At 40.4% G+C, this 72,089-nt stretch overlaps 1 protein-coding gene across 2 annotated transcripts; it reads left to right on the top strand.

Moving 5' to 3' along the window:
* Positions 1-30,412: 30,412 nt before the first annotated feature.
* On the top strand, positions 30,413-67,042 carry mvb12bb (multivesicular body subunit 12Bb). Of its 2 annotated transcripts, XM_086111885.1 has the most exons (10): positions 30,413-30,478; positions 32,611-32,712; positions 38,497-38,592; positions 40,372-40,462; positions 41,445-41,574; positions 42,410-42,520; positions 48,735-48,796; positions 60,866-60,921; positions 61,855-61,914; positions 66,749-67,042. In XM_086111885.1, exons 2-10 carry the CDS (start codon positions 32,620-32,622, stop codon positions 66,788-66,790), a joined length of 741 nt encoding a protein of 246 aa, XP_085968011.1. In that variant the 5' UTR covers positions 30,413-30,478; positions 32,611-32,619; the 3' UTR covers positions 66,791-67,042. The 2 variants fall into 2 exon arrangements, with proteins under 2 accessions (XP_085968011.1, XP_085968010.1); XM_086111884.1 differs by having other exon boundaries at positions 61,855-67,042.
* Positions 67,043-72,089: the final 5,047 nt, after the last annotated feature.

Genomic DNA, 72,089 nt, shown 5'->3' with positions numbered 1-72,089 from the left:
ACATAGCTTTATATATTCATTCTAGAATCTTATTTGGTGACTGATGTCATCAAATCTTTGCTTTGAGCTGATTTTGACTGAATCCATTGAAACTACTGTGGTAAACTTGACAGGGACACAAAACTACAAAGGCAGTTTGAAGTTGCTAACCCCGAACGATAGCAACACATTCATTGGTCTTATGATGTCCTGCTGGCATATACAAAACCAGAAAAAAAAATCTACAAGCGGTTTACAGGATGTAGAGTCCGGTTGAAAGATTTTTGATCCACTGAGTCACTTCAAAAATTCCACATGTCAAGGGTGACTGAGTTTGACAACTGGGATACACCACCAGGCTGCTATCAACAAGACAAATTGACAGCGATCCAGAAGTTTGAGAAAAGTGTGAAGCATTTGCCATTCATTCATAACCCAAGTCCAGACTTGGGAAACATTGCCCATTCAAGCCGTATATGCCAAGCAAGCCATCTGTATATGGCATAAAGATATGTTTCACATCTGGGGACACGTTGTGACTGGGGGGGGGACAAAAAATAATAATAATTGCAGATGGTGTTCCTGAAAAGAACCAAGAGAAGAAAATAATACTGGAGATGACTGCAGATGACAAGGACACAACGTAACGTTTCAAATTCTTTCCCTCCTACACTCATGATGTGGAGCTGCACCTCCCAAAAATGGACAATGTTGAGGATGTACATAAGACACAAGGCTGAGAAAGAACACATCCGATGGACTGGTTAACATAAATGTAGAGATCTATCTTGGTATATTGCTTTTTTTTGGGGGGGGGGGGGGGGTGCCACTAATTAAAATAAATATATACATACATAGTTTTTAAAGCAAATGTTCTTGATAACTTTGGCCCAAAGTACCCTGTGATGATCGGTATACCAAGTGTCATCTGATTATGCATTTTATTGTTCTACATTTTTTAGAACTAGCTTTCAAGTAAGATCAGAACAATAAAATCAGAACAACGAGGCACGCAGGCCACTAAAAACTTCCAGATGTTCAAGTTAATTAAAATATCTAACATAACAAGTAGTAATAATCTGTATATAATATGCTCATTTTTTTTAATGGAATGGTCATTTCTGACCAGGCGCACAAAATTGTTTCAGTCAAATATTTCTAATATTATACAGAATATATACAGAGCAACAGAACACAGAATGTTCGAAACATTGTCCGTGTTTTGAGCCAGGCATTAATAAATCAGAAAATATGAGATTGCTGCATGTTCAAAATGTAATCTGGAGATTTGCCGTATTGCAGTACCCAGTTTATTTCACAGGTAGCCTCATGATAGCTGAAGCAGAAATGCAATATGTCATGCAAAATTAGTTCAGAGAGAATAAGTTTCAGGGGGAAGCCAAATGTTATGAGGGAGTCCATAATGGCAGAGGCAGCTTTATCTGTGCTGCTCTCTCACAGAGACTCTAATTACATTTCACAGATTGTGCTACAATAGCTGCTGGTAACCTTTAGTGGATGGGCTTTTCAATAATGCAAAGTACACATTTTCATATCTATCCCCCCCACCCCCTGTGATTCCCATTTATTAATTTGCTGAACACAATAAAACAAAGACTCATCGTAATGTGCTCCTTGGCTGAAAAAGCAGCCAACAAGATAAAAATACAAAGCCATCTCTCGTGTAATGAAGAATGGTCTTGCGTGCAAACAAGCGACATATAACATCTGACGTTTTCACTTTGAAAGGCAATTTGCTTTCAAATTGCGAACTGCAATGTTGCTCACTGTACGTATTCATTTATTTTTAATCATTTTGTTTATCACCTTGTTCAAGTCTTCATTTGCCCTGTAAATCCAAATACAATCCAAGTGTGACTCGAGGTACACAAAAATGCATCCGGGTTGAATATTAATGATGAGGATTCAACTGTTCAATTAATCTATTGTATACCTCAATCTGCAGTTTTTCCCAAAACATTTATTTTCACAAATTTTAATTTAGACACTGTCAGTCCTCGCCTGAATGGCACCTTGTGCAAGATCTATAAAACATACAGATGCTCTCACACTCACTTCAATCAATGAGCTCAACTACAGAAATGTCAGACTTCCTTTCATTCCACCTCTGTTGGCAACATGATACAAACCTTTTCGTACAGCTTGTAGCCTCTGCAGTGGCGCAAAGACAGCAAAAATTGCCACTTCAAATAAAGATATCGCGGAAGGTCCTGAATCAAACAAAGTCTGCATTGCAGTATTATTATAGATGCATTTGATTTCTTGACATGTTTAAATGAAGGTCACAATTGAAGTACACAAAAAAATTGCTCAATTTTATTTTGTCAAGTGACAGCTCACAATTGAATCATTTGGATTTAGATCCATTTGTTTAAGATGGATAGTGCGGATAACTTTATTCATGTCAACTAACCATTTTTTTCCCAGTATAAATCATGAACCTCACCGTGTGTCACTGGCGCTCAGAAAACAGTGCCCACGCTGACTTGAAAAAAATGGAAATGTTCAATAGTATACCGTGTCCCCTTTTAAATCAAATAAATAAATGCAAATGACACAATACCTTGATCCAAATCTTGTATGGCAGCAGCTACAAGGGAGTTTTTAATTGAATGATTATTGTATTAAACAGTTGCTTTAATGGAGCGTGCACCTCTGCAATTATTTCTGCTTTAGGAACCTGAACCCTGGGCAGGTCTTTAAAGCCACAGGCGTTGGAATATCTTCCAAATGAGTGGTCTTGGTCATGAGTTTGAAGGCTACCATTGGCAGTCCATGTCACCAAAGCCATGGATTAATAAATTAAATAGATATTCTTTTAATATCACCATCCATTAAATGTTTGCCAATGACTTGATTCGGAAAATATAAACTACAAAAGAAAAATGAGTAAAGTTTCTTTTCACTCGATTGTACTGTAAGAAGAGACCAAAATTGTTATTGAACAAATCAGATTTTCTTCCTTAATCCTTGGAGGTTCTACCCTTGATAGGATGCATATTTTCTGCAGCAATCTCCTTATCCAAACATATCAAATAATGAGTATATTTCAGAAGAAGAGTGATGATGATGGCCTCGGTCTTTTCTAAAGCCAAGCACGATCACAGAATACAGAATCATCATGAGAGACTCTGCTCGTGTCTGACATAATATTTTCTCTGGTATTTGACGGAGCCCACATGATTATAAAATGATCCTGGAAAAGCTTCCCATTTTTTTTTAAAAAGAGCGAGAAAGAAAAGATGGAAATGCTGGGCCTTACCTGATGGAAATCATTGATCTAAAATGGAAATTGTTTTTTTTTTCTGTTTAGATGTTAATGGTTTTGTTTAGTTTTTCAGTATGTGAAACCCATTTCCTTAAGGCGGTTTCTTACGGTCACGGACGTTGACTCCAGTTTTCTTGCCTTTGTTCCTCATTTGTTTTGTTGTGCATTTTCTGTTTTCAAGACATGTTGATTCAAGTTTCCTGTCTTGATGCTTTGATGTCTTCCTTGGTCAACCAGTCGGTAGAATCTTCCCATGTCGTTTGTACTTGGTCCAGATTTTAGACACAACTGTGAAAAAGCAACATCTTTTGCAACATTGCGTAAAGTAGTTTGGTCATCATCTCCTCTGTTTCAATTGATCACTCCTGTTTAACTTTCTGAGTAATGACCAGATTTAATCTGATGCAGGTGTTAGCTCTAGGAATAGACATTTCCACGGTGAGTTTGTACACATGCATGCATGTTTCAATTTCAGGTTTCATTTTATACATGTCAAGTGGATACCATAGCTTAATGTTGAACTGTAATCCAGTCCATGTAGGCTATGCAAAAACAATCCTCAACTAGGACTGCCACAAATTAGGCACGATAGTTGTCATGATTAGTCAACTAATCGGATCACATGTAAATCTCACCAGCAAGCAGCTGCTGTTATATATCCATCATTAATTTACAGCATGGATTCTTTGAGTGAGTGCAAATTAAAAATAAAGAAAATTTAGATTATACTGTAGCACATTCAACTTTTATTGAACTTTGAAGCTTGTACCGGCATTCCTGACATGTTTATGAATGAGGGTGTAGCTCAACTCAACTCATCTTCAGTTGTGTAGCCCTTTCAGAACAGCTGCAGCTGTAATGAAGGCAATACTCGGGATGTAAAGGTTTAGCACTACTATACTCTTCTCAGGCAACAGACATTTTTTAACGAAGAAGACAATGAAACAGTGTAAAATTGGGAAAGGGCACTCTAATAAAGAAAAAAAACAAAAAACATTTGTATTGGTTTTGATTGTATGTTTTATATATACAGTATATATATATATATATATATATATATATATATATATATATATATATATATATATATATATATATATATACACACATACACACACACAACAAAATAGTTGTTGGAGAGTTAACATTAAAATTCCTCCGCTTTATGAGACCCATTCCTCACTTCACTGCCTTGGATTCAAAAATTAGATCTTCACTTAGACCGGGGAAAAAAATTTGGAATCTGGTGATAGCTTTCTCCCTGATCTCTGTAGTTAGTCTGTCATGGCTTCTTTTTTTTTTTCTTCAAGATCCCTCCCGAACTGAAAACCACTCGCTCTCCCATCCACTCTGGAATCCATCAACCACACATCTATTTCAGTGGCAAAGAGTCTCAGATTCGGGTGCACTGAGTTGTCCATGCTCACCCAAGCACCGGTGGACGTCCAATGGGGAAATGCTTGGCTGCAGAGATACCTGTAAGAAATTAAATTCTCCACTTGGCTGGCGAGGGTGACTGGCCTTGGTCTGTCGGCCTCTTCCTTCATTATTCCTGGGCTGATAACTGACTGAACTGGATGTCTTGTCTGTTTAATGCCAGCTCAGCTGCTTCATGGGAGGAACGGGCTTGTCACTCTTTGCTGGAACACACTGTATTACCATCTCCACTTCATTTATTTGACTTGGATTCCATACACCCATCACGCTCCACCTGTCCCCAAAAGACACTTGCAATTCACCACAGCTCAACCTCCTGCATCTTTTACGAAACTATTCAAAATAACCTGTCAAGAATTTTCATTAAAATGTCACTTATATGTCACTCAGCTGATTTAGATTGGAAACAATAAAGGTGACCTTAATTGTAGTTTTTCGTGAGACATCCTCTGCAGAAAGCAGCAGCTGGTTAAATTGTCAATAAATGTACAGGTTTACCAGTTGTTCTTACCTAAGGGCAAAAAAAACCCAAAAACCTGAAGAAAATAGTTGTACCTGATGAAAGATAATAAGGAACAAATCATGGGTTTGTAGTGCCACACGACAATGTTGATGATGACTTTTCAAACTCCGGGGTATTGTGTCAAATTTAAGGCATGTTTTTTTTTTCTGAAAATTAAACCACTTCTGCAGTGCTTAACTGTTCTACTCTTTTTTTGACTGTATTTTAGAGTAGTGAAAAAAATGCTGTTGAATTTAATCAATTTTATTTTGCCAAGTGTTTGCACGATGTAAAATCATCTGGTTCCAGATACATTTTTAAAAAAAAGGAGTTTCTACTCAAAAAATGTAACTGGCAAACACAGCGGTCAGCTGATGAAGCTAAAACAGGAACTGAAACAGGCTTCGACCTCTGCTCGTTTCCAAACGCATGGATTTACTCCGTCGTGGGGCGTCCAGGACCGCGTTGACCCCTGCCCGGTACCAGTTGTCAGCTTTCCCGGAGCGCCATGGCATTATTGACCTCTGCGCCTCCTTGAACAAGAGGTCCATCTCCAGCTTTTGAGGGAATTTCCCTGAACTTGCCGATCGGAAGACACATGTATTCCTGTTGTTGATGAAGAAAACTAGTGAGCTAGTCTTTCCTTTGATATGATCTGGATTGCCTCTGTCTGAGGGAGACTTAGACGGGTACGGGTGATCTTGAAACACAGTGGGACTCACCTCTTGGTCCCACTCATCCTGCTGCGCTATACTGGATTCAGTGGCTAGATTAAAAACTGTGTAGTTCAAATCTAGACCCGAGCCTTGGTTTAATGAAAGATCTCGCACTAAACAGAAGTGCTGCAATGATAAACGTAAAAAAAAAAAAAAAAACAAGCTGCAGGTGTTTTATCAAATCTGGAAGGACTGCTGGCATAACTACCAGAAACAGGACAAAATAGAGCATTTATCAAACCTTATTGAGGTGCACCATGACAACCCACATATAATATTTAAAATTATTGAGTCTGTCTTTAAACCCCCTCGGCCTATCTGCTCAGACTCTTCCCCTGAATTGTGCAATAGATTCCTGCAGTTTTTCATTGATAAGGTTTCGACATCTTCGACTCTTGCTTCAAGCACCAAAATTGAGCCCTCTGCCCATGTTCCATGTTGAGCGGTGTTAAAATTATTTTGAAGCTGTTTCCCTGACGTTTTTAGAGGATGTGGTTTGCTAGACTAAGCTATCTGGCTTCCCTTATGTCCCTGTTCCTCTGCATTTTTTCAAGGCGGTTCTACCAAACATTGATAGATCGGTCTTGGCCATTATCCACAGCAGTCAGTCTTTTGTTGTATTTCCCCAAAAATGTAAATAAACATGCTGTGGTGCAACCCTTGCTCATTTTTTTTTTGTCAACGGCAAAGTATGTGCTGTGACTACATACCATTTTCAAAACAGCCCCAAAAAATATTATTGCCGGTATTACCCGTGAAAGGTTACTCCCAGTTCCATTGTCGCAGTGGTATGTAATCGACCTATTCATATCTGTGAACAGTGCCACATTGCCATTTTGCAGCGCTCTCTTCTCAGAAGTACTCGGTAAACATGACCGCAAATCCGCGACTGTGATATTTTTCTCATTTTTGGTTTGATGAGATCCTATGACACATAGAGGTCTCGCAACAAAAAGCGGTTACTGCTCCAAAACTGTTAATAAGATAAGAGAGCATCTCTTTTCACAGAAAATGAATGATGGGACAGTGGTTAAAGTGATTTGACTAACTTAAAGATTGAAAAGCGTGATACAAAAACCCGATTGTGCTACATTTTTGTATGCAGATATTGAGAGTACTGACCTATTGGGAGTTCATGATTGTCTCAATTGCGATTGCACAAACAAGTTGCCACGTAGCTGTAGATGAGTGTAATTGTAATCATCCCTTCTTACGACAGTCTTAATATAGCTACTCAGTAGACTCTTGCTTACATGGAGCGTAAACTGTAGGGAGGGGGGGGACTGGAAGTGCTAGAAAAACACTGACTGCAATTTTGGAACTAGCATGCCAGTTTTAGTTTTAATCCAGTTTTATTTTGAATCAGCATAAAAATCTAACATAACAGAATTGTTTTTACAAATAGTTCCCCACTATAATCATTTGCCATTGAATCATAATATCCATTGAAGGTTGACTTTCATTCAAAGCCATCTCTGCGGAAATGGTAACAAGGAACTTGGTGGTGGTGGTGGTAGGGGGGGATGTGTGGGGGGCGGGGGGGTTGGCTGATAGAAATCGGCCTTTGCAGGTTATTTAACACCCACCGCCCACGCCTTTGGTGTAACCACAAAAGCAATAGTATTTCCAATGTTACAATTGATTGCTTTTTGAGGTTACTGTTGGTTAACTTCATAATTGGTCTAATTTGTCACATGTACATAAGTGTCATACAGTGATGGACTTTAGCATTCTTGTAATGCAGTGGCCTGTAGTTCAACCTTGAAATCAATAATGTATTAAACTCAAGAGCTGATTGAAATCATAGAAGGCCTTGCATGGTGGAAGAGAGTCAAAGAAAGAAAAAATGTACAGACAAAAGTGTGAGAGTCTGTGCCAGACATCTAGTGAGAAATGCACTGTTTTCATGCCAGGCACTCCCAAAAAGGGACAATGAACATCTGAGTGATGTGAAAACGCCGGTACATTGAGAGCAACAAAAAGCAGCACCTGAGTCCAAATGAACTGCAAAACCAAAATCTGTGAACACAAACTGTTCATTTTCTCTCATTTGGATAGCAGTCAGCATGGGGATGAAAGTAGCCAACAATCTGAGACCTGCTTTGTCTGCACTGGTAGTGAATATAACATGTGGCAATCTGTGGTTCCCTGCTGCTATCTTTTGCTCTCGGATCTTCATGTTTTGACAGTGTTTGAGAGAAGAACAGTCTGTGAGGTGTCAGGTGAAGGCTATATGTGACAGTTTTGGAGGGGAAATCAAGAGAAGACAAACAAGCAGCTAAATGCTCGGGAAATGCCTCATTTCTCAGACAGAAGGCGATAAGTGCTCTTGACGTGGACATGACAAGCTAGCAACATTAAACCTCAGGACATGCAGTCCCACCGGAGGCACGGGAGTGGACACAATTATTAATGACTAAAAAATGCCCAAACAGCTATTATGAACGGAATTAAAAAGACGCAGGAAGTCTTGCAATCTGCAGCAAGCTCCACGTAGCATCAAGCATCTGTAGCTCTACGACTGTTTTCTCTTGATATTTTGACAACCGAAAAAGGCAATAGATACCCTATTAAACTTGCAGGTTGGCTGAGCTTTGCCTTTTGTGATAATAATATAAACAAACAAAGGCGTATTAAGTTGAATATTTTGTGTCTTGATGTTTTCCCACCGGCATTTGTATTATGAATGTGTACGATTATACTTTAATTATTATTCATTTGATATGTGCAGGTATACCTAATGAAGCATCTTGTGAGTGTATATTATGATTACTGTATTTTTCGGATTATACATCGCTCCGGATTATAAATCACACCAGCCAAAAAAATGCATAATTAAGAAGGAAAAAACATATATAAGTCGCACTGGAGTATAAGTCGCATTTTTGGGGGAAATTTATTTGATAAAATCCAAGACCAAAAACATACATGTCATCTTGAAAGGCAATTTAAAATTAAAATAAAATAGAGAACAACAGGCTGAATAAGTGTACGGTATACTAACGTTACATGACTGACCTGCCTGGTAATGTCAGTAACGACATAACATATTAAGAGTTATTCAGATAACTCCAGCATAAAGAACATGCTAACAAGATACCAAAATATCAGTTTCACTTCAAATCACTAAATCCAATGAAATCTTCATCCTCTGTGTCACTTTTAAACAACTTAAATAACATGAAATGACATAATCATGGTTAATAATTTCACACCTAAATCGCTCCAGAGTATAAATCGCACCCCCGGCCAAACTATGAAAACAAACTGAGACTTATAGTCCGGAAAAATGCGGTATTTTAAATTTTCTGTGGTTTCTGACTTCATGGAGAGCAAGTTTTTCTGATTGGAGATTCCTTGGGCTGTAATGTCTAGAAAGGCATAACTCAAACATTCTGAAATGTTTATTCAAAACTGCATGTGAAATCAAGATAGGGATAAAATATTTGAATTACAGACCACAACTGTGGTGTCTGCCCTCCTGGACTGCTACATCATGAATATATATTGCATTATGAAGATGTGATGACATTTAGAGCAATCACATTTAGCCCTCCTTTTTGTGCCCGTGTTTCTGCTCTTTCCACTAATGCATTTTGCAGCAAGGAATGCATCTTAAAAGATTCCGTGAGAAATGTCATCCTTGGCGGACATTACTTGGCGAGCCGCAATCCTTTCAGCCTGCTTTTGTGTACTCTCCACTCCTAACATCTTCTGTAGGCTACGTACTTGCCGACTTCATCCTAATTAGTGCTTAGAAGGCAAGTCACCCCAGGTAGAATTGAAGCTGCCTCCCCGCTCCCGCCGGCGTTTACTTCCGTTTTTGTCTATGAGCACACTTCTCCGCAGACTTATGTGGCTGTTTAGACATCTCTGGGACTGTGTTGGGGCCAGCTAAAAAAAAAAAAAAAAAAGCATAGGCATGGGAGAGTGAGAGATGGAGGCAGCAGCTTGACCAGTTGGGCGCTGTCTCCCACCTCATTACCAGATGCAAATGAAACGGGTACACATGTTTAATATTTAGTGGCAGCAGAAATGTCAGGCTGGCACAAGATGGAATTAAACAGCACTGTCAGCGCAAGTGAACTCGAGGCTTTCTCAGCTATTTCACTTCATATTGAGTTACTGTCACAATTTATTTTACAGCGGTGGGACGACTAGTGTGAAAATGTTCTGTGATGCCGTTCAGAAAGGAGAGCGAATCAAGGAAGAAGTGTAAACGGTATTGCTCTGCTGGGGCTTTTTTTTTTCTCAGCTTTGTGACAAAGCTTGATTGTTTTATCACAAAGCCGCACAATTAATCACAGTTTCTTCCCTAACACTTGTGCTGGCATTTCGGTCTGATTGGTTTGTCCAAAGTAGACTGATTAAATAGAAAAGAGGGAACTAACAAGATATGAAAGAGCGAGACGTAAACTCCAAAATACAGTAGATATATTATGCACAGTGGATGCTGAGCTTTCCAGACCTCCCATGAGAAGGGTTTGGTTTAACTAATCCTGATGATCCAGACTCATATCAAATGTGTCAGACAGACCACACCATGGGCACAAAGGATTTAAACCAATATGGATTTGCTTTCTGCTTTGGAAATAGTATTTCTGATAACTAAAAATCCCCCCCCCTCTTTTTTTTTTTTTTTTTAAGTGGAAAACCGTATGCTGTCTTTAACACACACACCAATGAATATTATCACAGACAGGACTCAGGCAAGTTAATGTTTATTTTAATCAGCATGGCAGATAACACTGGGACCCACAGGGACCTAATTAAAGATACAGTACAGTACATAGGAGGTTTATCTCCACAGCAATGGCAAATGTCTGCTCAATGGTTTGTCCTGGAAAAGGAGACTGGAAGAGTTTTCAGTGCAGATTTATTTCCTGTACGAGTATTGTACTCTGGATTCATACAACGAGGTTAAAAGATGCAAAAAAGTCATTTTTAATTTATTCAATGCAATTTAGCTCCACAGTTTCCTTGACAGAACTAGACGAAAAAGAAACTTTTGCTGTGGGCAGGCAGTCAATAAGCTCCCACTGACTTCTGAAAAAATAAAAATGGGTCATTATTCCAAGGTGGGGGCTTTAAAACAGCATTTTAAATGTTACCCTACTGTTCAAGATCATGAAAACCTTTAATTTCATGCAAATGAACAGCTAGGAGCGTGGAGCTTAATGTAAACGAATGCTTCTTTTGTTGAAGCGAGCCACAGAGAAGGAGAGAGAAAGAGAGAGAGAGAGAGAGGTTGGGAAGAAATTTCCCAAGGATTCTTTAATTGCTATCTGAAATTATGTAAATCCCTCTGCTAGGCTGGGTGCAATTATCCTGTGACTCCGGCTGCCAGCTTTACTAATGTCTAACAAAATATCGGTGGCTGACATTTAGACGTGGTAATGCAAATGAGAATGAATTTTTCTTCCAAGACAAAGGGCAGTTGAAAGATCACACCATTTTATACAATAAAGGCTGAAAAATTAAGGTTTGCAGAATGACAAAAAAAGATGTTGATTTGGAAATGAGCCCACACTGAAGTCCATTTTATCAGCCACGTGGAGTGAATTCCATTATTTTCTCGATTTTGCACTATTAATGTATTCCTGTGGCCGCAGAGAGCTACTTTGCATGCAGAAGACATTAATTTAGAGTTGGAATTAATTGCAGTGGGCCTCGTTTTTAGTAATGATATGGGGAGCCCTTCTCACCCCACCGTTGTTGGAACACATTCCTGCCCTAGTCAGGATGTTAGACCGTTTGGGTCACATTTTTCTATTTATCTCCCCTTGGTACGGAGATGGATGTAGGGCAGCCACTGCAGCCCGGTGAGACTCCCCTGTGTTCAGCTCACAACACCTGTCCCACCGTGCGACACCCCCCACCCCGCCCAATCTTTACCATGCCAAGGAGGAGCACCATCTCTCTCTATAACACTGCCCCCCCCCCGCCCCCCTCCGACTGATTGTCTCCTGGGACTAAGGAGCAAGATGACGAGCAATGTTCAGGGTAGTGTTCACAGGGAATTCTGCCATCTAAAGCTGCATTTCTTCACTGGAAACCAAATTACAATCTGCTGACATGGAGAAAATACCGGCTATTAATATTTTAGTATGGGGAGTCTATGTAAGATCTCTCAGCTATGTCAGTTCTCTGGTGGGGATGAGACTCACGGCACACCAACAAGTGCCTGTGCGTGTTGTTGTTTTGTCCTTTTCATTTAATTTCATTTTTAGTATTTTTAATAAAGAATCTGAAATGTTATTGTTAAAATCTGCAGTTAAGCACTTTCTTATAAAAATATATATATATATAATAATAAAATAAACCCATATGTATTTGTCCAAACGTGATTTTCAGAATAGGGAACGTGAATGCTTTTGTTTAACATTCACCAATAAAAGCACAGACTCTAAAAATAAATACATTCTTGCATTTTGAGCCAAGTCGAGCATGTGTATGTATTTACTACTGCATTTAACACCCACTGCACCCCATATCATCTTCCTCCTCCTCCTCATCTCCAGTCTTCCAACCTCCATCCGCCACCCATACATCCATCAGAGTTCTGTCATGGTGGAAGGGCTGCGATGCTGCTTCGTGATGCGGCCATCAAGGCCCTCTATCTAACACAAGCCGACACATCATAATAACAGTAAGAGGCCTTTCCTGTCCACTGTCATGCTTGGAGAGATTAGTTCCCCTCCACAAAACCCAGGTAATTTGCTTTTGCTGAAGCACATTTGTCGGCGCTATTCTTTCAGGTTAACTAGTTCACAAGAGGAGATGAGACACTTGCTGCGGTGTTTGCACCTTTTATGGTGTTATTCCTCTCAGCTACTTGAAATACGCAACAAAAAGCCATTGTCGGGCAAGCATAGATGTTGCAGTCGCCATTTAATGTTGTTGTCGCACATGCATACATTTACTGCCTGAATGTAAAACAAAAAGAAGCATAATGTGAATTGTTTTTTTTGTTTTTTTTTTGATGTGGTCATACTCGATCACTCAAACAATGACTGACTGCTCGCGGACTAGAAGCGATATCAACTCAAATGTCATCATTGGAAAATATTTTTCACAGGAAAAACAAATGTTGCCATCAATTTCCGAGAGCTGACAGGAACACAAAAAGCCGTCTTCAAATAAGAGTTACTCCCTGTCGGTCTGATATTCATTTATTTTATTTTTTACTTTTTTTTTTTAATTATTAATCACCCAGGGTAGCTCTAAATCCGCCTGTGCATGAATGGGTTGTGCTCTATGTCTTCTCACATTTGCAGCATGATCATATTTCATAAATGCTGCATTTGAATTTTTATGTACGGAGTATGCAATATTCATGATAAACTGAATATGTAAATAGGTAACCTTTATTTATGGGTCCCTGCCAGAGCTGTACCCTTAAGTATTTCTTTCGATGATAAGATAGATGGATTGACAAAAAACTTTAGTTAGGGGAATACTTGGGTGGCGCTGGAATGATTGATAATTAACAGCTCAATAAATGCTGGCTGAAGGTCATAATTATCTTTTTTTTTTCTTTCCTGACAGCTATTTTTCAGGTACATTCCTCATGTAAATTCTATTTGTAAATCTAAATGATGATACAAAAAAAATGTTCACAATGATGTGCTTTTATGGCTTGCTTGACTTGCATTAGGATGTGTTCCCGCACTAAGCTGGAAATGGCTAAAACTGCACTGACATAAACTAGTCAAGTTTGAATGTTATAGTCACACATTTAATCCTCCCGCCGCATTCCATTTTTTCAAGCCAAGTGTCTCAAATTACCTGTCCCATCTTGAAAAAGCTCTTTCCCTTGATGTTTAGAGAGCGGTTAACATGCCAGGGATGCTCCAAATACGATTTTACATCCACTTATGGAAATCCATTGTTTCTTGAGCATTTCCACACACAAACCAATATTGTGCTATTTCTAAGAGGTCCAGGACCTCAATTACATCAAAGGCAGTTTGTCCTGTTGCTGAGCTGCCAGCAAAAAGGCCTCCTACAACTGTGTCAATGCTACCCCCTTGTGACCGCAGTGCAGCAGAAGATTTTCAATCCAAAAAGGCTTTCAACTGCGTACTAAGAACATCACGGATGAGGCCGGAATCATCCATCAAATGCCCCCAAAAATATACAAATCACAATTTGGCTTGCATTTAATTAATAAAATGACATACTGTATATAAATAATTGACCATTCATACCGGTACGTATGCGTCGTTCCGTCTATTTGGTATTAAAGGGCACATCAACTCATGCTGTCACCACAATTTTAATTGATCGGAAGAGAATAATTAAAATACAATTTTTAATTGAAAATAAAAGCTGGCGAGAGATGATTTGTACAGTGTGGAATTGAAACGTGTCATCTCAATATCGATTGCTTGTGTCGTTCCCGGATAGCTTTCATTAAAACAAAATGTGTCTACGAAGTTGCAGTGTTGACATGCAGACGGAGATGCATGTCACAGGCTTGAGAGGGAATATTTCGGAGGGCACTCCCCTTGCTGTACCCGCTCTGGCAAGAGGAACGCGTGATGTCTTTTCCATTGTATGGACTTGAAAAGAAATAATTAGATACACAGATGTATTATTCCGCAGAGATGCTTGGCTCACTTGTCACATGTGGCAAAAGGGGGGGAAAAAAGGGCTATGATTCTTTGAAGTGCAGTTTGCCAAGAGCTGTCACTTTTTATTTCCCTAGTTTGTTCTGCCTCCAAATGCACAGTGCACCGTTGGCAATTTGGGGACCAAGGTTTTTTATTTTTATTTATTAAGTTTTTGTTTCCACAACTAGTTATGATTTGTTTGACAATTGTATTTAATTTGGCTTAAGAAGGAAACTCTAGGTCGCCTGCGGATAGGTGATCCTGATGTTCATATTGACGCTGCAACACGTTTGGTAAATGGTAATTTTAGAGTTCAAAATGGGAACCCAGACAATAGAGCAAACAATTATACAAACATATTTAAATATAATAATATGACATGATAACAAAATAAATCAAAACTTTAAAGAAGAGTGACACGACATTTAAGAAGTCATCATCTAACAGGGGGCAGTGATGAATGTTTCAACAGCAGATCAGTATGTAAACTACAAAAAAATCTCTGACTGTCTTCTAAACTAATATTGTATTATAACACTGTGACAGAGAAGTGCGGTGGGAGATGGGGGTCACATAATTCAGTTGTTAACCATAATTCACAGTGCTTACATGCCTAGTACAGGCTGCACAGTGTTGATATCGCACACAAACCCCCCAGGTTGTGGCATGTCAATCACAGACCTTATGCCCTCGTGACGACACCTCACATTGACTTCCTTTCACGCACATCAGTGAGCCTAAACCATTTCATCCAACCCCCCCCCACCCCTCCAAACCCCACCACCACCAGCACCATTACGAACTCCGGACAAAGCCCTGAGCATAACCATGACTCTACTCCAAGCCTAAGAACGATCTAAGGACAAACACAAAATAAAGTACTTTTTTTTTCTTCTCTAACTTTAAGTGAATAAAATACTGTTTGTTAACGTGTGACCTCATAACATGTCACACAATGTTACATATGACCTGACAAACACTTTGGTTCCCTCGGGTTGCAGTTGGCACACAAACATGACAAAAATACATATTAAGATTTATTTGTCTGCAACCACACAATAAAACTATCTTTGCATTTCCATCTTCTGAGCTCTCGTCCCAGTGGGAGTAGCCAGCTGAGAAATAGTATGCTTTCAAGCTTCAGGGAACGGCGATGTGAGCAATGTTCAGGGTGAGGAAAAATGGTACACCAATTTTGGACGATGAAAACAGAACAAGTAGGTTTTCACATTCCAGAGGCTTCCAAGTGTTTTAAGGATTTGCCTTGAATGTGGTTACCATTATCAGTCATCTCAAAAGAGACTCTTGACCAGTCAGTCACTCTCATCTTTTTATTTCCCCATCTGGAGCGTCATTGTCATGCCTCCTTTTCCTTTCCTGCCCATCCTCAAACACTTCCTCTCACGATAAGAAACCATCTGAATGCCACATTTAGTTTTTTTTAATTTTAAAAAGCAGAATCATTTCGAAATCCCCCAATGATCCACAGTGATGTCATTCATTATCTGAAGATATAAATGCGCAACACTGCAGTGAAAGAAGTTGATTGCATAAATCGGGTGGATTATTTTACGATGTGCTTCTGAAGGAAAAGAGGAAGTCTTGGGAAAAAGCCGTGCTTTGCAATGGATGCGGATTTCATCCTCATGCCATACGCACATGGTGAAGTGTTTGTGGCAGCAGATGTGGCCCCTCTGTGACCGGAGTCATAAATGAATTACTATAAAAAGGGTTACTGGATGGCTTTTATGAAATTGCACAGTGGTGAAAAGGGATAGACGTCCTACCGCAAAAGTTCAATAAACTATATATTTTCTCAATGACAAAATCCAAAGAAATGAAGTGACAATTCTTGCAAAAGTAATCATCATCATTTGATCAAGTCCACTTGCGCTCTGTTTCTCAAACACGGTTGCCCGGTTATTTTGAAACTAAGAGCTTTTACTTGGGTACTGATTAATGTAAAGGGAGAACAGTTTGATACACATTCCTGAAAAAACAAATATGCCCAAATGACCTTGAATTTGGGCTATTGTTAATATTAATGATCAACTATGTAATGATCATGTTGATGATTTATCACTGCGATGATCAACAATGATTTTCACAAGGAAGGATACAGGTTAATATGGATCTAAAACAGTGTATTTCTATCAATCTCGGCAAGTGACAATATTGCTCAGGAATCATAATGTCCCACCATTACTAGAGAGCTCTTTTTAGAACAGGCCGTGGGCTACTCATGTGGACCTTAGGGGCCATATATGATATTTTGAGGTGTTTTGGTTATTATCTTTAGCGCCTTGAGTTGGGCAAGAAAGACCTCTCTCAGCACTGAGTTGCGGTCCCACACCATTGCAAACAACATATAGGAAAAATAAAGATTGAGTATATTGTTTTTAATTGTGCTTGTGTGAGCGAATGGTTGCTTGTCTATGTGTGCCCTGCGACTGGCTGGCAACCAGTTCAGGGAGTACCCTGCCTACCACCCGAAGACTGCTTGGGTAGGCCCCTGACCCTTGTGATGATAAGTGGATTAGAAAATGGATAGATAGATAGATAGATAGATAGATAGATAGATAGATAGATAGATAGATAGATAGATAGATAGATAGACTGATGTTTTACAATAATGTCCCATTTCTTGACAGCCAGAGTATAAAGAACAGGCAAGGAATACTTTAAATTTAGTTCTAATAAGTTTAGGTGTGTGTGAATAAGTTTAAATGTGTTTAAAGTGTGTGGGACGATATAAAACTGTTGTTGTTTTTTTTTTACATTGAATTGTTGCTTTGGCTGTTGAACATATCTCCCATGAAAAATGTGGGTTCACAGTTATATTTGTACAGAATCTCATTTGATTAAGCAGATGAAGCTAATGTTGCAGTCACTTGTAATTGGACATTCCCACTGTTAAATGTTCATATTTTCCGAATTAAAGAAAAGAAAAAATCTTGATGATACAAGTGCATTCATTTAAAACCGCCACGTTAGATAGGAGCACAGGTGATCTCATTATGATAATATCACTTTCAGTGAATGTATGTAGCCTCACAGCTCATCATTAATAAAAGATGCTATCCTACCTCAGTGAACATGCAGGCAGCAGCTGTCTCTGTGTATCTGCGATATTGGTTTCTCCCACTTTCTGTAATTAGCAATGATCAAGAGGAATTATAAGCGGTGGTTAGCGGCACTGGACTCCTCAATGACCCTGATAGATGGTCAATTATAATGATCAGGTCATGGCGTTTATTGGATTTAAAGTGGCAGTGATGGGCCCTTTTGGCCTTATGTGGGTAATTATCACATTTCTGCATGATTTAAGATGACAGTCAACACTGAGAAAGTCTTAACTAAAATGTAATCATTTTCTTATTGATGTATTCATGTGAGCATCAACAATGGGTGTCAATAAATGGATAAAGGAGAGTATGTCTACATTACACAAACACTGAAAGATGTGGTATTTGAATTCTCAGAAAGCACACATTTATGTTACATAATTCTGGGTCCATTGAAAAAGTAGGACACTGGCTATTTTGGATGGTCTTTTGATTGTCAATACTACAGCAATGCTATACTACTGCTACTACTACCACTACTGCTCCTACATTTACAACTACAGGTAGTAGTAGGAGTCTACTACAGCTAATTATTATTATGATTAATTGTTGTTGTTCTCACCCATCAGTCTGAGATAAAACGTATTTTATCTCAGAAATATACACTGTACGTGTGTGATAGTTCTCATGAGGGTGTTGTTGGAATATATTTTGGTTTCAAAACACATTTTGAATGATCTTAACAAATGCAGATAAATGCAACATCATAATCACATCGACTATAATGTTTCCTTTGCCTAAATCCACAAAGGCTCTCTCCATGTCTCCTGCTTCGGCATCCGGATCTCATTCCGGACACCTGAATTTGTTCGAATCCAAACCTGCTGCTTAACTGAACTTGTAAACAAGGGAATACATCAGCACCTTATTTATGTTCTTATTGCACACGGCAGAAAAGGTCAGATTCTGAGGATATACCACAGGCCCAAGAAATTTAATAAAAGCCAAACAATGAAAACAATATCATCCATATTTTAAACAGCTGGCACCAAACAGGGGGAGGCTTACACTAGGGTGCCAATTATTGTACTTCTCAGTATTTGCCGCAAAGCACCTCTGGTGTACTTTCCAAACAGAACAATTGCATATTTCATACAACTTGCATCAATATGAGATCATCAAATAGGATATTGCTGTGCCTTGCCCATACATAAACCACCAACTTAAGACTTAAAGCTCTCGGGCAGGAGGGGATAGATTTAGTAGGGTTTAAATGCAGATGTTTTTAAGGATATGTGTGCAGTTGTTTTCTGTCTGGGTTTGTTTTCCCTCCATGGACTCATTAAAGTCTGTGCAGCACAGTCTGTGCTCTATAATCCTGATGTATTATTAATCATGTCCTCCCCATGCAACTCCCAAAAATGTCCATTTTAGATTTGTGAGAATGCACACAATTTGAAAGTGAGCCTAGTCCGGCATGACAGGATGCTTTATTTTTCTTCCTGTTACACACTCCCAAGTGGGTAAACAACAATGGCTGTAGTGTTGGTTGTTGGACATTCACTTGTTATGGCTCTGTGTCTGCCTTGTCAATGTACTGTGGAGCATGTGCATGGAGCTTTGCATCCACTCTTGTAAGTTCACAAGCGCTGCATGTCATCTCTCTAGACAGAGATGCCAACAGATCTGAAATTATTGTGCATAAACAAGAAATGTCAGTTCTGTGGTTCTACCGTGTAGTTTTGTATTATGCCAGCAATGTTTGTATCCACGACTTAGAACTTCTCGTTTCCACTGAGCACAACTAGTAACTTGGTATTGTTTTAATTACAGATTCAAATGTTAAATGTATCTTATTGAGATTTATATTCTCAACCAGTGTTTTTCAATCGTTATCGAGCCAAGGCACATTTCTTTCATTGAAAAAAATCCCACGGCACACCACGACCTGAAAATTAGAAAAAAAGCTTATTTTAACAATTAAGTGTTATATTGTTCCTATAAGCGTTTTTTTTAAACATCAAAAATTAATGCAATATTATAACACATTGAATAGGAATCAAGTCAACATCAATCCAATATTTTGTGCATTCGTTTTAATGGCAAGTAAAATATAGTCAATTCGAACTTTAACTTGCTCCGGGTCGGATTTTTTTTTTTTTGTGTGCCAGTCGGTTCTTTTTCTCCCACTCGTTTGCGCACTCCCGCAATATTGCACCAATCCACTTTCCCATCTTGAGTCTTTGTATAATTCCAACATCATTCAAATGACTTTTCTGCTGAATGTGTCGCTTGAGGTAGTCCAGCTTCTATTTAGTCCATATTTTTCCATCGGAAAATTTGCTTACGGCTTAAGCTTTGCTGCATATTTTGCAGAGCAGACCTTTCTCGCTCAAAAAAGAAAATATCTCACCCAGTTTCACTGCTTGTTCTTCTATTTGTACATACTCCAACAGACATTCAAACTTAAAAGAACCGCAATTCATTCTTATTTTGGTTTGGGAACTCGACGTATCACGTTCACTGTCCGGTCGTTTAGCCATGATTAATGGATTAGCATTAGCGTCACTTATCTCCGCCGCACTATTATTGTTATGGAGCAGAGAACACGTGCTAGTACTGCCAATGCCGTGATTGGCTGCATAGCGTCATTGAATCGTATCATGTGATTGGCTGCACACCTGTCACTCACTGAATTACACAGCAAATTGATAAAGAAAAAAAAAGTTAGATCGAATTCATTTGCAGTTCGTTCACTGCACCGCATAGGTTTTCTTGTGCACTGAGAGTGTATGACCAGTGCACAGTTGCGCAGCTGAGAGGGAACATTGGTGCCGTTGCATCTCCAGTAAAGGTAAATCTGAATGAAAGATACCTTCCGTGGGCGGCCCAGTAGTCCAGTGGTTAGCACGTCGGCTTCACGGTGCAGAGGTACCGGGTTTGATTCCAGCTCTGGCCTCCCTGTGTGGAGTTTGCATGTTCTCCCCGGGCCTACGTGGGTTTTCTCCGGGTGATCCGGTTTCCTCCCACATTCCAAAAACATGCGTGGCAGGCTGATTGACCACTCTACGTGGATGGCTGTTCGTCTCTGTGTGCCCTACGATTGGCTGGCAACCGATTCAGGGTGTCCCCCGCCTACTGCCCGGAGACAGCTGGGATAGGCTCCAGCACCCCCCGCGACCCTAGTGAGGATCAAGCGGTTCGGAAGATGAATGAATGAATGAAGATACCTTCCGTTGTATTGCCTCTCGTCGGAAACTTCGCTTGTCTCGAAGGATAAGGCACTTTCCTAGCTGCTGCTGCTTCCTACCGGTATGGAAGAGTACTACATGATTACTCTTCCAGGCGATCGACCTGCGATGTGCCATGAAATTACACAATATGTGCAATTTCCCTCGGCACACCTGAAAATATGGCGCAGGGTTTGAAAAACACTGTTCTAAACGATTAATAATTTTATGAAAATATAAATTTTTGTCAGCCAAAAAATAGATAACCGTATTTTCCGCACAATAATTCGCACCTAAAAGCATTCGGTTTTCTCAAAAGCCGACAGTGCGCCTTATAATCCAATGTGCCTTATGTATGGATCAATATTCAGATTTCTTGGACATAATATTTTAAATGTTCTTCATTAAAGCAGCTTCATTAAAGCAGCAGCGGTTGTTAAGGCTCCATATAAATACAACTGTATTGAATTGTCTTGTATTCACTTTAGCCGTGCTCCATCTAATGGCTGCATAAGGCAACTATTGTACCTTCTATTGTGTGCACCTTATAAATGAAGACAGTTTTAAAATAGGCCATTCATTGAAGGTGCGCCTTATACTCCGAAGCGCCTTATAATGCGGAAAATACGGTAACTGTAAACATGGTTCAGGCTGATACTGTACAAAGCCCAAATGTAATCATCATGCTCACATACTGTACTGTCCTATGATAGCACAGGCTCCTGGCATTTTCCCTTCACTTTATTTGGGCTTCGCTTGGGTAAGATGATAATCCAAGTGTAGTCCACTGACAGACTGCAACATGATTCACTTGGACAGTGACTGACTGCACATCCAATTCGTTGCAACTCCAGAGCAGAGGCTTATTATCTGAAATGCATGAGATGTATCTGCGTGAGAGGCGTGATCAGCTGGGGCGTGCACTAGGGCTGCTGGGAACGTAATCAATAAGAGATTGTCTCTTGTAGTTTCGGCCGACACATTATGACAGAGCTGAAAATTAAACAGGCAGATATTAATAACAATGGAAATACAGAATCATGGGTGAGAATGAGGGAGGGGTAAAACTTCAACGATGTGTGCTGTTTGCAGAGGAGATGGCTGATGTCCCATATTGAGTGACCCTCACAATACATGCATGCACACACACGCACGCACGCACACACACACACACACACACACACGATCTAACAAAACAGGGTTCCTGTGAATTTCCCATAATGCCAATGTAATAATAATCATCATCATCATCATCCATTTTCTAATCCGCTTATCCTCACGGGCGTGATGGAGCCTATCCCAGCTGTCTTCAGCAGTAGGCGGGTTACACCCTGAACTGGTTGCCTGTCAATCGTAGGGCACACATAGACGAACAACCGTTCGCGCTCACAAGCACACCTAGAAACAATTTAGAGTCTTCCATTGCATGTTTTTGGAATGTGGGAGGAAACTGGAGTACTCAGAGAAAACCCATGCAGGCACGGGGAGAACAAGCAAACACCACACAGGAAGGTAAGCCAGAATTGAACACTGCACTTCTGCACTGTGAGGCAGACGCGCAAACCAGTCAACACCCGTGCCGCCCGTAATAATAATAATAATAATAATAATAATATTGGAAGGCACGTGGTATGTATTATGTGTGGGTGTTCTCAAAGTTAAGTAACAGCATACTGTAAAGGACAATAAAACAGAAATGGTGTTTGAACAGTTCCCCTGTCGTATCAATTATTAGCCACAGAAATGTTTCTCCTTTGACCAACAAACAGGCAATAGAGGTTGGGGGTGGGGTAAGGTTACCAAACTACATTACAGGCCATTACAGATGTAGCATCATTGATTATTTATACCCTTATAAAATGCCTGTCTCCCTGGTTGACTGGGCTTGCTTGGCTAGCATTGATAAAATGCTGCCAGTAAATCACAGCAGACAAACGGCACATTCACAGACCACACATGAGAGTTGAGTGACAAAGTCCTGTGAGAGTAATAGATGTGATGGGGAAAAAACAGGAGACGCATTGTTATACCGTTCATTGGAGCTTAATAAACAAATAACTGTTTGTAAGTATTTGTTTTATTTGCATGTTTCTGACAAATATATGTGATTAGATACATTTTGGATGGAAAAAATATGGCAGTAGATCACATCCTTTCAGGAGATTTGTTCAGTCTTGTTATTTTGCAAAACTGCAGGGGATCAGATAGCAGCGACTCGCAAGCTCATGAAGTCAGTACTTTTTATTTAACGTAAGTGTCATGTGTGTGCTGGACCAGGTCCTCTTCCACCTAGTCACCTTGCAATGGGAATATTTGCCCATAGGTATTAATGGTACCAGCTGAGGCAAGCACTTCAGCATAATGCACATGGCGACGGAAAATGCAAATGTCACACTTAATATCTTCATCAAGTGACTTTTGGGGGCTGGGAGTCACACACAGACGCAGAATCGAAGGTGCAAGGCTGTCTCTGCCCATATTATGTGCCCGGCTGATAATATGACCAGCAAGCGGAGATCTTGCAGTTAGCCTGCCAATGTCATTCACTAAACGCAGCGAGTCTATTTCCTGTATGTTTCCGCAACGACTAGCATGACGTACTCGGGCCTATGCTCAGAACACCGATTTTGATGCAAATGTGGGATGGTGTGAGGATTGCCCAAGAAAAGACTACTTTCATCCCACAATGGCGCACAAAGGCGCAAACGCCCCATTATGCCCAAAGTCTAGCAAAATACAAAAACAAATAAAACTCCACCTATGCACACAGTTCGTTTGTTGCTCCCTAAATACATCCATCCATCCATTTTCCAAACCGCTTGATCCTCACTAGGGTCGCGGGGGGTGCTGGAGCCTATCCCAGCCATCTCCGGGCAGTAGGCGGGGGACACCCTGAATCAGTTGCCAGCCAATCGCAGGGCACACAGAGACGAACAACCATCCACGCCCACACTCACACCTAGGGACAATTTAGAGCGTCCAATCAGCCTGACATGCATGTTTTTTTTGGAATGTGGGAGGAAACCGGAGCACCCGGAGAAAACCCACGCAGGCCCGGGGAGAACATGCAAACTCCACACAGGGAGGCCGGAGCTGGAATCGAACCCGGTACCTCTGCACTGTGAAGCCGACGTGCTAACCACTGGACTACCGGGCCGCCGCTCCCTAAATACATACCGGTATTTTATCACACAGGTTGAACGTCCCGATGCCAAATGTGTCATAATAATCTTGGGGCGATAAAATGTCAGGTGACAAAGGTGACAAACACACACCAACATTGGTTGGAAAGAAGAAAGTGAGTCCATATTGGACACACTTCCCAGAACACAGAAGTGTGAAAGAGAGGACAACATCTTGTATCATTTATCATCTTTAAATGTTGAAGTTCTGACAAAGTGGATGGATAAATTATGATAAATGATAAGACGCATTTAGTCAATATCGCAGTTCTCTTTCATCACTTTGCTTTCTGTTGCCTCACAATGTGTAGCTGGAATGACACCCTTTCATTTAAAAAGCACTTGGAAGGCCAGATTGTGATCAAATTGAAATGGGCATTGCACATGTTAATATTAATATCTCCCTCTCTGAGATAAATTGTCAAAGAGCTGTTTTGTGAATTTGTATCTTATTTATGTACATGTGAGAAAAATAAATAGATGCCAGTCAGGAATGGGTTTTTTGTGTTCAATCTGACTTTTAAAGACAATACTGCACTACTTCAGCTTTTTGGAACATTGTTACTGTGCATACTTTAACTACTTCAACACATTAGGCAATATCTGTACCTAAAGAACTGTAGATTGCGATTTGTTTCTTGAAGAGAATCCCCAGAACAGGAATAGTGTTGTGCATTTAGATAACATTTGTGTCATCTAAACTTAACATGGTGGGCCCTATTTATGTGCCCAATGCAGGTCTAGCGGAAAATGCAGCCTAACTGTGTGCATGGGTGAATTTTTCTTCATTTGGCTTTTTCATAGATGGGCAAAGTTAGAATGAGGCTTTTCTACCGCTGTTGGACAGAACACAGCTGACTTGATTCCCGGCCAATTGAAGCAGCTCAACTCATTCCCGCTAAATTCAGCAAAGGAGCGGTGCACATTCTGGATGGCGGGAGCATCATGGACTCGCTGTCGTCTGTGCAAGAGAGTGATGCATGTAAAGTACATTTTTAAGGAATTACAGGAAGATCTCCACTTTTGAATGATGTAAAGTTAGCTGCTGCCAAGTGGGCACTTCACTGCCTTGTACTCTCTTTTGCTTTTACAATTATATTAAAGATAATAATAATACAAACACATTCCATGAATTGTTTTCTAGAATGATTTGGTTGTTGTTGTCATATCTACCAATGAAATATGATGATATCATCACACATATCAGTGGAGCACAGAAACGGCCTGCCTGTGCCTGGATGAAATCCACCAAATTCGTTTTACGTCACCTGCACCATAACTGAGACCTGGTTTTACCATGCGTAAAGTCTTGTCTACTTTCTGTCCCAAAATTGTCAGGTGCACCAAGGGCACGTAATAGAAAACGCCCTCGGTCCCCGCTCAGCGAGGCATAGCGCGATATGCAAAATTCCCTGACACAGTAAAATAGAAATGCGCCATTTTTTTAATGGTGAGTGCACGAAGGCAGGCATCCTCTGTGATGGAAATGCATTTTATTAATCAGCGCAGTGGAAAGTGGAGAAAAAAAGTCTGTTTCAGTGATACTGTGCTTCTAAAACAATATTTTTACTATCTCTACGATATTAAAGAGCCGCGCCACTTCATAGTCATATGAAGAAGTACTCCAAGCTGGCAAGGAGCTGACTGAGAAGTGTGACAGTACGAGCGGCCCTGGCAGCTGAGAACATGACAGGAAGATGAGTGAAAAGTAGCAAGCAATACAAGACGACATCCCCCTCCAAGGAGAGGCGGTGATAGTATCTCGTAATGCGCAATGCCTTGTTACGCTGCACACATGCATTCATTCACACACTTCAATCCAATCCAATGGAGAATAGTTGGATTTCATTTTTTACATCTAATTACATGACAGCAATATGACTGAGAGGAGCGGTAATGGAAAGAATGTCAAGAAGTACCACGTACACGTTGTTTGCTGGATATCATCAGTCACTACACTGGAGAAAAGCTGCTGCAACAGGTAGGTGACTGTAAAGCCAAGAAACCTCTGTGTGAGGAAACACAGAAAATGAGGGAATTCAAAGATAAAGCATGGGAATGTAACTGAGTGGTAAGAATCATCATGCCCCAACATCTTTACATTTTTTTGTTTAAAACACAGTTTTAAGGCAAATATTGATCTCATGGAAGCCAAGTGGGCACGCACATCTGGCGCTAAGTAGTTAGTGCAATTATTTATGATTTCCTCCAAGATTTAAAAGCTCTTTGCCCGGCCTTGTAATGCAGTAACTGATTGCACTGCTAATGTAATTAAGGGGAGATTATGATGTCCACGTGGCACGCCAGATGGTGGCATTCACAGCAATGGGGGAAGGCACAACTGGCACACCACTGCACAAGGGCAGCGAGGTGCAGTCAGTCGGAGCAGTCCAGACTCCCCACCAGACGGAGAGAAGTATGCATGTGTCTGAGAATATGTGTGGTGTGCATGCATGTGTGGGTGTATAGGGTGGGATGGTAACATGAGATATAAATTGCTTCTGGGATGAGTTAAAAATAAATATAAAACTGACCATCTCTAATTGCATGTAAATTCTCCAAACAGTTGACTAACTTTGTTGAAAATACACTCACCGGCCACAACATTAGGTTCACTTTAAAAGAGGTGAATAAAAATTCGGCTTTCACAGAGATAACTATAATGGCTGAAAAAGCGATTCAAGATAAACATAATTTATACAATTGAACGCTTAAATTATGCAGGTGTAACATAAGAAAGTTTGAATATAGAGGACCGGGTTGCATTAGAAAACTTGAATAAAGCTGTGAGGAGCAATGAAAAGGACCTTGCACCATCTTTTTTATGGTAGCGCCTCAAATAGATCATTAAACTTTGATGCCATGCTCTGACTAGGATACATGGTTTTGATTACGTGTTATCTATCAGGATTTTTGGGGTTGATCAGCAATCAGAAATGGCAGAGTTTGAAAAGTTAAAGTTACTGATCACCAATTCGATCAGAAGATGGAGTTATACAGCTATTTAAACAACGTGTGAATTAACTTTACAATTGACCCCCTCATAGCAAAAATCCACATACCTTTGCATTATTGATGCCCATTGAATTGCAGTGGAAAAAATATATTTTTTTTTGCAGCCCCTCCCCACCCAAATTCTTCCAGAAACATTGATAAACATTAAATATAACATAAAATATGCTTTGAAATCAAGAGTGACGATTTCCTGTTCAATTTTGTGCATAGGACCGAGACAAGGGTTCACCAACATGGTGCCCACGGTTACCAGTTAGTCCCCAACGGCTACACTGACCTGTTCTAAATATCAACCGTTGTAACCCTGCGGCATATCGGCATTTTCCCATTGTTGGGACCCATTCAATCCACACTTTTTTTTTAATGAATTAAAGCAAGAACAGTACTCTGAATGTGTAAACATTACACCTCGTGCAGACAGAGGTAGGAAACTATCTATCTATCTATCTTTCATCCAATCACAGCTATATATATATATATATATATATAAATACACACACACACACTCACACACAAAACTGAAGACAACCCCTCCACCCCCAGTTTCCTCAGCAAAGCCAAAGATGAGACCAAACTGACCTTTAATTAGAGAAAAGCATGCTATTATAAAGCTTTACAAGGTTCCATCTTATGGGGGCCCTTAGGGCGGGCTTCTTAAAACATGTTATTATAAGCTATTCGGGAGACACGAGGGCTTATACGCGTCGCCAGAAAAGAGAGAAGGAGGGGCGAGGGTCATATTTGAAATGAGCCCTGCACATTTCCACCCAGTGCATAATGGGTTCATACAGGTGACAGTGACACTCGGGACGCAGTAGATTTCCCAAGTTGATATAAAGATATTATTACTGGTACTCTCGAGGTGGCAACACAGAAATCTCCATCTCCAGCTCCAAAATGAGCGTCAGCAAATTACAAAACACAGCCGGTGACCTTTAAAGGAAAAGGAGACTATTACTGTTTTAAAATCATTTAGGCGCAGGCATTCGCTGAGCACGGTGCAGGGTCACCTACAGCCCACTTACTCAACATGCTCCTCTACACTATGTGTGCTCTTTTGTACACAGAAGGATCCTGTGCATTTCGGATCATTCTTAATCTTAAGTAGCCATAAAACATACTCCACTTGAAAAAAATGTGATCCAGGGTCTCGCTGTTACAACCTTCAATGCTATGAAACTGCTGCTACTCACAGAAACATGACACTAATTTCATTGGTAGTTGATGGCAAACGTAATACAAAGTATTTTTTTTTCTTGGTGTCTCAAGACTGTTATATCACCTTTTCTGTAATTAGACAAATACTCCACCAGGTGCATCTTTTCTTCAGCATGTTTAGTCCTTCTGTCTCGACACTTGACATTTCATGATCGCAACTTCAGCATTACCTCGAGAAATTCGAAATGAGCGCACCTATTTTTGAAAAGGCGGCAACACTTTGAGGTGAAAGAATGGGCTGTGAAATTTGTGAATGTTTCAGGAGAGTGACATGATGATGATGATGGTGAGGAGGTGGTGGTGGTGCTTAAAAAAACAAAACAAAAAAAAAACACCTTGCACATCAAATTATGAGTTGAAAATTATGGAAATTATGTTGAAAATATAATCTAACAACATTACAACCATTAAACCTGAAGCGTTAACCAATGACCGTGTAATGTCTTGTCTGTATAATGTGAAAACCATCTCATGAAGAACTCATACAGGCAGACCGTGTCGGGGTGGTGAAAAATCTGGTCATGCAAGTTGGCAGTTTTCCGCTGAGCATTTTCCCACCAAATATAGAATAATTTATCTGGATGAACAATGTGGGAAAGGTGATCACATCAAGTGCAATGCAACAATTTAACACATGACCAGAGGCAACACACCAGAAAACAGTGTTGGCAGATTTTAATAAATTAATCATGACAAAATGACATAATTTATTTTGTATGATCAGGTTATATATGGTGACTGTTTAATTGGCAGATTGTATCCCGGTGTTACATGGAGGCTTTCAAGCTATGTATTATGGGATACTGTAGAAGCCAACATATACAGTATACTTAAAATAATACTTTATATATATATATGGTTATGATATAAAATAGAGTGGAAATTCTAACGTCAATCAAAATCTGCTGTAATGGGTCTCAAATTCATCCGTTCCAGGCTTTTGAAATATCTTTGCAGATGTGACCCTGGGAATATTCCATCCATTTCATCCATCACAGTACATGCAAATAAATGGAGGCATCGGTTTTGAACCTCACCGTACAAAAAGAGACTGTGTTGAGAACGGTAACTCCAAAGCTCAGTGGGAAATAGGTGGAGTGCGCTTTCCAGATCGCAGAAGAGATCTTGGGGCACCAAGTGGAGGAGTTAAAGGGTCTCAGGGTCTTGTTCATGAGTGAGGGAAGAAAAGAATTCAAAATCGATAGGCAGAATATTATAGCAGCTGCACTGATCTGCATTGGTCTTTCATGGTGAGGATGGAGCTGAGCCAAAAGGCAAAGTTCTTGATTTACTAATTGGTCTATGTTCTCCTTCTCTCCTACGATAAAAAGCTGTCGGTCGTGACCATAAGTCTCAGCTGATGCAGATAGCTGCCTCTGCAACCTGACCCCGGATAAATTGATTTACTTTCAAATTTGGAGTTTCCTTACCTCATAAAACCTCTCATTTATTTTTGTCATCTCTCCTCTTGAATGAACTCATACATGATGGTGGATGGCAAAGGTCTGTATTACAGGGACCCAAAAAGATGCGTACCCATATTTTATTCGATAAAAAATGTATATACCAGGGAAATCCACAAACAATTGAGGAACTGAAAACCGCCATCACAGCAAAAATAAGAGCCATCCCGAAAGAGGAGTGTGTAAAAGTGATTGACAACTTTGTCAGACGAGTACAGGTTTGCTTGCAACGGAATGGTGGACATTTGGAACACATCTTGGGAAAGCCATAAATTGACTAAAAATTGACAGAAATAGCTGAAACTCTGGTGAATGGTCTTCCATAAACTGAATAATGTGTGGTTGTAATTTGAAATCAATAGCTTTTTAATCAAACTCACAATTGAAATTTTCATGGGTACGCATCTTTTTGGGTCACCCTGTACTTGAGAGGTATTTGCCAAGATTTTTGGTCCAACTGTATAACCAACAAAAGAAAATATCAACAAAACCAGTTCCAAATTATTGGGGGGGGTTTTCCTAATTTTCCTCCACCCATCCCCCCAACTATTATCTGAACTTGATTTATTATTAGTAGTAGTAGGAGTAGGAGTAGTAGTAGTAGTATTGTTTGACTCTGAAGAAACTTGGGGCGACTGCATAAAAACAAAGCTGGCCCGGTATTAGTTAATGATTTGTGAGTAGACCTTTTAGGCTTTGACTTCCTGCAGGTTGGAAGTACAAAGTCCCAAGAAACAGCGCTGAGGTTACAAAGAAGCTTCAGTCAGGTAAACAAAAACACAACTTTAGAGCATATTTTATTTGCTTTTTTCTTTAAAACGGCGGCCTGTGATTTAAGTTCTGTATCTCAAAGTCTGTGTGGAAATCACTGTTGGTGTAGTGATGCGCTCAGTATACTTTGTTGCTAGCAGTGTAGATTCTGTTTCTACTCAGTGAACGTGAAAATGTGACAATGATTGGCTGTGTGTCACAAAATGTGTCCCGTGATTGACTAGAACCAGTCCAGGGTATTGTCCAACTTTTGCCTGAAGTAATCGAAGAAAGATTCCAGACAAGTATGGTCTCCACTTACACAAAATGGATGCAATGAAAAGAAGTCTCTATGGATGTAGCCCATTCATTTTTGGGCTACGCTAGATGCTGGGGGTCACAAAAATTATTTTAACGGTTAGGCTTTTAATGGTGACAGTTCAGTTCACATCCGGTCAATGAAACTAAAACTCATTATCTTTTCCGTAAGCATGAGCAGCTGTCGAGTGGACACCCGCATATTCGCAGTTCAGCACCACGTTTTATTCCGCCTCAGTATTTAGATTTTTTTTTAATTTACTGCAGTTTTTCATTGAACATGTTCGTTGACGCTTTATTCTCACTTATTCAATAACTTAGAGGGTGCAAAATTTCAATGCAATTATAAAACCGATTATATTCGTGTCACTCATCACAGGAATAAAGCAGTCCATTTCCTCCATGCTCCAAAAGTGTGTCGCTGTGCTGCGTCTTGAGTTTTGCCACATTTTTCTTTTTTATCTGTGCTTGTGTATTTCAACCAAAGAGCACGCCAGAATTATGGACTTTTACAAACATACAGTAAATGTGTGTCTGGATCCACGCTGTCTCATTTTCACCGTAGAGACAAAAGATAACATGAAAACACAGCGGAGAAACAATGTGTTCAAGTTAGGCTCGCTACGCTGAGGATGCTGCGCAAACGCTTCCAATACCAAGATTCCTTGCTAATAAAGCATAAGCATATGCACGGCACTAACCACTGCCCTGAAATTTATATGACCAGTATACAGGTTGGAAAAGGGGTAACCCATTGTGATCACAAACAATGTGAAACAAAAAAGAACTGATAGCAGTCAATTCTCCAATAAATACTGTGTACAATAAAATGAAATTTAAGATGTAATGATACACTATATAGCAGCTTAAATCTTTAAGGAAAATGTAACATCACTAGATGGTCTTTTTAGGAAATGAGTGATTCAGACAAGTTTGACACAAACTGTTTCTGCTGGTCTGGTTACACAGAAATTGCACAAAACAATTAATCAGTTCCTATTCCAGGATGTCTAAGTTACCTAATATTCTTAGTGGCAGATAGCTTCTATCACTAAATTAGTTTCAAATTCATTTCCCAGTATTAGCAGTAACTTTCTGGGGAGGCTCAGTTACCTTAGTCGAGGTTCCCGAGCCTCAGACTCAAATTTATGTTTCGGAGGGATTTGTCTTTCAATTAGTCAATTGGCCAACCTGTTTCGTTTGAATAACAGCACCAATCTAACATTTGTTAGGGGACAGCTGTTTCTGGAGTGAATCATTTAATTTGATCAACGTAATTGGGATAGATTCTGTAAACATCAAGATTGAACGCACTAACTTTGTCAGTTAGTACAACAATGCTTTAAACCTAATTGAATAAACTTGCATCAGAAACCTTTGCAAAGCCACTTAGGCTGTAAAAGGCTTGCATAGCATGCAGACCCATTAGGCCAGAATTCCCTTAGACAGGGATATATAGCAATTGATGGGGACTTCCTTGAAAACATGTGATTGCTCTGTCTAATTTGTCACTTGTTGAAATAATTAGGTGGTCTCCAAATGCTTTCTGGTCTGAGTTGTCATTTGATCCTCCGTTAGAAGGACGCTTTTTCTTTTACATCCCAATAAGCCTCATTGAGAAGTCAATACAGTGGCGTTTTGGACCTTTCAGCCCGGGAGCCCATTCACTGTGTAATGAAGCTTAATGATGCAAGCGTCAATTTGTGCAACTGTTGGTCTTTTTGTGCTTTTGTTTTTCGACCAAATTGTACACGTACAGCATGAAGTCAACATTTAATCATATTCCAAGTGCAAGGAGAGAAAAAATTCAGATTTCCCCCTTTTTTGTCAGAACCTTATCATGTCTGAGGCGAGCAACCAGATGCCGACAGAGCCTATCACTGCAGTCGGCGTCCTTTCTTCACACAGCAAGGCTCCAGATGACTTCTATGTTGTAAGTACTTAGAATATATTTATTTCTGGTCAAGTCAAGTTCTCCAACGCCAAACACATCCAAGCATATCTTTCTGGACCTTGCTTCATGAACTGTGGAACAGAAATGTAATTTACCCAAGTGTTTTCTTCCAATTTACAATGCTGAAAGCAATTAATGAAGAATTAAAATCCAGGGAGAAATCACGTTGATGGTCATGTTCCATTACTTTAGTCCATAGTGTATGACTGCTTTTATTTGTACAGAGTATAAGATCCATCTTTGATGTTGGCAGTCATCCAATATAATTTGTTTTTTTGTTTGAGCATTGTGGTGACTCGTTTAAGACAGATCTTTATCGGTCTCTAACCTAACATGGTCCAACAAGTGGTTCAATTCTTTTGAACATCAGACACCCTGACTCGGGTGACTGACCCAGCTCAGGTTGATCAGACCTCAGCTTGTGCCTGAGCCTGCCCATCTATCTTTTACCAGAGCCACCATAGGAGTGTTCTGTGCTGCCTCTGTGCGGTTATAGATGGCTCTCCCCCTCCTCCTCCTCCTCCTCCCGCCTGTGTTGGCAGGTGTGACTATAAGCTCTGCAGAGGGACATGAAGTTTACTTTGATGAATTGGTCGATTCACTTCCTGAATACTGTTATTGTTTGCAGCCAGTCTTACATGCACGCCAAAGTCTTATTATACTGTATTGGCTTGACTCCCACTACACTGATTTCTTTGTGTGCAAGTAAACCAGAAACTCTACAAATTAGAAATATAATACAGTACATTGCATAAGATCTAAACTAGCATTGGAACTGCTGCGGTGTGTGTGTGCATATATACATATCTATATATCTATATATATATATATATATATATATAAACATAACATAAAACTGTAAAATAAATGTAAAAACAAAACTGAAAAAATATTGATAATAAATGAGGGTGAATACAAGAAGGAATAGGAAAAAGTTAAATAAGAATAAGAAGAGTGTGAGAGGAACAAGAGCAGTGCATTCAAAGCAGTGACTCCAGTAGGTTCCCAGTGCTTATGTCTAGTGTTAAAAAAAAGATAATGTCATGTTATCTGAAGATTAAGGCAACATTTAGGCGATTAACTTGTCAGGTGGCTTGCTGAGATGCTTTAATGAAAGTTGCAGAAGTTGCTTGAATGCAGTGCTTGTCTCAAAAGTTTGTGCAACAATCTATTAAACTGAAGGGAACATACTTTGTAATTACATTTTATTGAATTTAATTAAACATTAAAGGATGCCTGATTTTTATGAGTGAGTTTATGTAAAAATATCAAATTCTTATTTGTTTTAGTTTACTGTTTCAACTTAATCGTATAACAGTGTTTTGTACCTGCTTGCGGGGTTGGCACTGGGTAATGAAACCTTTATGCCAATGTGGCTAAAACGTATTTAGAAAAAATTGCCTAGCTAGCCACTCTTGAGTGTAGTTACCATTGCTTTTAAAACCTGGTTCAAGAATCCCTTTTTTAATTTAGCTTTTAAGTCATATATATTTGTTTAGTTTTGTGACTTTAGTTTGTAATGTAGTTTTGTTTGTTATATTTTCCATATTTTACCATGATTTCTTGTTACATGGCTCTTAGATTTGTAGTCTGTTATGTTTCTAAATCATATTAGTCCAAAGACATTTATGTTAATCCATCTCCATATTTTCATTGTTTAATATATCATGGTAATAGTCTAGACTTTTCCATGTGTCCTCAGAAGGAGCCCTGTGCTGTAGCAATTGTGGCTCCTGGGTCACCGCTCGCTGTGCGTGCGTGCAGGCACCTACTTCACCACTGTACCGGGAACTAACCCTATCGACTGGCATATATAAAAAAAGTGACATTGGATTGACAAGCTTTGTTCTGATTATACTTGAACCAATCATATGTATGAGCAGGCCACATAGAGAATTGTGGGCTAATTTAATTTGCGTGCGCATCCAGTATATCTGCACATTTCTGCTTCAAAGTCAAGGCTTTTAGCATGGGTTTCCCCGGGGCGATTTTGATCAGCCAAATTGGCTTGGCGAGCATGGTAAATCATCACCTGGCCACACCCTTTTTCTACTCGCCACTTGTGATGCGGCGAGTGGGGAGTGCGAATGAACGCTGGCTTGGACTTTTGTGACAGGGTTGTTCCTCAATACATTTCTCTTCGACCGTTAGATCTGTAAATGACATCTTTGAGAAAAAAAAACAAAAAATAAATCTTGTTTCGAAATTAATAACGCAATCCACGTTTAAATGATAATGATGATACATTGCACATGTATACATGTATACTGGTACATATTTTCAAGACTGCCGGCTGTCACATTTATGTGAAACTTATAATCAGCTTTGCAAAAATACGTTCGACTTTGAAGGTTGCTCTCAATTTCTCAATCTACTCGACACATCATCGCCGTAAAAAAACAAAACAAACAAACAAAAAAAACTTAAACGTCTTCAAGGCAAATGAATGCGCTGTGGCATTTATATAAGGAGGCTTGCATGAAAAATTAATTTTATGGTGTTCAAAAGAATATTCGAATCTGATATGGACATTTTTTTGCGATAAATTTAGAATGCAAACAAATCATCAGATCGTGTATTCAGAGGGGGGAATTCTAGGAATGGTGCACTACTGGTGTACTGTCTTGATTTTTAGTCCTCCGTGCGAGGCTCCTTTTTTAAAAAAACAAAACAAAAACAAAAAACTGTTCCCTTACTCTTCACGCAGCAAATCAAAGGGCTGATTAACTCTTTTGCTCTCTGATTCAATGTTGTGCTGTGTGTTCTCATCTCTGAACTCCAGCAGATCGTTCCAACACAAGAGAGCACAAGCCCAGATCAAACACCGTTCCACTGGGATCTGCAGCTTTGCTCAGCCACGAGCAGCCACCCAACATCAAACGCCGCATGCACGCTCAGTACTTTGACTCCGCGAGGACTCCAAAGGGGGATATGTCTGTTTTTTAAATTCAGAAGCATTTGACTTGTTCCTCTCGTAAACTCATTACTAAAATTTGCATTTATTTCAAGAAGCATCACGTTGGTTTTGCATTTGCTGGGACGCCAGGGGTAAAGGAACAGCAACCCCTGTCAGTTTTTAAGGAAGACTATGCAGCAATACATTTTTGTAATCAGTCTGTCCCAGGGGTGCTCAAATCTGGTCCTCGAGATCCTCGATCCAGCTTGTTTTGCATGTTTATCCCAGGGGTGCTCAAATCTGGTCCTCGAGATCCTCGATCCAGCTTGTTTTGCATGTTTACCTCCTCCAAGGCACCTGATCCAAATGATCGGCATCGTTATTTCATCTCTTCTCGAGAGCTTGAGAGCAACAAATGATGGATCTTGTGGAATTCAAAACTGTACAAGTAATGTATATGTATATGTATGTATAGTAGGACAAAACTTACTGTCGGTTAATATCCAACATATGTTTGCAGAGGGAGAGGGTGGCTACGGTTTGTGGGTAATATACTGTATAACGTAAAGGCAAAGTACTCAGGAACAACAATGAAAAGCGTTTGTATATCGGTATGTGGACTGAAAGTCTGGAACAGACTGAATATGGACCTACAACACTATCTAAACATAAAACACAAAATGAAATCCGGTATAAAATCAGGATTTTGAGAAGTATAGGAGAGAGGAAGAACTTGATCATGAGATGTAACAACAACGGCTGTGTTATCATTATCATTAATATTACATTGTTATGATTATTATTGTTACGGTCATTGAAAGGTACATTTGTAAATGGATAAGTGTATATGGTGAAATGATGACGATCTTGTCTTAGAGTACTTACTCAGTGTGAAGTGCAACAAGTGGCTAGACGGCCTGATATGAACGATGAATTAAATGATCCGCTCGTCATTATACATTGCTGGTATGAATAGAACAACGGTGATATATTGTTTGGAGTTAATGAATGATCATTTTCATAAAAATGTGACAGATTAAGCATCACATGGATGCATCAAGCTTGATATCAGAATTCAGATACATAAAATCTGAATCTATTAAAGATGTGCAATGATCCGAATTACAATTTTAAGTCTTGGCTTCTCTTCTCTACTTAAAAAAATAATAATAACAGAGACTTGAATCCGTTTTGCCATTGTGTTGACTCTGTGTAAGCCTGGGTGGGTTCTGTTTGCAGAGTATCCTTTGATGCACAGCTGTGAGTCTCAGTGCTGTCCCCGTGTCTCCTGAGATCTTTCATTAGAAAATTCAGCACCTGTTTACATGTCTCGTTCTTGTTCTTGACATTTTTGGAATGTCGCATTTGAAACTGTCATTGCTTTTTTAAATCAAAAGACTTCAGTGGCAGAGCATGGACATCTGCTGGTGCTCACAAATAGTTCTTCATTGACTGAGCACTTTGTAAGTACAAAGAGCAGCCGGAAGCAAGCGTCGGAGAACCACGACACATTGTTTCTGCCATGGCTAAGCAGTTGGCCTTTCACATTCAAGCTGCGTCGTTCTCGAGCTGCCCCCGCCTGTTGGCAGGATGATGCCTGAGGTGCCTCCTAAGAGGACCGTGCCCTCATTACTCTTCAACTTGACTTTGGGTTTCACAAAACTAGACCTTTGGTTATGCTGACAGAATGCTGTGACTACTGACCTGGAAAAAGTGGCCAAGACGGCTTGTCTTGTAAGGAAGAGGAAGGGTCTGTGATGTATAGGCTCCTTCTGGGACTTTTACTTGAAGTGCTGTTGGTGACGCCCAGCCAGGGAAGAGCTGGCTGCTCATCGAATGCTCGCTCTGTCTTTCTCACCTCACTATCTCTGCTCCCTGCATCAAGTTGCCCCCCCCCTCCCACCCCACACCCCCTCTCATCCCATCTTGTCTGTGGTGGTTTTGCATGAATCTTCCTGTGCCATGTTTCCCCCACCCAGTCACCGGGGTCATTCATCATTATTGTCAAGGGGGGTAATGCGTGTGGGTGGGTGCAGAGATCTATGACTTCTTCATTTGAATGAACCTCATTAGATTGACTCCTCTTTGTAAAGGATCCCTTTAGAAAATAACCCTGGCAGTTATTTAGGTGATTCCCACATTGTAGCCAATGGAACATGACGCCTCAACCAAGCATATTTGCTTCCGCGATGGAGGAGTCTGCAGGTTATATTTTATTCCGCACACCGCACGGCCGATGTTGTTTAGGACCTTGAGCTTGACTTGTGGCACCCAAATGCTGTCAATATGATGCAATCTATTATTCTTACTGCATGCCTCAATCTTTTATAACTATGAATGAGCCTATTATACAAGGACAAGATGCTCCTTTATTGGGGTGTAGTCTCATTTCTGCACACTCGTAAAACTGCGTTCTATCCTCAGCAGTATAGTGTTAAGAATATTTGTCTCATTAAACACTAGGATGAATTCACAAAAGGTACGGAGCCGTCAAACTTCAAGGTGCCATTTTCTCATCTTACCCGTACCTCGCTAAGGGGTTACTACATTTTCAAATCTCTATATTTAATCCTTATTTCGCCGTGGAAGCACACAGAAGTATGGCTTCCTTATTAGAGCGGATTGTTGTCAGGGCATCTTTAATCAACCTTCTCCCAAGGGATGATATTTTTAGCCAGCTTTTTGGAGGCTAAGACTCCTTTACCCATGCAGAGCTCTAATGAGATGGAGCGCTAGTGTAGCCAAGCATTAATTAAAGCAAGTATGCACGGAAGAGACAATAGCAACATGCTCATGGCATACATACATTAACTTTATCCCACCTCCTGATTTTTTTTCTTCCCTCCTTGTTTTTTTTTTCAATGTAGGTTGCACAAACAACAGATGGCTCTGATGCCGACCTGTGGAAGGACGGCTTATTCAAATCCAAGGTCACTCGCTACCTCTGTTTCACCAGAAAACCTGTAAGTGATGGAATGCAAAGTATCACTTTCCTCGTGCATTCTGCATTTTGGCTGTCTGCCTGCTTTTTTTTTTTTTGGGAGAGTTCTCCGGTCGGAATGTTTGTTTTCAATGCACTGCATGTTTGCACTGTGGTTGAGAGGCAAGAAATTTCATCTGTGCTGTATGTTGCACGTAGAGCATATTTGACAATAAAGCTGACTTGACTTGACTTAACCTGCTTTGAGCTCTGATTAATCAAAAATTTAAAAGGCCAGTGCTGGCAGTGCAGTTTTGATTTTTTTTACATATAATGGGTTTGCATGCATATTCAAAATGAGCAATACCTCATTCTAATGTATGATGACTGAAAATTATCATTTTATGAATGAAAATGCCACAAAAATGCTAAAAGAGATAATAACGTGTTTGTTGATTTTATTTTATTTTTTAAATTTTACATGTATTGAATTGCATTCAATTCTGTTTGTATCCTATAAAGGAGCCGATGTTCTGTGCTTGGTCCATTAACATCTCCTTTGATTGCCAATCTCACTGAACCGTCGGAAAAAGGTTGATTTTATATTTATGTTTTTCACAATCACAACCCAAAATAATCATGATGATTAGATTCTATTCTCCAAGTTTGTCTCCAGGTTGAAGCGCCCACTGAATTCGTAAAGTATGACACACTTTCCACAAAATCTGCTTATATACCGTTTTGACAGGATTCTTTTATTTACGGAATGTCCTCTAACATCCAGACAATGTGGCAGCAGCTGCCCCATACCCAAGTTCAATTTGGACTGCTGGCTAGTGTATAGCATACCAATAGCCCTGCCCTTGTTCCTGTTTATTATCTTTAAATGTGTGTCTACATTGTTTTAAAGACTTTGACCCAAATAAAACACGACAGAGCTATCAACATAGGCTATTTTGTCTGCCAGTCAAAAGAGCTGCCTCTATAATTGTCTACGACCAAAACAGATTCTGTAAAATTATCCCTTGAGTTCTATGGGGGGGATGTGAATAGTTTGTGATTTATCATACTCTGGTTGAAACTAGATGAACCCTCTTTGTCACGTCCTGATTGGGGGGATAGCCCATCCCCAGCAAAAGAGGCAAATACAAAAAAGCTCCCATGCATTGTAATAACATTCATCCATATTTCTCCTTAAGTCAGTGTAAAAACTATGAATAAAAATATATCTAATGGCAATGACTGTCAGGCAACTACGGCAAAGGAATCCAGCCATCAAGTCACGCCTGGTTCAGCCCACTTTCTTCTACAGCGGTGTATTATTGCAATTTATTAAGCCCAAAAATGAAAATGTTAAGGAGTCATGGAAGAGTCATGCTTGAAAATGTCAGCTGGCACAGTCCCCGAATGCTCTTCAACCAGCATCATTTCCCAGACAACACTTCCTCTCTTGACCCAAATATTCCACAATAAAAAAAAAAAGTGTAATCTAAAAAAAATATATCCAGACATTCGTTTCACATGGATTCAGTCAGAGCGGGGGGAAAAAGGATTCTCGATCATTTTGTAGTTCTTTAATTGAATTCTGTTGCAGATTATCGTAAAAACCATGGAAAAGGAAACTAATCAATTACATCCTGATTATATAGACCCCAGCTATGTTTTCACCCTTAACCCCAAAGTGTCCAAGCCAGGGTCTTCATTTTTGGTAAATTCAATCTGACATTTTCTCTCCAAAGTAAGCCAACCTTTTCAATTCCTTGCCCCGCATCATTATGAAAGCTGACTTTGCATCATTGACTTCTGAATCTGTCTGTTGTAGGGCCCTGATGTTGTTGTGGATGTAAAGTTGACTGACATTAAGGATGCAATGCCAGAGGGCTTCGTTGCAGTACAAGAAACAATGGACACAAGTAAGAAAACAGACAACGCAGATCCCCGGTCTAGTTCACCCCTTTTTATTCCCTGACCAGCTCAAATGGAGGGGGGCATCTTTGCTTGAGATTGTGAATGTTTTATGGGTGCAGGTTAGCTTAGTTTATGGTAGAATGTGGGAATCAAATAAACATTTTGCCCCAGAGGTACAACACTAGAGAATCATGAGTCATTGTTTATCTGAACTGGAGCTGTGCTTTTCTTTATGAGGGCCTTATTTATTTATGTATTTATTTGGGAAGAGGACGAGTGGATGGGGGTTATCTAATATTAATGAAATGCATTCCCCAATGCGTTAGTGCTTTTTGAGTGCTATGTATTTCCCCTTCACCGTCCAAGCCTTGGAAATGTAATAATATTTTGGTGTTTGGAGCAAGGACAGCTTGTTTATTATTTTTATTATCGTTCCATTTATGCTGCACTCACGGTGTTGCTGGGGAAACAAATGAGAAAAGCACAGAAGCAATATACAGAAGGACGGCTTTTTTTTCATGAGAAAGGAGAAAATACGTTACTTTCTCTTTGTCTGCGGTGTTATTTAATATTTAATTACTTTATGTGGAGCTATGTTTAACGCTCTGTACATGTGGCATAACTTATGAGTTTCTTTTCAGACGAAAACAGTTGAAATCCCTGCGGGGCAGTAATGTTGAAGGAGGATTCTGTTGCTTTTGAAATAATGCAAATGATCACAGCATGTGGATTTGTTGCTGTTGGTTTTGTTGTGTTGGATTTTACCTACCAATGATACAAAAATGCACTTAATAGGTGTCGATGATGAATTCTTAATTTGATTCATCATACCATTGTTTCTCAATAACTACCGGCCAAAAGTATGTCAGCTATTTAGTACAAGTGGAGTTTTGAGGAGATGGAAAAGACCTCGAGTTGTTTTTGGCTTGAAAAAAGAGAATGTATGGTAACCATTTCTTCCTGATCCCTTCATGTGTCCCTGATCAGAGGAGCCTGCCATGAGGAAGAGGAGGCTTTGTGTGAAAATGAGCCCACGTGCGGCTGCGGAGATGGCTGTCTTTGACTTCCAGATCATTGCCAAATCCAAGCATCATCTCGTTCACTACACCAGTCTGGGGTACGTTGCTGACCACTGCAAATAATAGGGTGTAAAAATAATAATAAAACAACGACAACAAAAAAGCTTTGATATATCAAACTTGGCTTGTATGCAAAGTTGTGCAAAAGTAAGTTTTGTTATATAGGGGTTAACAGTGGTTGAAATACCCTGTAGAATTAATATATAGTAAGTTCTTTCTCCCGTCTGGCTATAGCCGGCTTGAAATGAATCTCAACTGCATTATTTTGTTGTGAGTCACTGCTGTGACTGCCTGTGTTTCAGCATGCCTTGTGTGCAGGAGATAATATCGCGTTACAAAATAACAAAGTCAAACAGTTCGATACAAGTTTGCCCATAGATATGTATAATGTGCAAAAAATCAGCCAGCGTAGCTCAAAAATGGTGTTCGTTCATGTCACATGAAGCAGGAGCAATGATGAAAGAGGCAACCGTCGTGCGACCAAATACGGACTACGACAGATGTGAAGCACCGTTCGATTTAATCACACAGTGTCTGCCTTTTCCCACCTCGACTGTTAGAAAAGGAATAAACAAAAAAATGACGTGAATATCACCACGTCCGTATGGTTGGAGCCACTATCTTCACAGTCAAACACAAAAGTGATGTGGTCATGTGATGGGGTTAAAGCTTCCAGTTTGGTCTGAAAAACTGGCCTCCCAAGTGGACCCTTTTTTCCCCAACCACAAATGTGACTACTTCCTTCTTCTCTCTACTTTTTGCCAGTGGTATGATAAGTTCTAAATTTCAGGTGACCGTCGCCAGACAACAACTTGATATGGCTGCACCCCGATGACACAATCCTGCTACATCGAGTCTCTGTTTAATTTACAGTGAGATCAATAACATGGGGATCTGGTATCGGATGGGAAGGGTTCTTCATCGACAATCATCTCAGGAGAGTTCCAGCAGAGTTAACAATGGTGCCTTCTCTGGCGCTGAGAGGTAAACATTTCCATGTGATCTTGTTCATTGTTGTTTTATTTGCCATCGCGGTGTCATATGTTGTACGGCACAAGACACAATTGGGTAATCTCACTTGAAATATTCAACGAAAAGGTAGCTAAACACAATTGCAGTGGGAGTCTACTCAATAAAGGGTAGCGTGAATTCAATGAGGGCTAAGCACCTACTATTTGTGGCGTTCCCGGAAGGCAGAGACGGGCTGCTTTGTGACTTGGGCGACAGCAGTGTTGTGCACACAAACAGCAGGAGAAGTAGCCCGGAGAAGGCGAAACAGCTGCAGAGGAAGGGAGGAGCGCTCCGAGATCTTTGGCATGCTGGAGTGTGCGTGTCCGCTCTCTGCTCAGACTGCTGCAGCATCCTCTGCCTCAGGCCTCACAGTGAGCTCCAAGGCAGATAAGCTCAATTATTTATCGCAATGAAGACCTGGGGATTTCCACTGCAAATTGTAAATAAACAGCTGAGACGTTGTCACAGTGAGCTTGGCCAAGATTTCTGGTATGTTTGCCAGGGCATGAGGCGTTTTGTTTTGCCATCATTTGCTGAGCAGAGTTAAATGCCACATAAAAGCTGAACAGTGTCAGAGACTGTTCACGTGGTCATATATTTGAATGAGAAGGAATAAAGATGTTGAATAAAAGGCCACAAATTCAGAGCCAGCGAGCGGACCTGCAGGTGCCTTTACAGTACTTACCTGTAATTCTCTGCTCTTTTGAAGCCCACTTTCAAGTTGGTGAGGATCAGAGGGTGGGATGAATTGCACCTCGAAACCACTCACACCCCCTCTGATGCCTCCTGAAATCACAGGCCGCAAGTTTTGGATTAACATTCAAATTCATTCTACACGCCGAGTCTTCTTTTGACAGTAATTCCATCCATACGTCACTGACACATGATAATAAGATTGTGGTTAAAAAAACAACTGTATTTAGTCAGGCCCCTTTGACTGTTTATCAGGTGTCTGTGCAATAACATGGAAAGTAAGCATCTATACAATTACGAATACGTCTGCTGTCATTTTTTTAGTCACTGATTAGAAGTACCGGCAGCGGACATATGAGCAACAACGCAAGAATCATTGATTGCATAAATCTTAACAGCATTGTCCCATATACTATAATGCAGTGTTTTCAACATTTTTTGAGCCAAGACGCACTTCTTTGATTGAAAAAAATCTCGCGGCACACCACTAGCTGAAAATGTGAACCTCCCCTCCCGCCCCCCGCTTATTTTAACAAGTAACGTGTTACATTGTTATTATAACCGTTTTTAACATTGAAGAATGACGTTATAACAGCTTGAATTCGAATCAAATGAACACAAAGAAAACTGTATTTTATCATCTTTGATATTTGTTGTTTCACCGTCGTCCTGCATTCATCCGTCACAAATTCGCTTGTCTCTCGTCGAAACACAAGGCAATTGGCTAGCTGTTGCTGCTCCTTAGCGGTATGGGAGGGTACTACATGATTGCTTTCTGGGCGAAAGACCGCACAGGCATACAAATTGGATATTTTCCCGTGGCACACATGACAATGTCTCGCGCCACACAGGTTGAAAAACACAGCTATAATGTACTTCATATTCAGCAGCAGGTTTTCTATTTACGTATGATTACTTGCCTACAAAACTTCACGGTACCTCTTCAATTAGTCCTCTTAACTATAAGGACAAAACGTTTTAAATGCAGTCAACAATCATGCATTTTTTATTTTCAGGACCATTTTGAAAACTGCGATCATTCCTCTCAAATGTAAATCCGCCCCAGGCTGGGGTCTGTTTGTGTATGGATGTCAGCTATCAATTATGTTTTAATAGTGCCAAGCTTTGCCAGGCCCTCATATGCATCAGCATGCTAGGTAGTTCCATTTTGAAGTGATATTTTATATCTCACTCACCAATTAGTACAGGAAGCTGAATTAAAATGAAGGATGAGCTGCAATTGTTTGTTCTTATTGGCTCAGGCTGTTGCACCATCTTGAAACACTAAAATGTTTAGGATGCAAAGCTGTTGAGCGCACTGCTGTACAAATGCAGAAGCAATTTGTTTATTGCTTATAGCCTATTCACAAGTATGTTAAATTTGCCTCCATTTTCAAATTGTATTTTCCCACCATAGGTATCACTGGATATACTGCCTATTTTTAAGTGCGCATCAAGTTCATTTAAAATTAATTAAGCAAGTTATTTATTTCTCCTGAACACGTTACACTTCCAAACTTGTCACATTCAGTCCATGTACACACATGGTTGCATCTACGCTTTGTTGTTCACAATTTTCTGTTCATAAAATAACTTTATGACAAAAGTTTCATTTTACAGAAATTAATTAATTAATTTCTTCATTGCTGTTCAAGTAAAATCAGGCATTCCTTTATCTTTGGCTCGCAGAAAAAAAAAATCTGGTAAACTTGATATGATTTGTTGCACAAACTTCTGAAGCTGCAGTCCAATAATTTCTGTAACTTTGAAGTCAACTTTTGTGCACCTGTCAACGGGTACTCTATTATATTATTTTTTTAAATAGTCAAAACTGGATGAGTACAAAACATTGGGCTATCTCCGTCATGCAAACATTTTTTTCTGTTCAGGAGTCTGAGTAGATAATTATAGTCTGAAAAAATTCTTTGGTAAAACAGAAAATTTGAAAATTCATGGGGAACAAAATTAATTTCATTGTAGCACTGGAAATATCCTTCATATTACTTTTTGGGTGTAGAATTTCTTCCTACTGCTGCATCAACATTGAGATCCACAAAAAGGATGCTGGTGAATACCAAGAATATTATCAGAATGTAAGTAAGCTAGAGCATAAAAATGGGAAAAGTTATCTGAAAATAGTCATGTGACAAACTCATGATTATTAGTGTGATTAGTGCTAACAATACAAGTATGAGATGCAGTCAGTGCCGGTTGCCCCACTGCATTACTATCTATAAAATTCTACCAGCTACTAAAGGAAAGTTAATCTATTAGTGATTATTTCCAAAAGTATAAAGCCGTTAGAAAACAATTACCGCGCCTCCAAATTGAGCATACGTCATACAGACAGACTGACATTGACAATTAAATAACATGAAAAACAAATCGAATTTTACGGAAGGATAAAAAAAACTAAGTCCTCATTTGTAAAAAATGTCTAAAAAAACTATAGACACGTGTCCTTAGACTTGAAAATGATTCTCATATTGCCTCATATTAAGTGTGGTGGGTATACGGCGAGCATTTGAAATATCACATGCCACACAGCTGGTGTGAAAATCACAACCCACAGCCACCGGCTGCACTATGTAAGCAACCTTGAAATGTGTCCAGTAAAGACGCCCTCCCTCCTCTTTCACTCATCATTCTTATGGCCACATTTCCACTTGTTCTTCTGATAAAACTGTCATTGGTAAGGTTCGTATCTGACCCCTCTAGCGACTGCTAGCATAAATTAGCCTTGTCCTAATATTACCATTGGTTGTGCTTCACTTGGATCACAGTTTTTGACATTTCTATTACAATTTTAGCCCACTGTACACACAGGCATCTTTTAAATCAAATTGAGTGTGATTAAAATGTCAGGACAGAATCTCCTTTTCTTTCGATTGCAAAGCTGAATTTGTTACTCATGACACCAAAAGAATCGTCCATGTCAGAATTGGGATCTCAATACATTCTGGATCTGGCGGCCTTCTGGCTGTCACACTCACGTTGACGCACCTCTACAGGAGATTCTATAAGCCTGTGTTGCATGCTGCTTAGTCAAGACCTCTGAGCATTGAGAGAAAAAGACACCCCGACTGCGTGTCAGTGTGTGTTTCCTGACAGACATTCTATTGAAGTTGTTGGTATCCATTCCGACCTAATTTTTTTCACGTTATTTTGTTGCATTCTGAAATGTTCAGTGCAATGGCTTCAGAACAATGCTAAGGAAGATTGAATGATTGGTGAAGATCTGATGAGCCCAGACTATTCAGCCAGCAAATTTTGAGTGCTTCTTTTCAACCTCTGACACTGAGCTTAAAGGAGGATAATGATGGCTGAGACAGCGGCACCTATGAAGCAGCACTGTCAGCACACAGCGGAAGGTGTGGAAGTGTTGTCACAGGAGAGGCTGGATGTGCGTCAAAACAAGAGCTTTCTGTATCATAACTCCGGGTTTTTCACTGATACCACTTCCTTCATCATCTTGCCTCTCTGCTGACGACCGCTTCTGGAGCCACTGGCTTTCAGTTTCTTTTCTCCTTCCTTATTTATCTGACACTGACAACGCAGCAACACGAAGAACATTGTACGAAAGATTTGAACGGCAATTACAAAAACACTGACGTGAACATAACCAGTGTGGGAAGCTTTGCAGGACTAATATGATTTGAATCTGGACATATTCCGTTGGGGCAGAAATTTCCTGATTGGTACTGTAATTGTGCAAATCTTCCAGGCTGTGTTACCACTTTTACAATAATTTGATGAGGAGCTACACTATAATTGAATATTCAAATTAATTAGGAATATGTGTCAATATGGCTCTCCTTGACTGAAATGAGGATTAATTGTTGTCGAAACTCCAATGGCTACCATAATGCGAGTCCCAACACTGTTGTTGATTGCGCAAATGCACTTGCCGTGTTTTTGTTTTGGGCACGAGTTGTCTAATTGATTTGCCATATGTCGGCCTCTCCAACGCTCCGAAATTGTATTTAGAAAATTCCAATTTGGAGTGAGACGTGAGCAGATGGCAAAAGCCACCCTGGAGATTTATTTTCGAAAAGCTCCATGTGAACACATGAATGTTTCCATGGTGAATGTAATGACTTCATTTAGAAATGTAAAGCAAACTGACCACTTTTGCCACTTCCCTTTTAGTTTCTGATGCCTCTGAGTATCGATTGACTGAATAAAAACCCCGTGTCTTAAAAAAGACATTTCCATCTTTCACCACCACTTCATCTGTGTGCTGGATGTCTGTGTGATTTGACTCACGTGCAGCTTTCCTTTCAGCTGCGAAATCAACCTTTAAAGAAGTCTGTAACGAATATGGCAATCGTCCCCATAAGATTGATGCCAACCTTTTAAAAATTCACCATTGGTCTGCATTCAACAAGGCCAAATGCTAATGTAAATGAGGAGGGAAAAAAAAGTCCACCCTTTCATTGCAAAGACATCTGAGTTGCAGGTTTCAACTCATGAATACCACAGCCAGTCAGAAGTCTTGTTTTATTGCCCTTGGTAGAAATTATTCTATTTATTTTTCTCCTTGGATAAGATAAGTTTTCCACAGGTGCAATTTGTGTACAGCCTACGCCTTTCAACCGAAGAATTAAAATTTTATATCCCTCCCAACTAGCATAAGACTGCTATCCACGAATAGAACGTTCAATGTGCACTATACGGATAGAACATATATAGTACGTTATTAAACAAACAAACCACTCCATATCATTTGCTTTCGCAATCGGCCTATTTTTATAGCACAAGGGTGATTTCTCCAGAATCTTCCTAATCTGATCTTGTATAACGTCTGTGCATTCTAATCATAGCAATTCCCATTTTAATGATATTACTGACTGCTTTGCGTCATCATTATGAGATCTTTTGTTTTATAGCTGCTGGTTTCTTCAGCTACCTCCGAGGCACATCATGTTTTGCAGCTCTCTTGAAGCAGTTTTAGTTTTTTTTCCCCCTCTCCTCCTCACTAGCTGTGGATTTATCGATCCGTTGGGGTGAAGCAGGGGGTGTAATTTGTGATAGCTTGATTGATGAGGATTTCAATCTTATATGGTTTGTTAACTTCAACTGCCCACAAAGTGCATTCAGTGCTGTTTTCTGTAATACAAGGCCATGAAACGGTAAAAGCAGACTTCCCTTGAATAATGGAATCCCGCAGCTCCTCCAGACTTAACAAGATCCTGCTCTAAAGCCCCGTTGAAGGTCTGTGCAAGCCTGCAGGCGACTGATGCGGGTTTAACTTTTGCCTTATTTTCCCCGTTTAGACTCAAACTTTGATTTCGCAGCCCCCGGGTCTGTCTTTTAGACTGAGATACTCTAATAACTCTGGAGACGCTCTGCGCCCCTGCTACATATAAACATGTGCCAATAAAGGCCATAGAAATATAAATTTCACACACATGGCAACCTTCCATTCAATGTGGAACTCATTGAAGTATAGTATTGATGGACTGACATTGTATTATTTTTTTCTCTCTGACAGCAGGAGGACCATCAGCAGGGCGCACTATGAGCACCAGAGCAGCGGCAGCTATACCATGACAGGTATCGCCTCTCTTGCACTTCAAACTTACACATGTAAATTATTTTGCTGTCACTGCAGTCAACAATGGCATTTTGATGGAAAGTCAAACTGGCAGCAAACAAGAATTAATTATTTTTGAGGAAAAAAAAGGAAAACAATTGGAAATTTAGCCTTGTGGCATTGCAGGGATGGGAACACTTACCGGTGCATGAAAAGAAGAGGGAATGCTGCCGTATATGTTCACATTGTACATTGGCTGCACCATCGAAGGTAAACTGATAAAAATGTTCGAAACTTTGCTCAAAAGCATTCTGCAAAGTTTCTAACATTTTCTTCAGGTTAAGGCAGGTGACCTGAGCAAAAGTGTAGATTCAATAACCAGTAATGATAATCGACAATGTGGGATCATGGAGGTCACCACTCTAACAATGATCCCCCCCCCCCACCCAGTTTCTTTGTTGCTGGCTTAGGATTTATTTCAGAATCAAATGTAATCGATCTGCAGCTGAGAAACAAAAAACTAATTCCATCGCTTCCGTATTATTTACCCCAAATTCCATTATTTGGCAAACAGACTTTATGAGTTAAATCAGGGTGAGGCTATTACATTTTAGAGGCTGAGTTTAAGCAATACTGGATTTTGCTTAAATATATAAATGGAATATACTACAATGGAATCTGCGCTTCAGCCTGATTGTGTGAAGACACGAGGTGAATGAAGCAGGCGGGTTTTTATCCGGCTGGAGAGAGACACCATGTGGTGAGGATTCCTCCTGCTGCTCAAGCACAGGCACACCTGAGCTTGAGGTAATTTTACCAAACCTGATGGACATATTTTGATAAATAATTAAAGATGCATGAGACATATTTATTTTCCTGAATTCTGCAGCACACATTTATCCAATTTTGACACATATTATGATGTTCGTGGTTCACAGGGAGGGTAGGAGCCCATCCCAATCATCCTGGACGCAAAGTCAAAATATGGTTTAATTGCCAAAATATGGGATGCAAGTTAAGACAAATTTACAGTTTGTGGCCTCAGAATGAGAGGGAATAAGTCTGGTTGCAAAAGGATGAGTGACAGGAATGAGCTAGCACAAACTGTCGTGAATTGTCATTGGACAAAAGAAGCGCATCTTTTGTTTGACTCACACGCAGTATCAATATGTGACTGGGAAAAAAAAAAAACTTTGCTTCATTAACAATGTGATTGCCTGCAGACCTTGTATGACCTTCCAGACAACAACCTATTTAATTGTTAACTGTTTGTGTGATAGTAGCTCTGTGTGTGTGCGTGCGTGTGAGCGTGTGTGTGTGTGTAGACGCGTGGGAGTCTGCGTGTGCAGGCTGACAGCTGGCCAGGTTCGTGTTGCTCTAAAACCATGTGCGCTCTGTCAGGCTCGTACAGGCGCCTTCTTTTGGATTGATGAATTGCCTGCTTTCTTGATTAAACCCTCCGTCACTTCCCAACTAAACAAAAAACCCAACACACGAAAGAAAAAGCGAGTTGAGGGGAGGAGAGGTAACATGTCTGTGAAATGTGTCATCAGCAGTCACATTATGTACAGATGTGATGTGCAGGCGTTTTGACATTTATTACCAGAATATTAAAACCTATTCACATTCAGCGTGATACCCCTCTTTCACTTGACAGTTAAAGTTCATTTGAGGAGTTATCAAGTCTTCATAGCAATGGTATGCTTTTTTTCTGTGCTCGCATCGCTTTGATCTTTGCCTTCCCAATTAGGTTTGCTATGATGGAAAATTGTATACAATGAAACTATCCAACCAGCCTTCTGGAAATATGTCGAAGAATAATACATTGAACAAAACATGAAATGTAAAAAATAAAATAAAATAAAAAATACAAATGGACAACTGAGAAAGTAAGTCCTCTGCAAAGTATTCAGGAAACATCCACCTGATTTAAAAAAAAAAAAAAAAAAGATTGGAAAAAAAAGTGAATCTAATGAAAAGTCATGCCTTTGCATATCTGTCCCATTAATCAAAAATAAATCCTGACATTGGCCCTCATCTAAAGTAATATGGAGTGCAATTATTTCCCGATCCATTAGAGGAAGTTCAATTAACAGACATAAGACAATTCATCCTTCAGGGAGAAAGGAAGGAGAAAAAATAGAAAGCTCAAAATTAACTCGGGTTTGCAAAATATCTTGACAGGGTGACAGTGATTTTTGAGTCTCAGGAAACAATATTAGAATTCTTATTGAACTGCGTGCATTTTCATTTAATTTGCAGCAAACAATTGGAAAATGCAATGACGCTTTCCAATTAAACCTCCACTTTATGCTGTTTAATAATACCCTCGTAATATTACAGCTTATGGAATGACAGGTAAGTTGGAGTATGAATAAAACATAAAGCCCGGTAATAAGAGACAGGAAAAAAGCAAGACGGTTGTTGGGGGGCTTTTAAATGCTCAACATAATTTGCATATATTAATCTCCTCTTATCAAGTATTCCACTGTATTTGAAGTTAAAATAGTCATGACAGGCAGGCGTAGGCTTCGTTTTCCCAAGGATTTATAACTTGTATAATTCTGGATCTTTAATAAGTCAATATGACTGATCCTCTGAGTTCTGTGGAATTTGGTTAATTGTTCCAGATGGTGCGTACTGATTAAGCAAAATTACTTCCTTTCTCTTCTCCCCCCCCCCCTCCCCGACTACATCATGGTTTGATTGACTAACTTGGAGAAAAAAGATTATTTTGGCGTAGCACTTTCACTAAGAGGTTTCTCATCAGGTTTCAAACAAAAGTTCCATCTTATATTCGCTGCGTGCTTCCAAGCCAGGCCGTACGAGGGCGGGGATCATTTGAGTCCTTCTTTCACTCTGCGATGGATCATGACTGTTTCTGTACTACCCGGGCAATATTTTAGAATAACAATTACAGTATATAATCTGAGGGATGAGAAAAAATACAACCTCAGGCTAAGGCCAGAAAAAAAAAAAAACGTCTGATTAGTGAATGTCATTCTCTTCCTTGTCTTTTGTCATCCTTTTCTTGTACTCCACTTGCAACACGACTCAGGCAGCCACAGCTCACTGACTTTCTGTTTTGCATCAGTTCAACTGAACTGAATGAATCATTTATGGAAGTGTTATGGGGGAGGTATGGGCAGATTTACGGCTGCGCTTTTCGTTTCGATGGAATGGGGTTTCTATGAAACCAGTCTTGGTGTCTGAAGTAAAGCCAGAGCTTACATCAAGACATGAAAAGAACTCAACTCTCTCAAAGTCAAACTTTTGCCTCTTAATTTCCCTGGTCAGAAAAAGGCAAAGCAGAGAGTCATTCAGTCGGACAATAGCGCCTGCATTGAATGAATGGTTACGCACAACACTGATTTACAAAATCATGGATTATTATTGAATCTTTATGCATTAAAATGGCAAAATGTTTCTTGAAGGCTTTGTTATGAGGAGAGTAACATCCCATTGTTATCTGTGATTCGCACAGTTCTGTGACCTTACAATGTTGGTGAAGCAACTCAGTACAACTCTTATGTTACGTTGACACTCACGTCACCACTCAGCATTGTGTGCAATGGTTGGATGAAATTTGATGCTCACGAAAAAACACTATTGTATGGCCTATGTTCCTTTATTGTTTCAAAAAATTGTATTGTAAAATGTGAAATTATAGTTGAAAATTTAAGAATGTCTAAATAAGTTTGAACTCACGACAGTCAAACCTCTTGTCAACGTACCCAGTTTACAACATTTCCCCTGAAACATTCACATTTCAAAGTCCCAATTTCACATCATTCATTTTCCATTTGCCGATTTTGCATACAACAAACACCTTTATAACTTAAACATCATGATACCAACCAGATTTTTCCCACAAAATAGTGAAAAGGCCTTCGTTACAACAAAGCGTGCGAAGCTAACTGCCGCCGCAACCTTGCTTATGAACAAAACATACAGTGCGGGATTCCCTTCCGTTGCTGAGCAACAGTACTGAACGAAGTGCATCGTTGTACATTCTGCCGTAACTCACGGAGGCATGGCACAATCCTAAGCATGTGGTCTGAAAACATGTAAACGGAAGCAAATCTCGCTGTCTGTGACGGCTGAAATAGTTTCTCTCTTGCGAAAGGGAGTCTCCCAAACGTAGCTCAGCCGAGACTACGAATTGGCAAAGTCGACGATTTGGAGGAATTCGAGGGCAACAGATTGAAAGTAAATCGTACGTCCTGAACGGGAAAAGGCACTTTTCATTTGCTGACTGAATGCTTTCAGAGAGGAAGTAGGAACGCCACAGGATATTTGTTTCATATCTTATAAAATATATTTTTTTCATACTGTACACACGTGTTTGTAATTGACATGTTCATGCGGTATTGCATGTTCATGTTTTTACATCTATAAATGTTCATACTGCATTATACTTCGTAGATTCGTTATGTCCCTCGAGGTACAGGTATGTCGTAACGAGGTAGGACTGTAAAATTTATGAAAAACCTGAACAATTTTAGTCTGATGGTCCCAATAACAATTTGTGCACCAATCATATATGAATCTTGGTTGTTGTTGTTTTGTTTTTTTTAACTTGCCCATTCATGAGTAATGGACCATCGGCGTTTAGGTCCTTTTTAACAATCAACTGGCATTTAACTGACGTTTAAATGCCTCTAAGGTTTGCCGACCTTGATGGACTCCAGAGCCTCATCCCTCAGCGCTTTGCATCCATCCCAGAGATAGAAGCAGAGCTCCATTAGTTGCGGTGTCCAGACATGGACAGCCTCAATGAATGGGCCTTTCAAGGCTTCCTCATTTGCCTTGTGTACAGCAGGGTTTGTTATCACACATCTAATTAGAACTTGATAAAAAATATTTCACAAAGTCCAGTCATTAAATATTGTTAAAGGAGATTTATGATCAAATATGCCCTAAAGATCTTTTAATGCCTCTGCTGACTTGTTCAATGTGTAATGAATGATTTTCTAATACATACTTTGGTGTGCATATTTGGAAGCACAATGAGAGCAAAAGGATGAACTCGCCATGAAAAAAAACAATCTCAGAAGTTATATTGAGTTCTTTGCTGTTAAGAAGTTCAAACACAGCTGAAGACACTGCCGTGCCTCTACCAAGATATTGTTCGACTACGGCTTTCAATGAACATTGTGTTCAGAAAACTTAATTGTCTATCAATATTAATAAGTTGCCAGTTTATGCTGGAGAAAAGTCATGTTCTTATTAGCATAATTAATGGCAAATGACAGCACTGCATTGGTGGATCGGTTCTACGGGATGATAAATTGGTGCATGCCCAGGTTAGTGGCTGCCAAAGAGGCCACTTTGGCCGTCATCCCTCCTGCTACCACTCTGGCACCGTTCATTACTCACCGCATGAGATGCCACATTACATTGCCTGGTACTGTGAGCACGGAGAACTTAATAATGCCAACCACAAGCATGCAGGTCCTGCTGTTCCACAGTGCAGAGGGCAAGTTGCTCACTGAGTGCTCAGGGTTGTCGAGAGCAGGCCAAACCGGGTATCAAAAGGGCTCAGGCATCATACACTCATTCAGGGGAACCAGAACCACATGAGCAATTGTTCACCATTAGAAGACCTTTCTTGTTAGGCTTTCTGGAGCCCGCCACATTCCTTGCATCATTACTGGTTAGTTTGCCCCCAAAACTGCTAATTAAGAGGGGATTTGTGTAATTGTGCCTTCTGCTGTGTCCCATCCGGCACATGCAATTTGCTGTCAGCAATCTGCCAGCTTTTACACTTGTCCAGAGAGGCGCTGGCCATTTATACAGACATTCAGCTGCACATTTACCAGCAGCCGCAGCTGGGGATCGGTGCAGTGCCACGGCAGCGTCGGAACGGACACAGTGTTGCTGATTGCTGATTAAAGTCTGGTAGTCCGTTTAATGTCATAACAGCGAGCCAGGGACAGGGGATCTCCCAGATTGAAAAATGTTTCCAAGTGTAGTATTCTGCTTTTGTTTCTGTGAAATGAATGCATTTTCTCATTTTTTATTGTTTCTTTGTTTGTTTTTTGCTTATTTTTTTAAGCACAATTAGTGCTTAGTTTTCGAGTTACCCAATTTACCATATCCTCTGAGCAATGAACTCACCGTCGGTATTACTGGCTCTGCCCACTTTCTAGAAGATTGATGGGCCAGAGTCCAACTGGGACTGCTTCCTGGCTCCCTTCCTCCATGCCGATTTTTAGAAATGTGTGTCTCACATGGCAAGGTAAGTGGGTCATTCTACATCAGATATCTCTTTGCGTATCTCAGGTAGCAAGTTGAAATTCTCATTTGGGAATTTGAATTTGTGACTTAAGTTGTGAGTGTGAATGTCCATTGCTATTTATTTCTTTTGTTTATTTTGCTTCATAACGCATCAATCGAAACTAAATACGACAAAAAGAAGTGCAATTAATTAAAGTACATAAATCTCATTCATTTTATAGCAGTAGTTATGTTACCCAGTGTCATTTCTCCCAATCAGTTTCCTTTTCATCAAACCTTAAAGTGTAGCATTGTGTGCAGACATCATAGACAAACACTGAAAAAAATGGTGTGTTGAATTTTCTCAATTTTATTTTGTCAAGTGGTTGCACAAAATAAAATCAGTTGCATCCCTATCACATGTTTTGAGTAGACTATACATCTAATTAAAAATGTAACTAAATCCAGATGATTTTATTGGGTTCAGCCACCTGACAAAATAAAAATATTTGTGTGCACCCGCGCCAAAACAAAGTCAGAAAAAACACAAAGGTATTACCTCACCCCCATAAAAAAATGAATGAATATTAATCGGATCGCAACCATATGCATTTTCAAATGCTAACTGATGCTCCAAACAAACAAATGAATAATATTGAGTAAAATGAATAATTCATTCAGTAGATAGACTTCCGATTTTGAAAGAGAATGCCACAGTATTCTGCCAAGATGAAAACAGTGGAATGATACAATAAAAAATAATGGATTGCATAGAGCCATATAGTCATTAAAAGATTCTGAAAATAGCAACGAGCCATCATCTGTTCTCGTAGTACGGGTCAGGAGCTCTGACACCTCCAAAATTCCTCCTGTCAGGGTAGAGCGCCATTTGTATTCTCTCTCATTAGGCAATTTGACTAATGACCTGCCGTGGCTGCGGAGCTACTGAGGGACCCGAAGCCTGGCACCCTCTCCCTTTCTCAGCAGGCTGCGCCCACACCCTCCATTGGAATGGCACAGATGGCATGCTCGGGCGACAAAATAAACTACAATATGTCTCCGAGATGCTGTCAGGCCTGGGCACTATTTCTCATGTCAGAGTACGGCTAAGGGCTGTGAGTGGGCATGGGGGGGTCCTCTTCCAGCTTCCTTTGCCTCTACTCACCATTATCTGCAAAGGTGACAGAGAGCCAGCTCTGCAACTAAAATAGCATTTCCTTGGTCTGCAAAAAGAATCCACCTCAAATTGAGAGTCAGACTGTCATTGTACATTGTCGAGCCAGGCTACACATAGAGAGCGGTCCGCGTCACTTTATTGTTTGAATAAAATAAATATCTTTTCTAAGTAGCTTTACTTGTAAATTTGTCTCATGTAACATGCATGACAACACTTTTAGGGCGCTAACAGTATTACTTTGAAACAATTTTTTTTTTCAAATTGGGACTTATACCCACACAGTACTATAACAAGTACACTAACAGTAGTTTGTGAACATTTGCCACTCAAGAGGTGTCTTGAGATACGAACGACTCCACTTACAAGTTGCTCAAGATACGAGCTGTCAATTGGCCGATATTTTGCTGTAACAGGTGACGCAACTCACTTCGCAACAAGCAGCAATTAGCCGACACTAAACAATTGGACCTAGAATATATTGTTTTTAGAAAACCGGTGGGGATTGGTAGGGGGGATTATGAAATGGGGGGGGGGGGAAATGTTCAAATACCCGGGAAGAAAAAAGGTTTGAAAAACAAAATTTTACATAAATAAGTGAAACCGTGAATTCCAAACCAAGCATACACATTGGTTAAATTAACTGTATTTTTGTTTTTTTTATAAAAAGAGGATTCAAACAGTTTTTTACCATTCTTATCCAAAATGTATTGCCAAACTACAAATCAAACAAAGACATGTACAGTGTTTTTAACAACTACACAGCCTTATCTAGTTTAATGCTAACATAAATTTGGAAACACCTGAGGCACATCAGCAAACAATTAGCATCATGTGACGGTGTTGATATATGAACACAAGCCATGGAGCAGCACATAGAAAGATAAAACAGCAATATTCACAGGTATATATTGTTTACTCTCTGTGAAGAACAACTAATATTGAATAAATAAATAAAAGAAGCTGAGAGAGGAGCTGATTCTCCAGTGTGGTATATCCAAATGTCTTTCTGCTCCATGGTCAAGGTGCGCACACCAGAACGAGCATTGCAACACATACATTAAAGGAGAAAATGTGACAAAAGTGATTTAATTATTTTCAATTCCATATAATTATGTCACCATTCTATGCTTTTATAATATATAATGCTCTAGTGTACCTATTTATCTGACAAAAAAACCAAAACAAAATTCTTATGTTTCTGTCTGGTTACGTTTGATTTTGTTTCCTCATGTGCCATTTTTGTCACCACCTGTTCTCGTCATCAGTGTCCCTTGTGTTGAACCAATCAGCACCCTCAACCCTTTGTGTCTTGTCCAGGTGTTTCTCGTTGTCTCGTCACTTTGCTTGTATTTCGTTCCCTGAGTTCTGTCAGCCTTGGTTGTGAGTTGTGAGTATGTGAGTGCCTGTGTGCTCCGCTCCTTTCACAGATTTCCTTTGTTACATTGGCTCCTTGTGATTTCCAGGACTTTGTTTGAGCACTTGTTGTTAATGTTTTTCCAGTGTACTCCTGTTTGCATTTTTTGTTAAATACATCTCGGTCAGTCCACACTGCTCCTCCCTGACTCCCTGTTTGGGGTCCTACAACTACCATCATGCAATTCGTGACATTTCTACTTGTTTATATGGGAGGTCGCAACAGATTAATGGCATTCCCATTCATTGCAGTGGTGAAAGATGATTTGAGATAAAAGTGCCTTGAGTTTTAAGAGTGGTCACGCAAAAAAATTAACCCCAATGCCAAGGCACTATATTAGATTTTTTTTTCATAACTGGGAGGAATGAAAACGGCGTAGTAATGCAAGGTCCATTTTGAACACCATTTAAGTGTGGCTTGTTTTGGCCTTGCCTCATGAGAACGAAAAACAAACAGAAAAACAGATCCTTTAGTTTTTGATCTAATTCAGGGTCAAGTCAGAATTACTGTGGAAACGCTACGAGACAGAAATCAATGCAGTTGAGCTGGATTAGTGAAGTGTAAAATAAAAGTTCATCAACATTCCGAAAGCTTTACCCGTAAGAAGCGGTTCAGGTTATATGGTTCATGCTCGATCAAGCACGCCCATTTTCCCATCAGTCAGTGTCTGAGTGCAACACTATAAAGTGTGTATGCTTGCATGTGTGTACGGCTGTGTCTACGGGAGCCCCGGAAAGGCAATGTATGCCGTTGCTGAAGTCCTGGGTGACAGTGCAACCAACAACGGAAGGGTGAAGGATTAGTGCTCCACCTGGCGTACGAGGGAGCCCTTCCCGCCCTGAAACAGCCATTCATCTGTGCCCAGGGATTGGAGATGACAATGCAGCCATTGCTCATCGCACCTGACGGAGCCATTAATAAGGCAATGATCCACACGGGGCCTGTGCTGACTTCGTTCTTTACACCACAATCACTCAAGCCACAGGGTCCTCCTTACTTAACGCCACCTCTGCACTCGCCGCCATGATCCTCACCATCATCACAGCCACCGCACCAAAAATCTGAGCTGACATTTTCCTATTGACTGCCCTCGCATACTCCACATGCCAAGTAACCACCCAATCCTTCCATCCTGCGATAAACATGAGCTAATGGACCGTAGCCTGGCCATTTGAGCGGCTCCAACATGCTTTATAATGGAGTTCCTGGCCAGAAGATTGTATTTACATTACTTTTCCCCTTTGTGTTAGATTTCACCGTGGTGCAGATAGCCGTTTTTTAACACCAAGTCATCTTCAGCACGTTTTCATTCATCTGGATGTAAGATAGACCCACGAGTATCGATGGTGGTGGAATACAAAGTGAGACCCGATTTAAATGCAATAAGGAAAGTCCCTGGCCTTCGGTGCCGGGCAGCCATCTGTCCACGCCACACAGCTCCATCAGCCGCTGAAATCGCAGTACTCCGTAGCCACCTATTGATTCAAATGTATTCCCTCCTGCTCTCTGCTCCCAGTGACAGTAGTCATGCATGTGTGTTTGCTTGGTTTTCTTTTCTTTTTGATGAACAGTCATCATACCAACAAGGGATGGGCGATACCACATCTTTTGCATCCGATACGATACCAACACTTTGTCTTGCAATTTCAGCGACACTATACTGATACAAAGACATATAATTTCTTTTTGGCAATTATTTTTTTCCAAGTCAAAATATGATTACATATACACACAAATCCCATGACGAATACTGGCCATGAATGCCAAGTGCATTATATATTGTCATACAATGAAACAAAGAAAAAAGTAAGAGCATAAATATGAATGTAACTGCCATGCAACGTGGCAAATACATAGCTCATAATTTCTTTCGTGTTTTTAATACTCTGAGCCAAAAGCTTTTAATGTAATTTTACGGCATAAAAATCGAAATGTCTGAAATCCTCCCTGTAAAGCTGTTGCCTCTTACTTATCCACATAGGCCTAATAAAGTGAAGATTTTATACCTGGCTTTGTCAAGTGTTTAGACTGAAGAAGAAAATGTGCATATTCAGACATATAAATATTGTGTAAATACAGTAGCAAAATATTCTGTAAAAATTACATGATAAAAACATTACGTATGATATAACTACAGTAAACCCCACCACCATGGTTCCGTTTTTGCAGTCTGGGTTTTTTCACAGTTTTTTTTTAAGTGTTATTACACTACAGCCCAAAATGTAAGCAAGCTTACCCGCTCTTGGGCTGCCCAGGGTCATTCTTAGATTACAAAGATGACATCGTTCCCCGACCAAAGAACCAAAGCAAGTGATTTCACTGTTAAAGAGAGGCACAATTTAGAATTTCCTAAAAACGACCGCAAGCTTCAAAACCATAAATCAGGAGCAGCTTCAGTTTACGCTTCTAAATGTATTTTCCCGTGCCAAGCGGGAAAATACTTCTCTAGTTGGAAGTTCAGCCCCCTGATATTTAGGGGGCCCCTGCCAAAGCACTTTGCGGCAAGTGTTGGAAGCTCCAGATTTTTAGGGTTTTTTTTCTTCTTAATGAGGCCAAGCAGCTGTGGTTTCAGCTTGAACCGAGAAGCTTTGTATCTCTTGTCACCTCGTGTTAATTTGTGCCCTAATGTTTTTTTTATCAACAAAGTCCTGCACTCTAGCCTGACAGTGGTGACACCTTGATTCCAGTGCAGGGCTCCGGCAGTACTGGGTTACACCATTAATAATCAACTGGCAGCCATCACACCATTTTAACCACGATCATTATGATAAAGGGCATACACTTAATTACAGGCCTGCTTAATTATAGCTCTGTTGAAGCTCGTTTGTTTGGTCAAATGCTAATTATACCACCGTGCTTTTGGCAAGTCCTCATTTCAATCTACCTTTTTTTGTGGCCTGAATGCTGTGGCTTATTTTCATGCAAATTTGATATCCGGCGTTTTGTCTTTCGTCTTTCAATTTTTCTGTGCCGGGTGTAAGTGTGTCTTTGTGAGGTGAACATCTTTCTGACAAGACAAAATCAGGAATAATCAAGAGTAATTAAAGTGGAAGAGGGTTGGGAAGGGCTGCGTTGGATGAGAGAAGCAAAGACTAAGAAAAGGCTTTCATCTTGTCTGGTGGGAGGGGAGGTGCCGGGGAGCCTGGAGATGTTGATAGCTTTGTTGCTTCATTATGCCACGTACGTTTTTATTCAAACTCTCAAAATAATGAACAAAAAATTGTCATTTTTGGTGCAAAAAGTCACATTTCAAAAGTACATTTTTCTTGTTTTTTACAGCCATGGACGATGTGCCCTTTGGGATCACTCAGCGATTCCAGGATACATCAAAAGAGGTAAATCATACCAGACGTATTAAAAATCGGAATATTGTGTACGCTAATGTAATTATAACCACAGCCTTAGCCAAGCCGAAGTTTGAAGACCTGTATGTTGTAGGGTTTTTTTTTTGTTTTGTTTTAATAACCACCCATTTAATTTGCACTGATCTAGAATTTAAGTGACTGGAGCTGGAAAAAAGATTGAAAACAACTTTATGTACCGTACCTTGAAATTCATACATCCATGTTCTGTAATCAGTAAAATGCCAGGTTGTGAGAGGTCGTGAGGAGCTAGCGGGCAGTGCAGTCATGGTTACATTGATACAGACGAAACTTATACTTCAAACCGTATCACATTCATTATCAACTCTCTGTGCATTCATACAGACATAAACCCACAAATGTAAACATCTGTCTTTGTGGATATAACCATCACGGGGGCCTTATGAGAACCGGGGGTCTCATTCCTCTTTGTTCACTGAATGTACTGTACTTCTCATCTCTTTTACGAACACTTTCTCTCACTTTCCCCGTCTCATTCGTCTCTCCACTGCACTTCCCAGTCTTTCCACTCGTGCCTTCTCCTACTTGACTTAGCTTTCTTTCTGGATTGTCTTTGCTCTCCCCCATTCCTCCACTGTCCTTTAAATTCTTCTCATCCATACTCCTTTCTTTCACATTTCTTTCTCCGGCTATCCCTTTATCCGCTGTTCTTTCCTTTCGCTCACCCTGAGTGATGAATGCATGCACTCAGGCAACGCTGGCTCAATGCAGTCCATTTGGCTGCCTGGCGTCGGTTGTCACCATAGCCGGTTCGTATTGACACAGAGGGAGAGGATTAAAGATTTTAAACATGCTTACTTAGCCATGAGCCTAACCGCCGTGTTCTTTGTGCTTTTTTTTTTCTTTCCCTTCCCTTCTCCCTCCTCTCCATGCTTTTGATTTCAGATGCAGCAAGTCAATTTAATGGGCATTACGATCAAATCCCTGGCAGAGATCGAGGAGGAAGTGAGTAGAGGCTGCAACGCTCGGCTGCAGCTGCCGCCGCTGGCCCAGAATGCAAAGCAAACAGTCTTGGGCTTGTAATTAAGTGTCTGAGACAGCGAGACCCTGTTGGCTCCACTAAGCCCCAATTGAATAAAAGCATGCCCTGGCTCGGCAGCCGTTTCCTCTTAAAAGCTTTGTCTACTGTTCCAAAGCCCTTGACTTTTATTCCCCAATTCTTCTCCCAAACAGTTCAATCAAGCATCTCTCGCATGTTGTAGGTTCTTGAGGTTTTGATCTTCTTTTAGTTCCCAATCAGCGCCCCGAAAAACATGAGCCCGGGCAGAGAACACCCTCAATTTCTTCTCCACACTGTCGCCAGCAGGAATTAAGATCCTGTGTGTGTGTGTGTGTGTGTGTGTGTGTGTGTGTGTTGTGCAGTATAAGGGTGTGCTTTAAATTGAGGGACGAAACCCCCCTGCCCCCCTTCTCTCTCATTAGCACGGTGCCGTGGTATCTGAAGTGCCAGGAAGTGACAGACCACTGTAAAAGAACAGGTGCTGTTGGGTTTGAGATGTGTTACGGAGCAAACACTCCCTCATCAAACCAGGTGTCTGTTCTGCACTCTGCCTCTGTGTTCTGTCACAAACTATCCAAATCACACAGTCGCCATGCTGTCATACGGTCATCTGATTGAAGCTCACTGTCAAAGTAGGCATTAACTGTGCATGCGTGTGCGCGCGTGTGTTTGTGCGTGCTTGTGAGGCCAACCTGGTTGCTCATCCTGTCTGCTCCATCCTCTCCTTCCTCTATACTCGTCGCTCCCTTGCCTCCTCCTTTGCTGTTCAGCGGGTGTGATTAGCGGGCGGACACATGGTGAGCTGAGCTGGGGAAGGGAAGGGCATGAGAAATCATTAATTACAGCCGCACTGGAGCTGATGAAGTAAATGTGAGATAGTGTAACACGCTGGATTTAGTGAAGTGGACGACAGCACAAGATTAATGGCGGGGCCTGGCCGATGAGGATGAAGTCGCAGCTTAGCTTGATAATTAGTTTGCAAGTGGAAGCATCCCTCACAATTGTGTTATTTTTACTTCTCTCGCCTCTTGTTACTATCCCAGGATGATATCTACACAAGCAGGAGAGCCATATCATTAGTGAGCCTTTTACAAAACATAACGCAAATGGTGCTTATCATCAGAAACTAGAATAGCATCAGAAGAGCGCAAACCTCCATCAAGGCCAAACAATCCTGCTTTGAATCAGTGCCTTCAAAATCCAAACCTTTATATTCCCGATTTCCTTCAATAACATGCATCCATTATTCACAATGAAATTATGTAAACTATATTAAAATGCCCTCACTGGAACAATAGGCCAAACATCAACATTTAGCGGTATATCCCTTGACTCGTTCTCCTCGTCCCCAACACGTTCCATGAATTTGGACTAAATATTGTTTTGCATAATCCTGCTTTGCAAGATCTCCTGATGGAGGTAATTGTGTTAACCCATTTAATCCCAATTTTTTCCCAGACATTTAAAAGTCAAAATCAGGTGTCATTGGTAACCCTTTTAAGTAATCAGTAATAAAAAAATTCAGAGCTCTGTCAATTAAATCATTGTTGTCCTTCACAAATGTGACTGGTGGAATTAAATGGGTTAATTATCAAATGCCAATGTGCATTTGGTTCACTTCCACTCAAGTAAACTCAGTACTTGTTTTCAGAGATGTTGTCTCATTATATTGCTGCCATGTACGTGAATCCTGAAGAAAAAAATGAGTATTTGACTGAAAAACCACTGCTACCAGTTTCAGAATGCTCAGTCGTTTTTTTTTTCTCATCCAGAAGTTGTTACTGTTAGTACGTACATCATGTCCCTTATAAAAAGTGGCATGTTGCCTGATCGCTAACCCCATTGAAGTTATGGAAAATGATGGGCTCTCTGACTTCATATCGAAGACTGCAGCCGCAGTTGTAGATAAGACCATTTCCTAACAGGCATCACTTAAGCTATGCCTGCAATGTTGTTGGTTCCAGCAATTAGGCAGTCTTTTCATTTCCCAAATGACTGGCAAAAGTTGCGGATATTATAATTGCTCTTAGCCACGCATATCTAATTTGTGTCTTCTTAAGTGTTAATTAGTACACAATTTAAAGTGATGTCTTTATGTGGTTTGCTCTGCTGAAAAATGTTGGCGGTGGCTGGCTTAATGATTTTAATATAGGAAATGTGTGAAGATGGAGAAGTGTGTGAAGTGTGTGTGTGTGCGCGCGCGCGCACATGACAGAATTTTCATTAGCACCTATACATGATGGCCTTTCAGCATTGCTTTGGGAGTTAGCAGGTGTGTGTTTGTGTACGTTTCTTCCAATGTGTGATTGCCGAGAAGAGGCACTGAGGTACACCGTGTGCGCGTGGTGTGAGAGGGAGAGCTCCAAATCGAGGTGGAATTAATGAAGACAACATGTCACATATTTTTGGCAGTGGAGCAGGAACAGGAAATGAAGCTGGGCTCGTCTGGGCGACTGCCGCCCATGTTCTAGTGTGTCACTGTCCTGTCAGCCCATGTGTAAAACTGGCAGACATTGATACATGCTCGCCCCGATAACACCCCATTCCCCCATCCATCATCCACACACACTCACCCACATCTGAATACATGGGCTACATACATTCATACATACATATACTTACTGGAATTATTTATTCGGTGTGCCAGCTGTTGAAACTGAATTCTCGTGTGGCGGGGGCCTGCATGACCCCACTAACAGGGTTGTGATCTGTGACAGGTCCGTCAAGTTGATGAAAATCGGAATATGAGCTGTTTTGAGAGAACCTGCAATTCAATGAGCCAATGTGCATGTTTGTTTTCTAGAGTGCTGGGCCGTTTATTCCAGTGATCTTACAGCGCTCTCTGGTGTTCAAATTCAGTAGTACAACTGTTTGGGGAAACCGCTCAACGTTCACCGCAGAGTTCCAACACTCTGCAGCATGTTTAAGAATGCTAGTTTAGCTTGAATGTTTTACATATGTATGAGAATTTCGTGTGGTTTGTGTTGTGTGTATATTCCTTCTCAGTCATTTATATTTGCACAATAGATTTGTGGCCTTTAATGTTAAATTGCTGTCATTTTGACTTAACTCTGGAGAACCCAAGAACCCTTTTCTTCTTTGGAAAATGATGAATTATACATTGAATGACTGCTATGTTCACTGAACACCAAAATATATGTATTTTCAAATATTCAATGCTTTAATCCTAATTTAGGATTGGGGCCAAATTTGACCCTTTGGGATTTAAGGGTAGCATTTGAGTAGCAGCATTTATCGGGGCCAAATTTGACCCTGTGGCTTCTCGAGGGTTAACTACAACTTGTTCCTTTATACTTGCAGTGGTGTCAAACATACGGCCCGCGGGATCATTTAAAAGTGATCAAATGCATAAAAGACACGGAATGAATAGTTTTAATAATAGTTCTAATAGTTTTAATAAAGTGCAACTCATGGCGTATCTGCTAGGGTTTTGATCAGAGTAGAAGACAACATTGTTTTGATCAGAGAATAAGACAACAGCAGTCTCCGTCTCTCACTGAGACAGACCCAACACAGCAGACACTATCAAAGACATGCAAATACTGTACCTTATTTACACATTTAATAGTACTCTCCTTAGTTTGTAAGGTGTAGGCAGGGATTACATTTAGATTTTATATGCACGTGTAAATGGTTTAAAAATTCCTTTCTTTATAAATCTTGTTTAATCTTAAAATGTACTAGTATATTTTTCAATACCAATTACTTGTTTAAGTTTTGTGTCTTTGTACAATCAGTGGGATCAGTTGCAATGCATATATATGAATGATAAAAGTAAATTGCACATTTGTCCAAAGAAATCTAAGGTGCTTCATGAAATTGTTGTAAGGTGTCCTTGAGTGCTTAGAAAGGCACCCACAAATAAAATGTATTATTATGATTATTATTATAAACGTTTTGCAAAAGATATGTTCATTAAATTTCAACATATTCCAAATGTTCTTGTGCTTCACTATACCAAAACAAGGAAAGACATATTCTGTTGGTTATTTATAGCAGAGTCTGGTAAAATTTTAATGGCCCGGCCCACTTGACATCTACCGAGGCCGTATGTGGCCCACAATGTGAAATGAGTTTGACACCCCTGCTTTATAGAGCAATGATTCCCAACTACTGAGCTGTGACATGAGATCAATTCTGGTGTGCAGAAATTCACTCATTACAACTTTAATTAAATGGCCTAAAATGTATTATTTATCAGTGACAAATATTGTATCAGTTTTTACCGATCTATGACAGTGACGTTTTGTGACGGGGAAAACAATTAAATCCTCCTTCCATTTATGTTGCTGTTATTATGACAAGTCCTCCAGCAAGTACATATCAGCTTTGTATCCAGCAACACAGGCCCATATTTCATATTGAGTAGGTCCATTTGTAAGTGAATCGAAACAAGATGATGTTGGGCCTACTTTTTTTTTTTTTTTTTTTTTGGTGACAGTTTTGCTTGGTGGTGTTCCCGTGAGATTTTTCTAATGGAAATAGAGTCCAGTATGTATCTTGGCTCAGGCAAGTTTGGGACACACTGAGTGTGGTGTAGTCACCAGAAGGGGGCAGTAAAACGTTTTTCCTCCCATTTTCTATTCGAAATGCTGTAGTGTTGAAATGACTCAAATATAAATAAAAATATGTCTTGTCTGCTATTATAGTTGTGGACAGTATTTTCGCACTTCAGATTTGAGTGGAAATTTGCATTCAAGCACGTGATCTCTTCAGCAATACGTTTTCACGACAAGTGTGTCTTTGCTCCTCACACAGTTCCACTACAACTTCAGCGCAGAGCGAAGCATTGTTGCATAACATCCCTCTGGATTCCTCCAACATGTTGGACCATACTGGTGGACAAAAGCAACATCAACAAGTGATAAAAAAAGAAAACATAACGTGCTACATTATTTTTGTAAAAGCTTGGCTTTGTACTGTGTTAAAACTGTTTGGATTCAATTATGTTTGACACTGGGACTTTGTAAAACAAATTCTCATGTTTTTTTGTTTGTTTTTATTTGAGGAGACTGTGTTGGAATCCTAAAAATAAAGCCAATTAATATGCAATTAATATGTGTATTTTCTTAAACTGGCTGAGACTTTGACATTTGACAGCAGTTGGTTGCCTCGGAGGGACCAAAACTCACGACAAACAGACAGATCACATGGGTCTGCATGTTCTCCCAAAAATATATTTCCATCACAAAGTTCATCATGCAGTGTGCAGAACGAAGGAGCAGAGCTCTGAGGCACTGAGCCTTTACCCCAGGCACTTCACTGCCGTGACACGTCAACGAAGTCAACACTTAAAGAAAATCATTCAAATATTAAAACATGTCACTTGTGACACACTGCATGCCTCTGCCCGCAGTCCCATAGAAAGTGTTAAACTGTTGGTGAAAAGACCAGCAAAAGCAGTTACCACTTATCCAATAACTTACACAACACTGACATTGACTCACCCCATATCATGTCAAAAGCTTTGTTTTACAAACATATTGATATTTTTTTTTTTATCTGACATTTGGTGATAGCAACATATGTATATGAACAGAATTATTATGCATGCTAGCATGCAATATTAGCTTCCAACACTTGAGGAAACATTTTAATTGGCTCTAAGCAAAATGAGAAGCATTTCATGTAGGAATATATGTCAGTTTTATTTTTTGTTCTCTAAATTTTGAGGTTAGATTTCCTCCGGTTATCTCCCACCTTCCAAAAACATGCGCGCTTGGTTCATTGAAGACTAAATTGGTGTGGATGTTAATTAGAGTTAGAATGGTTGTCTGTCTCTATGTTCCCTGCAATTGGTTGGCTACCAGTTGGCTGTCGGCTGTAACCCAACTCTCGACATCACCTCACCGGTGATTCCAATGGTAAGCAGTATGAATGGACTATATTAGTGTGTTTGTGTTCCTTGTTGGATGTCATTGGCTTCCCTTGTTCGGCCAGTCAGCTCCTTACCAACCAGCTGGGTCTCATCCATTTCATGAAAATGAGTACATGTACAATAATACTTGTACCCGATTTAGAAATACCTAATAAATACATTTGAGCTTCTCCCTGAAGCTGCATTGACATCACAGAATCAAAGGAAAACGTTCAGAGATGAATAAGATAAATTCTGAATCCCAAGTGAGGGCATAGTCATCAGGAGGATATGATGTAATTTTTAAGAAATTTTGCTTGATGATTTTTATTTTATTGACAGCATCCTACTACAACATTGACTGTCGTTAAGGAAAAGAACTTCCCCTCGGATTGCAACACAAGCAGCTTCTTTTCCGTTCCAGACTTGCACTTGCTTCCTATAAATATTTGTCTTTCTTAACCAGAATCCCCGACGACTCTTGATGATGACGTCCCTTGATGAGGGTCTGTGTAGCGTTTTACTCATCCTGCGCACGGTAATTCACAAAAGTTGAATCAACAACTGGACCAACCAGGAAGAGTCCAGCTGCCTCAGTTCAACTTTTGTGGATCCCTTGATGAGGTTTTACGTTACCTCTTCAGCTCTGCTGCTGGAGTAGCAGTGACAGCCTGAGGATTCCTCTTCTGCAGAGGGAACCGTTTTCAGGCTTCCGTATTGAGGTGAAGTTCATGTCAGTGATTCCCTAAAGCACAGTGACAGGCTCCCGAAGTCTTCCTTCCTGATCTGCATAGACTGCATGCCATTTGCCGTTCACTTGCAGACTGTGGGAGTTGCATGTAGTATACTCCACTACTGGTGTACATTAAAAGTAACTAGGTTCAAATGCATGTATAATGTAAATATTTATAATATAATTCATAACATTCATTCATTCATTTATTTTCCGATCCGATTTATCCCCACAAGGGTCGCGGGGGGTGCTGCAGCCTATCCGAGCTGTCTTTGGGCAGTAGGCGGGGGACACCCTGAACCAGTTGCCAACCAATCACAGGCCACACAGAGACGAACAACCATCACAGAGGGACAATTTAGAGTGTTCACTCAGCCTGCCATGCATGTTATTGGAATGTAGGAGGAAACCGGAGCACCCGAAGAAAACCCACACAGGCCCGGGGAGAACATGCAAACTCCACACAGGGAGGCCAGAGCTGGTATTGAACCCGGTACTTCTGCACTGTGAGGTCGACGTGCTAACCACTGGAACACGGGGCCACTAATGCATAACAGATAAGTGATATGAGGGACATATGTAGTTAAAACACAATAAGTACTCATGGGGTAAATATTCTACTGTACAACTATATACAGTATTAACTCACCACTCACTGAGCATAGTTTATCTGTGCCCCTGTTGTCTAAAAAATATTGAAAAAAATCACGCTTCCTCAGGGCGGCACAATGATTGACTGATTGGGACGTCCGCCTCACAGTGCAGAGGTGCAGGGTTCAATTCCGGGGTTTGGCCTTCCTGTGTGGAGTTTGCATGTTCTCCCCGTGTCTGCATGGGTTTTCTGAGGGTATTGTATTTGATCCCATAAACTCTGAGCTAAGTTGTGCTTGAACCACCCATCATCCATCTATACGTGCAAAATATCAGGCTCCACTTGGATCACAAAAAGGTCAAAAGAATGATCTTTTGCAGACAAACAAAGCATGCTGTGTCTTCGATTACCGTACTTAATTCATGTCCAGCTGTGCATGTGGTGCAGGTGCGTGATGTTATATTGCGTTTAGGCCCTACTGAAGTCCCTGGTAACATGTGCATGGCCTGCCACTGGAAGAAGTGTGACAGTACATACTGGTCGAATAACAAATCATATTGCCTGGTGGAAACAAGGCGTGTCTGCAGATGGGCACGTGTTCACAGAACCGCATGCCTAGAATAACCAAAAAAAAAAAAAAGAAAAGGGCAAAAAAAAAAACCCCGCCACAGATGGTTTCCATGTTCTTGTCACGCCTTTAAGATAAGTCAAATAATGAAATTTGGACCACACTTGGAAATTAAAATAGATGTGTGTATGTGTGTGTTATTGTGTGCTCCTTCTGAGGAGAAATTGAAAGACCAAAGAAATAATTAAAGGCTGTTGCGTGTTTCACAACCGGTAGATCAGGCATCCTTTAAAGTTTCTTTGTATTCTCTGACCCACCCGGCCTACATGTACCCCAGTGGCCAGAGTGTTGTTTTAGAGCGTTTGAGCTAAATGAAGCTGAGCTGAACTGGTGAGCAGCACATCAAAGCTCCACCCTCTGTGAGAATGCCAGATGTCTCGTGGTCATTTTTACACTCACACCCGAGCGCATGACACGGCGCGGTGTGTAAGCATGTAGACAGAGGTGGATGGGCTGCTTGGAAATTGGAAAAGGAAGCCCGTATTTATGAGGTGGTTTGAGATGCTGTGTTAAGACGGGCTTAGTCTGCCACTCTCCCTCTGACAGACCTGTTTCCCCCTGCGCTTGGGTGACCAGAGACAGATAGAGGCGAAGGAGTAAAGGCAGAACGCCTGTCAAAACAGGTCCTGACCAGATATGGAACACAGCTCACAAACTCACAAGCAGGTGATGCAGCAAATCACACAGATGCCACTGAACATCTGCAGTTTGAGCTTGTGTTTTACGGTTTTATCGGCGCTTCACGCGTGGCGGTGGAACATACTCACCTAATACAGGATGAAATAGAAATTCCAGTCGTCTTAATTGTGAGGGAATGCCTTGCTCAATGGCATCACGGCAGTCATCAGGAAGCAGACTAGCATCTCTCCCACAAAACTACATTTTTCTGCAGTTGAACTACTGCCATCTAATTAGACATAATTAGCATCAGAAAAGTGAATCTGTTCTCTGTTAATCGGTGTCACCACCATTAGGTTAAAAACGAAAGCATAAAACTTTCTGCTGTCAGTGTCCAAATTCATGTTCAAATAATTTTACACTCTGTTTACTTCAACTTCAATACACCTAAAAATTGGCGACCAGAATCAGCTCTTCAGCCTGCCCAAGTACAATCGCAAAACCCAATCTGCTGGGTCAAAATCATTACTCTAACCCAATCTTGGGTAAAAGTAGCCCATTCTGCTCAGAATCCACAGCTACCGAGCAAGTGGGCTGGGAAAATAACCCAGAATGTTTTTGTGTATATTTGTTTTACAAAAACAATGATATACAGTATATACCGGTATTTTTTTTTAAATATTTACAAGTAAACTGAGCTTGATCATGGAATGCATTAGGTTGAAAGGTACTACTGTACAGCATTTTGAAAATGCCTTGCATAGCGATCTCCAGGTTCCATGCAACTATGTCCCCTTGTGGTTGTTAGCACATATGTGGAGGCTAAGAGTGTAAGGACGCTTGTAAATGCTTTGACACGACTTCATGGGAACGTTGCATCAGTGCTTTTGGGTTCATAAAAAAATGCTATTTCAGAATTGAGTGTTTAGGCTGAGAAAAAAAATAGCATCATCTGCAAAATGAAGTCTCAAAGTGTGAGGATTCACACAATAATGATGATGTAAACATGTTATGATGCGCCCAGAGACAATAGCTTGCAATCCATTTGTGTCATGGAGTTTAGTTTGTTTTGTTTCCCTGCGCAAGACGCTTGCTTCTCCATTTGCGTTGTGATATCATCCAACCCAACGTCAGCGTTTCCCCACAGAGACGTGAAGTGAGAGGTTAGCCGTGTGGTCGTCGCTCCACCGCCACCTCAACAAGCCTCCTGGCTGAACTCCAAGGGGACATCAAATGTGAGGTTACATGAGTGATCTCCCAGAACACGGACCAAGCCTCCCCTGCACAGCCTCCACACTCTCCTTGCCATGCTGCGGCCACCACATGTGAGTCAAATTATTATAATTAAGCAGGGATGTAGTCGGGTGTGAGATGATCTCTCTCTTCATCCCCTCCCTGTATCCCCCTCGGAGATATTTGTCAAATGACCAGCAAGCATCTATTGCCCCGCCTCTGCCGCCTGTAACACAGAAATCAGTTTACTCCTTTCAAGTCTGATCAAAGCGCTTGATCACCTCGCAGGTCTTTCCACAACCTGCAGGACAATTAGCCCTCTTTGCTCCGGTCCAGATCAGCCACTGTGCACATACAGTCGGATTGGAGTGGACAGAAACAAACAGGAAGTGCCCTAATAGGGAGACCATTTCAACGGCATTCCTCGATTCAAAAGCA

Source organism: Hippocampus guttulatus, chromosome 5 (genome assembly GCF_054856545.1).
Source record: "Hippocampus guttulatus isolate MCC_2025c chromosome 5, RoL_Hgut_1.0, whole genome shotgun sequence".
NCBI classification, from domain to species: Eukaryota; Metazoa; Chordata; class Actinopteri; order Syngnathiformes; family Syngnathidae; genus Hippocampus; species Hippocampus guttulatus.
This window is presented reverse-complemented; position numbering and strand designations above follow the sequence as displayed.

What these genes read in the sequence shown, in the direction of transcription:
- mvb12bb (XM_086111884.1), top strand. Translation starts at nt 32,620, where the DNA reads ATGTCTGAGGCGAGCAACCAGATGCCGACAGAGCCTATCACTGCAGTC. An exon ending in GCCTTCTCTGGCGCTGAGAG is followed by an intron (nt 42,521 to 48,734) that starts GTAAACATTTCC and finishes TCTCTCTGACAG; the next exon opens with CAGGAGGACCATCAGCAGGG. An exon ending in CGGCAGCTATACCATGACAG is followed by an intron (nt 48,797 to 60,865) that starts GTATCGCCTCTC and finishes TGTTTTTTACAG; the next exon opens with CCATGGACGATGTGCCCTTT.